General features: G+C 37.0%; 1 protein-coding gene across 1 annotated transcript; it reads left to right on the top strand.

Moving 5' to 3' along the window:
• The first annotated feature begins 25,688 nt into the window (after positions 1 to 25,688).
• Positions 25,689 to 26,445, top strand: LOC128856627 (acylphosphatase-2-like). Its single transcript, XM_054091936.1, has one exon. It carries the CDS (start codon positions 25,785 to 25,787, stop codon positions 26,106 to 26,108), a length of 324 nt encoding a protein of 107 aa, XP_053947911.1. The 5' UTR covers positions 25,689 to 25,784; the 3' UTR covers positions 26,109 to 26,445.
• Positions 26,446 to 72,089: the final 45,644 nt, after the last annotated feature.

Genomic DNA, 72,089 nt, shown 5'->3' with positions numbered 1-72,089 from the left:
ACGGCATTAAGAGATCGGAAGTTTAGAAATGTAGTAAAAGTGTCTCCCGATGAATGTCTTTTAGCGGCATTAAGAGGTCGGAAGTTTAGAAAGGCAGTAAGTGTCTTCCGATGAATGTCTTTTAGCGTCTGTCTGTATGCTGACCGATTCAGTAGTTGTTAGTTCGTTGTTAGTTTGTTCTGGATCTCGTCAGAATAGTTGAAGAGATGCCTCCTGACATGCCTAGGAGGCGGCTCAGGTTCCAGCAAGTGTCTGCAGAGGTGAAACCTTCGGTAACACCCAAGCAGAAACTGCTGGCAGGGCATTTTGTTATGCTCCTTGATGGGAAACATCAATTGTGTAGGTGTTGTAGGGGGGACTTCAAGAGGCATTCCGTAACGATAGCCGTTATTGCAGTATTTTGGAATGTCCGATGCGAATCACTAGTTCCCGGCGACCACACAGCCGCAGCCTAGTTCAGAACCGACGTTAAATATTGCCAGCAACATTTCATTATCTTTGTCCAAGTGCTGCCTGCAAGCGATTTGATGGCCTTGTTGCCGTTTCGCACTTTAGTAGTAATTGGCGTTGCGTGCGCAGAAAAGGAGAGCAAACTACCGAAGGTGGCTCCGAAAACTTTGAGGTTGTTTACTGTCGGTATTGGTGTGTCATGAACTTTGGCCTTAAGCGCGTGGTCGCCTTGGATTTAGTGGGGAAAGTTGGAGGTTCCTCGCAATGAAAAAACGAGAAAGGTGAGGTAATTGTTTATTTTGGAGTATAGGCGATCGATGACATTGCCCGACGTAGTATAAGCCGCTACAACAACAACGTAACATTCTTAGGTTTTGGCCTAAAGTCCAAAATGAAGTAGGAGTAGTTACGTGGGTATATTCAAAAGCATAGCCAAACTTTCAAGCGCTCGCAGTTAGCATCAAAAAAACAGAGAAAAGCAAAGCTGTTAGTTTGAAATTAAACCTAATCTTTTTTTGAGTGAAAGGCTCAGTGCTACGAAGATTTCGCTCACTTACAATGCAAACTTTTTTTTGTGCTATTGCAAATGTGCCTTTGGCTAAGATTTTTTAGACCATAAATTTGTTTAACGTAATTTTCCAACTGGGCAGTTTGGGTTCAAAAGTGCACAAATTGCACAAAACAAAGCGAGATAATTGCATTTAAGTAAAAATGAAGCACAATGAAAACAAAACCAACAAAGTCGAGCGTAAATTTAGAAAAACATCAAAATACGCAACGTCTGCAGCAACAGCGACTGGATAAGGTTTTCCTTTCTTTAAATTGAAAAATTAAGGAGACATTTATTTTCCGCTATTCATGCTATCTCCCGTTTCTATATATTGTATGAAGTTTTTGTGGCTGTGCGTTAGAAATGGTCCTTCTTGCAGGCGTTTTTAGTTCGTTTTTTTTCTTAACTTTTTCTCACTCGCAGCCGTTGCGTGCAGTGAATCGTCGACTTTTTCGGACTTTGTACTTCATTTCTTAATCCTCGACTGATTTGTTGGCGCGCGCACTCAGACTACTTACTTACTACTTAGTACTTAGTTGCACGCCTCTTTGCCTGGTTAACTGTCTAGCCGTGGATGTGTTTGTATGCCAAAAGCAAATGTGTACTTGTACTCGTCTATTTTCTGTCTGCTTGTCAGTCTAATAAGACGACACGACACCTAATTATCGCTGGCAACGGGTGTGAATTCGCCAAAAGGAGTATTCTTCTTAAACTTTTTTCTTATTGGCTGCCAGATATTTCTCTTTTCCCTACCAACAACTTTTGCTGCAGTTAAGTCTCATTTATACGAGGTTTTCTTCAGCTTACAAAAATAAAAATTAAATGGTTAATCAGCTGTACGGGAGAGGAAGGCCCACAGAATGGGCGAACCCAAAGCGACTTTGGGTGGAGTAGCTCTTACAGGATATAAAGTTCGGCGACTAAACAGTACGCAAAGAGTAAGCTCTATGGAAGTCCACTAATCGCTGCTGCCGGTTACTTACGCCCGAGTCTCAAGGTTATAACAAACACAATGCATTTCGGTGGTTGATTTCGTTAACTTGAGTTGGCATTTAAGTTGTAAGCTCATTGGCGAATTCTCGTTGTTAAGTTCAAGAAATCGAATACTTCGGTAAGAGGATCAATTGCAACGAATAATCGTGTATGTATGTTTGCACATACTTATATTGTATGTTGAAGGAATGATATTTTGGGTGTATGCAAACATATGTACGCGCAAGTATGATTGTATTTAATTAAACGTTTTAAATCAGCAGAAGGTAAAGTATATTCCTTTCTAAAGCTTATATTACATGATGGGGATATACACTGACGGAAATTTCGTAATCGTTTACTGTTTGTAAAATAGCTAACTTACTCATTACGGTTAACTTCTAACTGATTTCAGAATCATTATTTCATTTATATTAATTAACTCACCACAAGCGAACTCAAAAATAACCAAATTATAGTCAGTTGAAAACAAGATAACATAATTCAGGCCGTCGCTCTGGGGAAAATGGCAGAAAAACTGCATATTTTTAATGATTTTTTCAACGTCCATACTACAAGGTGGCGCAAAAGTAACCTTACGATGTTTTTTTGGTTGTAATTTAAAAAAAAATGAAAAACTTTGGTTCTTCTTGTGGATTATTTTTATTTGGTCTTTTAATTTTTTTTACATCAAGTCGAGAATATGAATTCATATAAATGGCCGCCGCCACAGTTGATTGCCGTTTGAGCCCTTTTTATGGCATTTTCCATCACTTTGGCCAAAACTTCCAGCGATAGGTCCTCACATTCTTGACGGATATTGTCTTTAAGAGCTGCAAGAGTCTGAGGCTTGTTGACATAAGCCCGCGACTTCAAAAAGCCCCACAAAAAGAACTCTGCTGGGCACTGCAAATCGCCAAAACGGGAGATTAGGCGACCGGGAAATGCATCCTTCAGCATATCGGTCGTGGCACGTGCAGTGTGTTGGAACCACATGTTTTCAACTCCCAATTCATCAAGTTGCGGCAAAAAGAGAACTCGTTGATCATTACTCTGTAGCGCTCACCATTCACAGTAACCGTTTGGCCCGCGACGTCTTCGAAGAAAAAGGTCCGACGACTCCTCCAGCGAAAACAGCACACCATACAGTGACTTTGAGCGGGTGTAATGGCTCTTCGTCGGTTACACGCGGATTTTCAGTGCCCCAGAAGCGTAAATTTTGCTTATTTACATACCCGCTAAGATGAAAATGGGACTTATCACTCATGATTATTTTTGATGAAAAATCATCTTCCTCTTGGTGGTGATTAAGGATGGCTTGAGCGTATGTTAGACGCGATTGGCGGTCAGCAGCTAACAGCTGATGCACGGTCTGGACTTTGTACGGAAACATCTTCAAATCTTGTACCAAAATTCGCTGTAAAGGCTCTCGACTGATACCCATTTGCGTGGCACGTCGTCTGGTCGATGTCGACGGCGCTTCCATGACATCCTCAGCTACAGCAGCAATATTCTCTGCGGAACGGCTACTTCGGGGTCTGCCACGTCTGGCAGCATCTCGTGTTATGCCAGTCTCTTCGAGGCAAGCGGCTAAACGTCGCAGTGTTTCACCAGTAGGCGTTGGACGGCGAGGAAATCTGCGCGAAATTCACGTTGTGCCAAAGTCACCGACCGATTATTGGTCAAATAAATAGTCAGCAATATTCCGCGTTCTGGAGCAGTGTAGCGAAACATTGTTTATTAACGTGTATTTCGCATGTGTTTACTACAGAAATGTCAAAACAGAACTGACATTAGGGGTCAATCGCAAAATTTATAGCATTTTCTGATAGGAGGATTACTTTAGCACCACCTGTTATTATTGTTCTTTAATGCATTTAATTTGGTTGGTTTCGTAATTGGTATTTGTAAAAATGCCTCAATTTCACATAATTACATGTCGGAAGATCGGAAGAAGCTTTTCAAAGCTCTATCAAATATTGTCTGATATTGACGTTCAGAAAACCAGTTCGTTTCATCACTGTAGAAATTAATTTTTTAAAATCTTTAAAGGAATGGCTGACTACATATTTCTGTAAAGCTACTTCAGGAAGGTTTTAGAACAGCCTTACATTTTTTACATTTTCTAAGTTCACCAACACTTTTGACAGTTGCCCACGTTTACATTGAATAGAGATTCATAGCTTAAGCTTATCTGGCCGATAGAAAATGGATTTACGTGGAACTTTGTGGGTAAGTGAGCAGACTAAGTTTCTACGAGATTGTACAAAAATATTTATACAATTTTAATTTTCCCTGTTTCTCCATATATTTAAAAGTTTAATAATTTTTTGTTACTTATTTATTAGGGTTTTTTAATTTAATCGACAAAATAAGTACATTCTTCTCCTTGTTATTCGTCTTTTGACTGCTCGGCATTTCCCAAAGCAATGCTTACATCTGCAAATATAATCACGTGCCGTATCAAATAATTTCAAAGCAGAAGTATTTCAATTCTTTCGCATGACATGACCAAGCAATTGGGACTTGCTCAGACTCTAGAAACTTGAAATAGGCAAATTTTACGGGAAAAATTAAAAGAAATGAATAAAAACGTTACTATTTAGTTTGTTCTAAGTTGTATGTTTATTCTGCGACGCACTAACGCTGTTGAAGACAGGATTGTTTTTTCGGACTAGTCCTCTCCTCAAAGAGATGCCCATTTCCATTTTTTTCATGGAGTGTCAAGGTGGCATAGGCGACTAGGACCAGGTGACGCTCTAAGTCAACTGATTTGAGTTCTGTTGTTTTGTTAGTCTGTCACATCTTCCATTAATATTCTTACCAAAATTGTGTTTTCATTCCTTGACATTTGTAAAGGTTACGCCGGTAAAGTGTCCCGTTAAAGCGTAAAAAAATTACTTTGGTATTACACACTTTTTCTTCTTAATTGGCGCGATAACCGCTTACGCGATTTTGGCCGAGTTTGACAAAGCGCACCAGTCGTTCCTTTCTCGTGCTAACCGGCGCCAGTTGGACACACCAAGTGCAGCCAAGTCCTTCTCCACCTGATCTTTCCAAGGCCTTCCTCTTCCTCTGCTACCACCAGCTGGTACTGCATCGAATACTTTCAGAGCCGGAGCGTTTGTATCCATTCGGATGACATGACCTAGCCAAAGTAGCCGCTGAATCTTTACTCACTGCGCTATGTCTATGTGTCGTAAAGCTCATACAGCTCATCGTTCCATCGTCTGCGATATTCGCCGTTGCCATCGTGCAAAGATCCTAAAATCTTGCGTAGAATCTTTCTCTCAAATACTACAAGCGTCGCTTCATCAGATGTTGTCATCGACCACCCTTCTGCGCCATACGTTAGGACGGGCATGATGAAAGCCTTATAGAGTGCTAGTTTTGTTCGCCGAGAGAGGACTTTACTACTCAATTACCTACTTAGTCCAAAGTAGCACTTGTTGGCAATAGAGATCCCTATTTACGACAGTAAACAGGGGAGTGGGTGCTAACTGGTAAATACACTGTCTGTCACGCCTTAACAACAACGACTAAGCTCATCGCATCACATTCAATTCATGTGGCGCCCTTGCATTGAGTTGCAAAAAATCGATTTTTTGTGTTTTCGATATTTCGAAAGTATTGTAGGAATATACTGTAAAGTTTTCATGTAGAAATTCCCAATATTATGGCTTCTACAGCCCATTAGCTAGGTAGAGAGCGGTCCGTGCGCTGCTGTACCTCAAACTTTAAGCTCATTTATCTCGAAACGACTTTTTTCGGCCTGGTGTTGCCAAAAAAAAAAAAAAGATCTATTAACCGAATCGTGTGAAATTTCAATATGTTGTTCACAACATCAATAGCTATCCACCTGTACTAGAATCATATAATTATTTTAATTATTTCGTTTTTTTTTATTAAAAAAACTGAAAACATCCGATTTTTAGAATGTCAAATTCAAAACCGCGTCATTTTGTCCAATGTTTTTTATTCTAGTAGAGGGAAATAGCTACAGCCATACTAAACAATTTTTTTGGTTTTTGTGTTTCAGATAAATAGAAGAGCCAAAATGGACAACACCACCCAGGTCCAATTTTTCGGGAGGGCCAACTTCAACGCCATTTTTGAAATTAATAAAATTAAAAAAAAAAAAATTCATTTATGTATGTAAAGAAGTTAAATAAAAGCCTAAAAAATTTACATATCATTTTCCGAGCTCTAGACCACCGGGACGCCTTAATCCTGTATGTTGATGGATTTGATGGATAGCCAGGTTAATCAACGCATTTTGCTGATCTCTTTGTAGCATTTTAACTTTCGAAAAGTAGCCACATCAACTTGACACTCGCTTCTATCACTCAGAGGTCGCTACCACGTGTCAAAGTTTGAGAAAATAACTTATCGTAGCGAAACATTTCAACTAGTAACATAAACGTGATATATAGTCCAATTCAACATCTTCTGAGGTAGCGGTAAGTTCTGCATTGTTAGCATAAATTATTTATATTTCTTTTAATAACAGTTCAATTTATTTTACAGTATCTGTATTAAGGGGGGATTCTACTGTAAAAATCAAATTTTCATGGATTTTGTTTTCATACTTGTATTAATTTAATTAGTAAAAAAAAGTCTAGGGTTACAAAAACACAGGTCTTGAGTGTACAAAAAAATTTTTTAAATTTATTTTCATTTCAAAATGGCAGCTGTACAGCCGCTCCCCCGAAACGCCTTTTGAAATCTGCCCACACTGTCGCGCATTTAAAAAAAATCTGAAATGAAAAAAACCAAATTTTTTTTATTATATATCATTATTTTTAGTTGTTAAGCCTATTACTTGCAAAAAAAAAATTTTTTTGGAAAATTTTTGAAGTTTTTTAAAAAATCGACATTTTTTTGTTGTCATTTTGTTATTAAAAAAGGGGTTATAAATAATAAATTTTTTCCCACCATAGCTTTAAAAACTAGTAAATATTGTTAAAAATATACTATCAAAGTTTGAGCTTGATATGTTATATTAATTTTTCACGGAGCTGTGATGTGGGCAATTTTGAAAACGTGGTTTCGAGAAAAACACGCTTAAACAATTTTTCATACTTACAGCATATGACCGTAAACCGCTCGAGCGCTCAGTTTATACCTGCTTTGCTAAAACTTTTATAACTTGAAAACTATTCAAGATTTCTTTTTAAGATTTTCATGGAACATTCTGGAGTTGTTTCTGAGTATGTTTCAACAAAAAGTAAAAAATCGATTTTTTTTAAGTTTTACAGTAGAGGCCCCCCTTAAGTAACAAAAATTATTAAAATAATCCTTTTCAAGTTTTTCATTCGCTAATAGTGACCTCTAATTATTATTTAAAAAATGCGAAAAAATACCTTAAATGTTTGTATGTCTTAGAATATAATAAAAAATGTGACACACGACAAAAGTTCAAAAAAAAAAAAAACACCAATATGAACCTTGAAAACTTTTACCTACATTAAAATGCAATTACAAATAAATTACAAATTAAAATTGAATTACGATTAAAATATTGAAAAAGTCTGTTATGCGCAATTTATTATAAGCAGCATACAATAAGCAGCCAAAACCTATAGAAAAACTACGCTTCAGCATACACACTAATAAGTGGAAATTTAATAGCAGGTTAAAAAACTGTTAAATTATTTTATTATCCATCAAAAATGTTGAAATAATTTAATTGCAATGAGTTGGAAGTAAGTTTCGAATTTCATTTAATAAAAAAAATTTCCTTAATTTTTTGCAAGGGCAAAGCCGATCAAACTCGAGTGAAACTATGTATCTTTTATAATTAAATGAGAGCTTATACCAAATTAAAATTGACGAATATGTATTAAAATGTTTCGTTTGACATAAGTGTTTTCTTTCCATTGCCCATTTAAGTGTTAATTATATGAAATTAAAAAACCGACAAAATGAGATTGAAAATAAAGTTTACGCTCATTTTGCAATATTTCATTCAATTTAAGTTTTATTGGGATGTATGGGATTTAGCAATACAAGGCAACGGGCTTGACTGGGTTTAACATGGCAAACTCCAGGGATCTACCCTTGTCACTTGCTTTATCAAAGTCGACACACAGCCCCCTGGATTTGATCCTGTCTTTTCCTTGGCCATCCTGGATAGCTGCTGAGCACCCGCCGGGCAGTGAACGAATGTGTGAGACGAATGTCCCCCCAGGACATTAAATTTGAGTTGTGCGCTGGGTTTGGGACCCGCTACGGAAAACAAAAACAACTAGTGAAGACCGCAATAGCCTCGGATATTGAACCCCTCAACGTTTACGACCATCGCAAACGAAAACCGGACTTCGATTTACGGATATGCACCTGGAATGTCCGAACCCTAAATAGGGAAGATGCCTATATCCAGTTCGCGGAGGCCCTCGAAAAAATTAAGGCTGATATCACCGCCATCCAGGAGATAAGATGGACAGGACAAGGCTGCTCTAAGCAAGCAGGCTGCGATATCTACTACAGCTGCCATGCGGCGTATCAAGGCACCGTTCTTCAACATAAGCCTGATTTGCGCGCACACCCCAACGGAGGAAAAGGACGATGCCATCAAAGACAATTTCTATGCGAGACTCGAGCAAGTATATGACCGCTGCCCAGCCCCGACGTGAAGGTCGTACTCGGGGACTTCAACGCAAAGGTTGGGCGAGAATTTGTCTTCGATCCCACTGTCGGTCAGTTCAGCCTCCACGAGACCTCATCGAACAATGGTCTAAGGCTGATCGACTTCGCTGCGGCGCGAAACATGGTAGTTAGTAGCACCAGATTCCAACACCTCAACATCCATAAAGCCACCTGGCTGTCCCCTGATCAAAGAACGCGCAACCAAATTGATCATGTTGTGATCGACGGAAGGCATGCTTCATGTGTGCAGGATGTGCGAACGTTCCGTGGAGTGAACATCGACTCTGACCACTATCTTGTCGCAGCCAAGATACGCATGCGGTTAGGCAATGCGAAGAACGAGCGTCAGCTGTAACGCGGGCCGTGCGAGATAACTACAGGGAAAAGAGAACAGCAGCTTCAGAAGTGGTAAGTCCACCATCGACCAGATTTTCACATTACGCCAAATCCTGGAATAGACCCATGAAAAGCAAGTCGACACCCATCATCTCTTTTTCGACTATAAAGCTGCGTTCGATAGCCCGACAAGGGATTCGCCACCATGTCTGAGTTCGGTATACCAGCGAAGCTCATACGGCTTTGCAGAATGACGTTGAGCAACACAACCAGCTCCGTCAAGGTAGGAAAAACCTCTCCGAGCCATTCAGTACCGTTTGAAGTTTCAGACAAGGCGATCCACTGCCATGCAACCTCTTCAACTTCGTGATGGAAGGGGTGCTCCGAAAAGCAGGTGTGCATCGTAATGGCACTATTTCCTACAAATGTGTCCAGCTTCTTGCGTACGCCGATGACATTGACATTATCGGCCGCTGTAAGCGAGATGTCACGGCTGCGTTTTCTGCTGAAGACCATTGCTCCGGTGGAAAGACCAGGTGGAGGAAACCCTATGCTCGCTTGGTGTACAGAATTGGAGAAGGCGCGCGCGGAGCAGAGGCGCCTGGAGAGAGCTAGTGAGGCCGGCCGTAACTCGGTAACGTGTTGTTATGGCCACCTAAGTAAGTAAGTAAGTTAAGTTTTATTCTTATTATTTCTCATTGCGTATTACTGTCTGGCAAGTATTTTACAAAGAGTAATAAACAGATAGACGGACAGATGGGCACACATATCTACGACGATGCCCCTCAATGTTTTGTACATTTTAGTATGAGGATTCTGTTGCATACAACTGTTATGTGAACAAAATTGGAATAGCCTTGGACAACAGTTCCCGCGGCTATAATAAGGGAGTTTCTTTTCGTACTATCTGGGCATGATTTCTATGCGGAACGTGTGACCTTAAATCTACGGTTTCATAGGCCTGCTGCAGATATATGATAGTCTAAGAAAATATTAAGGAAATGTCGCGAAAAGCTGTTTAGAACTGCTTACTTAAACGGAAAAGAAATGAATAACTTATTTAAAAATAAAAAAGTAAAATAAAGCTAGCGGTTTGTTCACACATTTTCGAACAACCTGGACAAATGAGAACCGAGTACTCGCACATCTGTTCGCTGCTGATTACTCGGAAATTTTTGAGCTTGAGCTTAAATATAAAGAGCTTTTTCGTGTAGTTCGAGCAATTCTAAAGGAGGTTAATCCTCGCTAAATTCACAGTATGTTCAATAAATAACATAACTTTTCAGATGTAGAATAAAACACGCATCGTACTGTGTTTGAAAGATATTTTTTATTCAAAATAGTCTCTATTTACCTCGACACAACGTTCAGAACGATCAACCAATTTCTGCATGGACTTTTTTATGTCATCTAAGGCAATGTTCTTTAACACCTGTGCCACGGCTGCAATATCGTCATAAAACGCACCTTTCATGGCAGTTTTCAATTTAGGGAACAGAAAATAGTCGTATGGTGATAGATCAGGAGAATACGGAGGGTGGTCGATGACACAAATATGTTTTTGCATCAAAAATTCACGAACATTTTTGGTTTTGTGGAGTGGTGCATTATCATGCAATAAAAGCAGCTGTTTCCCCTCTGGATATTCAGGTCTTACACGAACAATTCTTGACCACAAAAGATGTAAAACTTACAAATAGTATTCTCCATTAATAGTTTGACCTTCTGCAACGAATTCCTTGTGCACTCGTACAATACCCTTGGAATCGTAGAACGTGATCAAAATTGTTTTGATTCTTGACTTCTGAAAACGCAATTTCTTTGCTTTTGGCTCCCCTTCGTCTTCCATTCTGCAGATTGACGCTTAGTTTCTGGGTCATATTTGAAGCACCATGTTTCGTCACCAGTTATGATCGAATCAAGAAAATCTGGATCGTTTTCAGCTGTTGAAATGATGTCTTTACAATGCTCTACACGAACCTTTCTTTTACCCAAATCGTCAGTTAAAATTTTCCAAATAGTACCAATAGATGAATTTTATTCTTCAGCCAACATTCTTACAGTGAAATTTCCGTAAACAGCAATGATTTCGCAGACTTTGTCCACCAATTTAGCACGATTACTTCTTCTGGACGACCAGGTCTTTCATCATCACTCAAATCTTCACGACCATTTTTAAATCGCTTAAACCAATTATGTACATTTGAACGAGCTACGCAATCATCACCATAAACTTTTTGCATCAATTCGTACGTCTCACTAAATGTTTTTCCAAGTTTAACACAGAATTTAATATTTGCTCTTTGCTCCATTGTATTTTTACGACACAAGCACGAAACGACCTGTCAAACAATTTACATGAAGTTGGCTGCAGTTGAAAGCTGACGCTTGTACCTTTTCAATACGATCAAAGTTTAGTAGATAGCTCTACGTGTTCCATGAATTAAATAAAAAGTTCTGTTATTTATTGAACATACTGTGTATGACTTTAAAAAGTACTGTTATAATAGAAATTTTCGTCGTTTAATGTCGTTTGGCGCAGAGTCATGAATTGTTAGAGGTTTTAAGTATAACTTTTGGCTACAGAAAATATTCAACAGCTGAATAAAAAGTTAGAGACGTACCATCGTCAACATTTATTGAGAGGGGAGATTATCTGTTTCTTAGTGGTTAAAAGCGAGTGCTATATATCAAAGGTTTTGGAATGAGAATTTAACTTTTAGCATAATTATGGAAACGCTTTACTTAGTTCGTACTTTATTGTAAATGGTTTTTAAACAAGGATTTAAGTGTATCGATACTCGGGACGGAACATTATAGTTAACTTCAACCAGAAGAAATGGACTGAAAATATAGCCTATAATGCGAAGAAGGAGAGGCGTTTTCACCAAATAATAATGCAGAATTTGAATAAGTACAAACTCTTAAGTGAGTGTCAGTTTCAATTTAGATCTGATCAACAATAGTGATTAGGCCGGGTCGATTTGTGGGGAGGCAGAAAAATCGCGCATTGCTCTGTGAAAGTCATATTCTAGGGATCAAAATAAGAAACTTTGCCGAAAAAAGCATACCTCTCAAACGAATTCTGATGCCCCCCAATTTGGGTCGAACTTTTAGTGTCTTTTGTGGGGAGGCAAAAAAATCGACCATTGCTCTGTGAAAATCATATTCATGGGTAGTGTCACAAAGCGATGCAGCCGCTCTTGGGGTGTTCGAGAGAAAAGTTCTTCGTAAGATCTTCGGTCCTGTGCGCGTTGGCGAAGACTACCGTTCAAGAATGAACCACGAGCTGTATGAGCTCTACGCCGACACTGACGTAGTTCAACGCATCGCCATCCAACGCCTGCGTTGGCTAGGGCATGTCGTGCGTATGGATGAAGAAGCTCCAGCAAACAAGGTGTTCGAGGGCGAAGTCCAAGGGAGCCGACGCAGAGAAAGACCATTGCTCCGGTGGAAAGACCAGGTGGAGGAAACCCTATGCTCGCTTGTTGTACAGAATTGGAGAAGGCGCGCGCGGAGCAGAGGCGCCTGGAGAGAGCTAGTGAGGTCGGCCGTAACTCGGTAACGGGTTGTTATGGCCACCTAAGTAAGTAAGTAAGTAAGTAAGTAATCTGCGTTCTTATTAAATAGTGATTCTCCGTTATTATATGTACAAGTACCCGCAAAATGAATCACCCTTTGAGAAGATGTATAATTGTTCCAAACGGCGTCGTACGTCAGTCGAATTTGATACTTTTGAACTAGGCAGCTGCAATATGCAAACAGACAAGCAATGGAGCGTGATTTCCATCACTCAAAATCGTTTTTTTTTATTTTTTGATTAATCTTGAATACACAATTGCAAAATTAAAATTTTAATCTTCCTTCTCTTAAATATCAGCTTGCCTGACTTTCTGGCAAATGTGGAGTAGTCAATATATGAAGTGATTCGGATATATTCAAATCTTTGCGGTTTCCGTTGAGATACGAATTCGGGAGGATCATTAGGAAATCACAGGATAAGAGTGAAAACTATACCAAGATTAATGAGTATCCGTTGAAATTAAGTTCTTTATACAATTTCAACAAAATAATGTTCAACAATATCGAATACCTTTAGCATAAGATCATGGTTTTTACCAACTTGAACAAACTTCCTTTGCTAGTTTCTGGAGTAGCGCATAGCTTGCAATTTTCAAAGCTACCTCTTTGAGTACCCAAGTAAAAGTTCCCAAACATTAGTACTGAGTTTAATAGGGATATAGTAATTTTTACTTGAATTATCGGGTGTACGGACGAACAGTGCGACGGATATGGCCACTTACACTGACTTTTTTATCTTTCTTAACATTTCAGTGTAACTATACACATATATATTTGCATATTGATTACTTGAGATTGTCGCAAATAACCGTTATGCGAACAAAGTTATAGTACCCTAGTGCACTAGTGGCCTGGGTATAAGAAGCAAATCACCTTTGCTTTCTACTATCAGTTGCAATTTTCATTACAACTAGCAAATCGTACACAATGAATTTTCAATTTTCCACATTTTCTCATTTTCCCAACCTTCGTTTAGCTCTCATTTTCAATTTTACATTTGCTTCATCTTTTTGGTTTTATATTTTTTATGTAATATTTTTTACAGCACACAAATGCGCATTATTTATACGCAGCGAGCCACAGTAGGTTAAAATCAGAATTATGTACTGTAATTTTTTACTGAATGGACGTATTTGTTCACAAAATTAGGTAAGAAAAGTTTCATTTAGGCTAAGAGCATCATCATACCTCAAATTTGAAATAAATTATAACTTTTTTTCAATTTGTTGACAGTTGAGTTGCATGACACTAAGAGCAAATTTTTTTCAGACAGAGTGAAAAGCATTATACTCTTAGAGAAGGTCATTACTAGCAAATGGGGGATAGAACCTAGCGGTAAATAGGCTAATTCTCTAATATAATATTTTAGTTTGGTGGTACGCCCTTGAGAAAGGTCAAACAGGTTACGGTGACGGTAAAATCCTAACTGGTATTTCGGATTTTAAAGGACTAGTGGACTATGCACATTAGGCCGGGTCGATTTGTGGGTAGGCAAAAAAATCGCCCATTGCTCTGTGAAAATCATATTCTAGGGATCAAAATAAGAAACTTTGCCGAAGGAACCACATCTCTAAAACGAATTCTGATGTCCCCCAATTTGGGCCGAACTTTTAGTGTCTTTTGTGGGAAGGCAAAAAAATCGCCCATTGCTCTGTGAAAATCATATTCTAGGGATCAAAATAAGAAACTTTGCCGAAGGAACCATACCTCTAAAACGAATTCTGATGTCCCCCAATTTGGGTCGAACTTTTTAGTTTCTTTTCTTATGTAAAGGCCAAAAATGGTGATATTTTGAAATGATTGTATGCGGAACCCCCCAGGGGAGTTCCAGGGGGTGTGCCACTGGCATGGGTGGATCGGCCGTCCAAAGTTAGTGGGGGTCGGTCATACATTTGGACTCGATTGGAGCACTCTAAATGGGTCAAAGGGGGATTTTTCGTTCGACCCAAATTGGGGGACATCAGAATTCGTTTTAGAGGTATGGTTCCTTCGGCAAAGTTTCTTATTTTGATCCCTAGAATACGATTTTCACAGAGCAATGAGCGATTTTTAAATCGACCCGCCCTAATAGTGATACAGCAGTGCCAAAGGTAACGGACAACATTCGCCCCGTACTCGATTGCACATATTCAATTATTTTGGACTGAGACTGCTTTAAAGCTTTTGGTACTGTCACCTATGATATTTTCCTTTTAGAATTGCATCACTACCTTAGATAGACTAAATTAAATTAATGCAGATCTACCTTACGAACAGACTGCAACAAGTGCAATGAGGGATTATGTTTTCTCATCGCATGAGATTTCCGTCTGGCGTAACTGAAGGAACTACATATATTGGGCCATATACTCTTTACTGCCTTCCCTTAAAGAGCACTGCTGCCAAAATGTCTCTATACACTTTTTTGCTGGTGATCTTTATTCACATCTCGGCGAAAATAAATTGTCTTTATATAAACGCAGCGGAAATGTTGGTTCTTTTGACTTTAGTAATTTATTGGCAATTATTGTGAAAGATAAGGAAATGAAATTTCGATTAGTAGAAACTAGCCTTGGATTTAAAATGAATGCGGATCACAAATATTAAAATATATAGACATCAAAAATATATTACCCTTTAAGAAATCTGTGGCAGTATGCCTACCAATCAATGCAAAACTAGAAGTAGTGAGAGGTCTCCTTTTGCCTAAGGTAACGTCATTACGAATCTAAAAAGAAGATAAGTTAAGCTTTAAATAATACTTCTAGATTCATATATTGTAGAAGAAAGTTAAACAACATTTCGCAATTTACTTTTAGTAGCTATAAAGCTTAGCAAGAAAGAAAATAAAGTCTAATGAGACAAGAGTATGGAAAAAGAGCAGCAGTGTTCGTCGCACCGACGAAGATTACTTGCTTAGAGTCAGCGGCCTGCAGACTGTTCTTTCTTCGTGATATCGTACTCTGGTGTCCCCTGCCAACTTCTATTACTTGCCCTAACCACATTTACGTCATATCCCTGCAAAACTTATAAGCACACCACTATTTTGTTATAAAAATATAGTTCATTTCATTTCATTTATTGCCCAAAATCATTTTAACATAGGAGTTTACAAAGTTATGATAAAGTTAGATTGTTTAGCATTATCCTAACATATATTTGTATTTATCTAGGAGTTAAAAATTTATTTTTCTTTTGATATATACAATAGGTTATGATTATTATTTTTTATGTCTTTGGCATAATTTTAAAACTTATTTATATTCTCCCAAAAAAGGCTTGAAATGGAGATAACGTAAGTATATTAAACTTCTATAATTTATTTGGCTATAAATTGATCAATGCTTAAACTAAATTTTCATCGTTGAAGTTGTAAGTATTGTATCGCCTATGATAATATATTGCTTTACTATTTTTATGTAACATATTATTATTTTCTAGTATTTTTAAATATGTTGGTGATAAATGTTTTTCTGTTAGAGGTAATGATATTTCCCTTGCCTTTGACAGACATTTGTTTATCAGTTCATTTTCTATGAATGTCAGTTTACCAACAAGTCTTACTGACGGTTTCATTAAGAAAAAGTCTATGCGTGATATTTTACATTTTTCATATAAACTTTTATTAGAAACTCTTTTCCGAAAAGTACCACTTCTGTAAGGTTGGCGGTGAAGACCACTACAAATTCTTAAAACATATCGTTCAAATCGTCTTAGTCTCTCCATTTGGTTCGACAAAATATTGAACCATATCGGATGAGCATAAGATATGATTGGTATAATTATTTGTTTGTAAATATTTATTTTAATGCAGTTCGATAGTCCACCCTACCTTCTTACTAAATTACAATAGCTAAAGAACATTTTTTTTGATTTTGTCAATGAAATCTACATGTCTTACAAAGGTGAATTTGCTATCCAAAATTATGCCCAAGTATTTAATTTGTTCTTTGTATTTTATATTGAGTCCATTTATTTTAATTTGAGGCTCATATTTACGAGCATTTGGATATAAGTTTTTACGCATTCCTTTAACAATAGTTGTTTCGCTTTTATTGAAGTTTAGTTTTAGCTTCCATTTGTGAAAGTATGTACTTATAGTAATTCATTTGGGTATAAGTTAACGGCTTCATTGGCTTTGGTTATGGGTTGGTGAGATCCCAATATAATTATATCATCTGCGTATATGAGTACTTTGATATCGCACTTATTAATTTCGGAACTTAATGGTGGGTCAGGGAAATCAGCTAAGAAGGTGTTATAGAGAATTGGCCTCAACAAAGAACCTTGTGGCACACCTGAGCTAACGTCTCTTGTCAAAGAATTAAATATACCTTCATTAACATAAAATGATCGCTCTTTTAAATAACTATTCAACATTATGCAAAGATTTTTTTCGAAGTTGAACTGCCTGTACATTTTAAATATGATTCCTTCCACCCAAGCAGTATCGAATGCTTTTTCCAAATCTAGACTGACTAATATCGTCGCCTGTCGTCGATTTAAATTTCTACAAATAAAATCAGAGAGTAAAGTTAGTGCGTGGCATGTTGAATGATATGGCCGGAACCCAAATTGATAGTATTTTAAGACATGTCGCTCTTCAATATGTTGTTTTATTTTTTCAAGCAAAAAATCTTCAAATAATTTACTACAATAATATTTGAAAGAAGAGATATTGGACGGTAATTAACAAGAGAACTAATGTCAGTGTTTGGTTTTGGAATGCATTTTATTTTTGCTGTTTTCCATTCCAGTGGGAAATAGCCTATATTAAGTGAGTGATTAAAAATAATTGCTAAGAATCTCCAGAGAGTGTTTGTTGTTTTCTTTAGCAAAAAGTTTGAGATACCGTCTTCCCCACAGCTCTTTTTTTTATTTTTTAATCGTAAGAGTATGTCAATTTTCTCCGCGTTTATAAAAGTGTACCGAGATTCAACTGTAGTTTGTTCACCATCAGCTGTTATGCTGTTCGTAAAATGTACAATTGGCTCAGCTGTGTTAGCTAATTCTAATACACTACTTTCGACATGAGCTGTAAAATTTGTATCTCCGAGTTCAAACTTATGGGCTAATGCATTTATTTTAAGTAAGTTTTCTGTAAGAACAATGTTCTCACTACTATTGTTACGAGCCGGATTTGAATAAGGGAAGCCAATATCAATATCGTCTTTATTAATTACAAGGTGTGGTATCTTTAACACTTTTTTTAATCCACATAATCCCTTAATTTTATTGCATGTTTTGTTATTCATGCGTATATTGGAAAAGTAATTTGTCCAGTATTAAAAATATAGTTTATATTAATGAAAACTACCATACTATATAACGCAAAGATTCAAACTTTATGCGAAAATTTTCCAAATTTCATCAAAACTTTCAACTTATAACTGAAATATCTAGATTTTTTCTAAAAAAAAATAAAAAAAAATAATTGGCGCGTACACTTCTGTTAGGAGGCCGAGCTCCTCCTCCTATTTGTGGTGTGCGTGTTGATGTTGTTCCACAAATGGAGGGACCTACAGTTTCAAGCCGACTCCGAACGGCAGATATTTTTATGAGGAGCTTTTTCATGGCAGAAATACACTCGGAGGTTTGCCATTGCCATTTTCTAGGTATGCAGTTTAATAGTCCATTCAATTTTAGTATACAGAGTGGAGGTTTTAAGAGCCTACAAAATACCGTTGATTTTGCACAATTATTTTTCGCCAACGCCTTTTCTTCCATAAGAAGTACATGCTTGAGTTTTTTATGTGGAGAATCAGATAGATGTTTTAAAACGGCAGTTACATATGTACCTATTTCGATAGTGAGCAATGCACCTCTCTCCCTTTGTTACATTTCTGTGAATTCTTTTTTTTCTGTTCTTATCCGTTACCGCTACAATTTTATGATTCTTACATTACTTAGTTTATGAACTACCCTTAGTTTAAGTCTAAAATAAGTTGCAAATTTGTGGTTTAAGGCCGGCGAGCCAATTAGATGTCCTAAATTCAGTAGTTTTCGCGAAGCGTTGTAGGATGAGAAAAAAAAACAATTAGCCAAATGAAGTTTTGGGGATAGTTTAATATATATTTGAACTAAAAAAAAAAAATTTGTACAATCTCCAACAATATATTGTAAGCCGAGTTATCAATAGATTCCCAGAGCGCCTGTATCCAACTTCTGTACAAGATACAACTTGCAATTTTCATCTGAAAACAAAAAAAAAAAAATATTATTAATTTTGATGTAATTATCTTCGATGTGAACTAAGAAAATTGGGAGAAACACGTAAAATTCGAATTTTTGAGGAAGGTAGAAAAAAAAGTGGTTTTTCAAGGAAAAAAAAACTCTTCAACTGGGTAAAAAAGTCGCTTAAAAAAAGTTTTTGGATGTTTTTTTTAGTTCATATCGAAGATAATTACATCAAAATTAATAATCTTTTTTTTTTTTGTTTTCAGATGAAAATTGCAAGTTGTATCTTGTACAGAAGTTGGATACAGGCGCTCTGGGAATCTATTGATAACTCGGCTTACAATATATTGTTGGAGATTGTACAAATTTTTTTTTTTAGTTCAAATATATATTAAACTATCCCCAAAACTTCATTTGGCTAATTGTTTTTTTTTCTCATCCTACAACGCTTCGCGAAAACTACTGAATTTAGGACATCTAATTGGCCCGCCGGCCTTAAGTGATAAGTTTGTGCAACGAAAAGACAATTTACCTTAACGCACATTTGTCAGACATAAATAAATAGATAAAATTTTGGCATAGCCCAATATTTCTCTACAGCTTGAAATGTATGAAAAAAAATTTAATACATTTTTTCAACGATATTTAATATCTTTTTGAAAGTATTTCTTTCGGTGAAAGTGAAATAAAAGAGTGTTAAAAAATAAATTAAATCCACACTTTCATATAAAATTTATGGCAATAACTCACCCTCAAATATTAGTTTGGATGGCCATACTCTTGAAATCTCAGCTTCGGTGAAAGTAAATTGGCAGCCAGCAATGGGTTCGCCAGCAGTCCGAATGTATATTGCGCTTAAAAATGACATTGAAATCTACAAAAATTTTAAACCATAAAAAGTAATTATCGAAACGCGTTTACCAAGGCATTTTCACCAAGCAAAATATTTGCTGTGGCATGCAGACATAGAAAGTAACTGAGTGGTTCACTAGCGCTGCCAGCTTTGGCCACTTCACACTCAATAGTGCCTTCATAAACACCCTGTGGACTCAGCTGATGAGGCGTTAACAGCGCAACTCGTCTGTGGCGTGATTGAAAGACAGCGCTGCAACAACTGCAAAACCAATACGCGACTGCGAACTCGTCAACCATTTATACTTCAGTTGCTGGGCGCTGCAGATTAAGAAATATGCGCTAAATTGTACAAAATTAAATTAACGAATACCGAATTCAGAAAAACAGGATCCCAGTAAGATTAATTGCACTTTAATTGCGAACAAAGTAAAAAGGAAAAAAAAAGAGAAATGGTGAGTTGAATTTAATTAAAAACTCGGTTTGTTTTCAAGTTCATTATCAAAGCGGTGCAATGCGCTAAGCAGCCGGACACACGAAAACAAGCTTCAATAAATTCGAGACACCGCTTGACGGGCATCGCCTCGCAGCATTATGCGGGACTGCGTAATGGATGCCACTTTCGGCTAACAAGCGCTTATCTTGATTATCACTTTTTCTCAAGCCAAATTTATGAAGTTACATATTTCGACATCTGAAATGAAGCGCCGCCGTCACATGTTGCCAGGCCGCATAATCCAATTATGCGTGTGAAAGCTGAAAGCATGCACACACACCCAGAGCAAGGCAGTCAAACATACATACATACACATTTATTTAGATACCCTTTACAGACGTTCATTTTCAAAGAAATCGATTTACGTTACCAAAGCTGCGCTGGAAATTTATTGAAATCACTTCTAAAGCATCATCGACATAACGATAATTCAAAGCGACACATCTTTATGCATGTAACCAAAAAAATTCAAAACAGCCATTAACGATGAACACACATAACTGCATATAAATACATCCATTTATATATATATCCCAATGAATATGTGAATGTGTGCACTGTGAAACCTAAAACTACTTAAGTGAATCGCTCTCAGATGTTTTCATACTCCTGTGTAATTATGTTGCTTGAATTTGTTTTTGTATGTAACTATATGTTGATCTAAGTGCTGTTAAGCACCCCGCGGAGGGTGTCGTCCGAAAATGGTCTCATGGCAATTATAACCGAAATATTGCTTATCGCCATTTGAAACGAAAACAAGATGAAAATAAATAAAAATTATTATCAAAGTTCATGCAGCAGCAATCATTTTTCCCATTGACTAGTAGAAGAAGCAACAACAAGAAAACTTGAGTGAAGTGGCGGATGCTCTAGACGACTGGGTTGTTGTTGGTGCATGGTAAATCAGCTGTTAATCCGAAAATCAGAGGAAAGGCGAATAATAAAAATAAATCTGCCTCGATCAGTTAGTTTGATAAAAACTTTTTGAATATGAAATATCAAAGTAAAAGTTAGTTTTTTTTTTCTGTGAAACCATCATCGACACACAAACAATGGAGAATATTCTCGCTTTTGCGACTTTGATCTAGCTTAATAAAGTACCCCTGTTGTTTCTTTCTCATGCTAACCGTCGCCTGTTGGACACACCAAATGAGGCAGTTTCGGCAGACGATAGGTATGGCTGCTGGTTAGCAAAATCTACTATCTATTTATATTGACGCTTTTTTCATTGGAAGAATATAAAAATAGTACATTTGCCATAATAGTGACTGAAAACATCCAATAGATTTTATTAGGAATGTCAAACTGTAAAAATATATATATATACTGTGGCAAAAAGTAAGGTGAATTTATTTGTCAAACTTCGCGGGATTAAAATTTCGCCCTAGTTATTTTTTTCATGAGTTGGCAACACTGTTAATAACATCTGGGCCAACTTTAATGTTAATGCCATTATCAGTAACTAGCACACCCGGCCCCTTTCGCTGGGCACACTAAAATAGAATAGATATGGTTTAGATCAGAAAATATATGATTTTCATATTATTTATTTCTTTATTCAAACGCTTTGGCATAAACAATATTTTTTGTTTTTCTATTTGCTTTTGAGTAAATATAAAATATAAATTGAAAATCAGGAAATAAGAAAATTGTTTTTAAATTTCAAATCAACGCATATGAATAAACAATCGTCTTTTTTCCTGATCATCCATGAATTTTTCGTTTCAATTTATATGTTTTATTAAGCAGTGGAGCTTTTTTAACCATTATCCATTTATATTTTTCAAAAAAAAAAAACGAAAAAAAAAAATTTTTCCACGAACACATAATTTCGTTCGGATTTCACATTAAATTCTCAAATTTCGTAAGAAATTATTCACTGTTCCAAAATCCACTCCACAAAAATTCACAAACAATTTTTACATGTTGCACTTACGTTTTTTCCTTATGGCATCCAAATCAGAAAGAAATATTGACACATTGTAACTCACACTGTCAATTTGACAGTTCAGTTCCGCCCCAAGCGTTTAAAAAGTAAGCGACATTATGGCTGGTTCAAAAGAACGCTGTACCCGTTGCCAGTGCTCCGAATTACAACCAAACTTTACGAAACCCATTTTCAATACCTACTTAACAATGTGCGTAAGTTTGGTTTAATTCGGTGCAAAGACACGGCGGGTCCACGTTTTGGCATATATTTCGAGACCCTAGTCATCAAAAGGTATGAAAATTACCCCGTATTAAAGAACTTATCAACAGCTTTCATTTGATATCCATATTGTACATACACAACCAAAGGTTACCCGGGTCCACGTTTTGACCTATATCTCGAGACCCCAGTCACGGAGCGGCATGAAAAATACTCTGTACTAAAGCATTAACCAACAGCTTCCATTTGATATCCATATTGTACAAACACATTCTAGGGTCGACGTTTTGGTTTCTATCTCGAGACCCTAGTCACGGAGCGGATGAAAATACTCTGAAATAAAGCATTCACCAACAGCTTCCATTTGATACCCGTATTGTACATACACATCCGAAGGTTACCCGGGTCCACGTTTTGACCTATATCTCGAGACCCTATCGACCAATAGGTATCCACACTATACGGAAACCATTTTCAATACCTACTTAACAATGTGCGTAAGTTTGGTTTAATTCGGTGCAAAGACACGGCGGGTCCACGTTTTGGCATATATTTCCAGACCCTAGTCATCAATAGCTACGAAAATTACCCCGTATTAAAGCACTTATCAACAGCTTTCATTTGATACCTATATTGTACATACACAACCAAAGGTTACCCGGGTCCACGTTTTGACCTATATCTCGAGACCCCAGTCACGGAGCGGCATGAAAAATACTCTGTACTAAAGCATTCACCAACAGCTTCCATTTGATATCCATATTGTACAAACACATTCTAGTCCACGTTTTGGTCTCTATCTCGAGACCCTAGTGACGGAGCGGCATGAAAAATACTCTGGACTAAAGCATTCACCAACAGCTTCCATCTGATACCCATATTGTACATACACATCTGAAGGTTACCCGGGGCCACATTTTGACCTATATCTCGAGCCCTATTTCCGAAATAAAATATAATCCATGTTACTCGTGGATGATGTAGCTTTCGAATGGTGAAAGAATTTTTAAAATCGGTCCAGTAGTTTTTGAGCCTATTCATTACAACCAAACAAACAAAGTTTTCCTCTTTATAATATTAGTGTAGATATATTTACGCTTGTGTTTACCAAACGACCAAGAGTGCATTTTTCGATTTTTACAATGTCTGATTTGATTGAGCAGAGAAGTGCCATCAAATTTTGTTTGCGGAATGAAATTTCGGCTGCGGAAACGTTTAGCATGTTGCAGAAGGCATTTGGTGATTCCACCATGTCCCAGAAAAATGTTTATAAGTGGTACAAAGACTTCAAAGAGGGTCGAGAACGTGTTTATGACTTGGAGTGCTCCGGACGACCATCGACGTCAACAGATGACCAACACGTCAATAAAGTGAAGGAATTAGTGCTCAAAAATCGTCGGTTGACTGTTAAAGACCTTACTGATATGATCGGAATATCAGAAGGATCTGTGAAAATCATTTTGAAAAACCATTTGGGCCTACGAAAAGTCAAATCTCGTTTGGTAAAAACTCTCAATTTCTTGGAAAACTCTCAATTTCTTGGAAAAAAGTCGTCGCGTTGATGTGTGTGAAACAATACTTTCAGACTATCAGGACAAGCTCAAATTCATCATTACGGGAGATGAGACTTGGATTTATGCTTAGGACCCTGAAGCAACCGATCAATCAAGCGAATATCGTGCTAAAGGCGAGGCCAGACCGAAAAGAGCACGTCAAAGTCGTTCAAAAATAAAGGTCATGATGACAGTTTTTTTCGATTTTTGTGTAGTGGTGCACTATGAATTCCTTCCACCTGGCCAAACTGTTAATAAGGAATATTATTTGAGCGTTATGCTTCGTTTACGTGAAGCAATTCGTCTAAAAGACCAGAATTATGGGCCAACAACTCTTGGTTTTTGCATCACGATAATGCACCGTCTCACACTGCACTCGTTTTTCGTGACCATTTCGCCAAAAATTCCACGCATATCGTTCCGCAACCACCGTATTCGCCTGATTTGGCTCCGTGTGACTTCTGGCTATTCCCAAAACCCAAGAGACCACTCCGGGGAACGCGTTCCGAGTCGATTGAGGAGATAAAAGCTGAATCGAAGAAGATGCTGATGGCTATACCGGAAATGGACTATTTGGCATGTTTCGTGGATTGGAAAAATCGTTGGCATAAGTGTATTTCATCGAGAGGGGATTATTTTGAAGGGGATGAAATTGATTTACAAGAATAAATAAAGATTTTTCATTATACAACCAAATTCACCTTACTTTTTACCCACAGTAGTACAATGTTGAAAATTTTTGTTTAGATTTTTATAACGTGAAATATCGTAGGTTCTTTTTAATATTTTTGCCATTTTTCTTTAATTTTTAAGACAAAATATACTTGAAAAAAATATCCAATTTTATTCCAATTTTTCCAATTGATTGGAAATTTTTTAAAATTATTTTTATATATAATTTAAATACTTTTTTTATATATTGTATATAATTGAAATATATTGTTGAAAATTTTTTGTTACTTTTTCAATAATAACTGAAACTATTTCCAGTAATACATGGAAGCTTCATATTAGGGTCCCTTAACTTTTCAAGTTATACCCGTATTAAGATACGTACAGCGAGCCATCTGTGTGAAAAAATATAAGAACACACAAAGCAAACCAATATTCGAAGTTTTTGTCACCATGACCATTTCGTTCGATTGCAATGCATCTCAGCTCACCAATACCAGCAGTGCCATGGTACGTCAAAAACGCGAACATTTATAGAAATCTTCAAATACCGATGGTTGGTGAAGAAATTGAAAATAGCAGCGAAAAATATCTCAAAAAAGCGCTGATTCGCCCGAACACTCTCGCTAGTGCTCCCGCACACACACTCGGCATGCCACGTTTACAACGAGAGACGTTAGTTGGAGATGTATACGTGTTGGGATTTGTTATAAGTCAATAATTCTAATAAAAGAGAATTAATTTATAAGCGAAATTTAAACCCACTGCGCTAATCTACCATGATAAAAATTAAGTAAAAGTAGTAATTCGGAGTAACTAAGTTCAGTAGATGTATTTGGAAGTCATTCAATTAGTTGAACTTAGCTTTAAGGGATAGCTAAAACTTGCCGTTGTGAAATCTTACCAGCAAGCACAGAAACTAGATTAAAATCCAAAAACTCTCTCTTAGGCTCAAATTTAGTTATACTTGTAAGTTTTTCAATAAATATGCCCACATTAAAAAAAAATCTCATATAGCTGACTTGTAGCACTGACAAGTGAAAGAGCAAATAGCCACAAAATTTTTAACAGAAAAAGTCATTTATGACTAAGACCAAATCGAACTTTAGTGCCCGAACCTGACCGACGGCAAAGAGGAAGCTCAGTCAATCTATTGAAAAAATATGTCCATGTTTCAGAATGAGGCACTCTGTTACAGCACAGCAAAGAACCTCTTTTGATTCCACAAAAAACATGAGCGTCAATATTTGGTTTAGAAATTTGTCAAAAAAAAAAACGAAATAAAAATCATAAAATAATGAATTTAAATATTCAAATTAAATGTAACACTTTCAATTCGGTTGGCATTGATATTCGAAATTTACAGTCATGTCCAGTGAAGTACCCAAGCCACGTGTTAAAAAAGTCGTCCTCTATGCTTGTGAATTCGAGATCAGCGCTAGGGTACCCCATGAGCTCTTCAGCCTATTTCTCGAGAACGAGATCAACTATCTTGGCATCCGAGGCTGGGCTCAAGAGGTCGCACATGGATGTATCAAGGGTCGCCTTGAAGGGGAAATACGCAAAATGGAGAAGCTCAAAACAATCCTCATAAACTCGCCGCAGTTCGGTTCAAAAATAAACGGCATCGTTTTTGGCGAATTGAAAAAAATTAATAAATATAATGGCGCAAAATTTGAGATTATATGTTAAATTTCCATAGTTGCTGAAGGAAAATGATAAGAAATAGTGAGAAAAAAGAGCAAAACAGCGAAATGCACCGAATAATAAACATATGTTTGTATGTGTGCATGTATGGGCGTAATTGTTTCCTCACTAAATGCGCCACACTTTGCTCTTAGTTGTGGTCCAAAAACCATTTCCATGCCTAAAACTTGGAGCAAGGCCGAGGACTGGAATCAAATAGTGAAGTGTGGTGTTTTAATGAAGAGAAAAATGGAGAGCAAGCGGAGAGTGGCTATCAATAAAAAAGGACTTATAGTATATACACATAAATGTTTGTAACAATAAAAAATCAAGCAAACCGAAATCTTTGTACGTGTTTTAGTTAGCAATATTTACATACGTACAACTCCTTCGATGGATTCATTTTCTTTAACATTTCCTCTCAAATATATACTTTTACAATACGAGCTAATACGACTACTATAAAGTCTAAAGAAGTCAATTCATGGCAACTAAGCCTCTGCGAGTTCTGGGATGAGATTCTTCTTCCGCAAAATCGACCGAATCTTTGCAGTAAAAGCAGCAGAGGCAAATATTTTTCAAATTATTCCATGAAAACTATGCAGCGTGGACCACGTAAAGGATGCGCTTAGTTGGGTGCTAATTATTTCTTTAAGTATTCTAGACAACTCAAAGTATTCAATCCGTTTAGATAAAAATGGATGGTCACCAAATTGTACGAAAATCGGTTTCGGACTTCAGCGGTCGGCCCGATTAAGATCATTAACCCTAAGTCCAAGAAACTTTTAATTCGGCAACCAAAAATTATCACAAGGATCTTAGTACAAGCGTAAAAATGTAAATTACAATATAAAAGTAATTTCCAAAACGAAAATGGAACTTGAAACGACGACATTTTCTGTAGTTCGCAATGCGAAGAATTCTTTTTGAATACGCAGTTGAAGTAGGAAAATCATTACAACTATTTTTAGACTATAAAGAAAATAAAATTTCTGACTTTTCTGGAGATGCAATCAATAAATTTAGTTTTGTCAGATTGAAATTTTTCGTGAAAGGAGATTTTTATGAAATATTTGCAATTTAATACCAAAATGAATTTCCATACCAAAAATGGCAAGTCAGTGTGATCAATAAATAATATAAAATATGAATTCTTCTCTCAAGCTCTTAGAAAATCCTTTGAAAAATATCGATATGCAGAGAAGACAAAATAAAATAAAATCCAGGTTTTGCGCCATTGATTATTAAAACGCTTTATAGGTATGTTAATTAATAGTGAGTAATTTTATTTCAAACAAAATAGTAAATTTGGTTATTTACAGTCTGTCTAATAGAAGAGTGACCGCCATAACATGGAAACTACTTGACCAATTTGACTCTAACAAACTGCATTGTATGGGCGTATAATATTTGTTATACGCAATATATTAAATAAAATCTATAGTCACCACCATTAGCTATAATGGCTTCACATCTTCGAGTCATACTTTGCGTTAATTTCTGCGCAAGTTGTGGAGGTAATCGACTCCAAATCAGTCGAATTCGCCTTGATGCCTGTTTCACCATCCATATTTCTTGTCCCTTGAGTTTTTGCTTAACTATTACCCAAACATTTTCACTAGGTTAGGCATCAGGCCACTGCGAAGGCCAATCCCACATTTCAATCCTAGTTTCCGCTTTGCACTCTTTCGACTTCAATAGTTGGAATCGTTGTCTTCTTATAAAATCGAAGATTGGCTAGATTTTTCAAACACCCTCACAACTGACGGTAATAAATAAATAATTTAGTAAATTTTTTTCATCAAAACCGACTGTTCGTTGAAGTTGTCGATTATCATCAGAACACCAGGATCGACGTATAGAACTATTCGCCCAAAAAGAAGGTTTACCCGTGGGTATTACGTTTGCCCAATTTCATTCTGAAGTTAACTTAGTCCATACAAGCCTTTTTTTAATGTGAAATAAAGAGATTCGCGGTTTTTTTTTAAATGTGGTCCCAAACTTTAGGTCTTCTGCACATAAATGTCCTCGAACAGTGTCTTTGGACACATTAACACCCCATTTCCTTAAATCCGCTTTAGCTGCACGTAACTTTAAGTTCGGCTTTGTCACAAACAAATCGATGGTATTCTGATCTTGCTTTGGAGAAGCATTTTGCTTGGGTCTAGTCCGGGGAAGCCGTCGACATTTTTAACTTCGGTATAACCTTGCACCTTTATTTATGAATGTCTTCAGCTTCTTCTAATATTTTACTTCAAATGCACGTGACCGTTTTGTACTTTTATGGTGTGCACATAATCAAATCGTTTTGTAAAAACAATATGGTGCACTGCCGTCTGTTGTTTCTGCGATCAGTTTCTGGAAACTTCAGCATATCTTTTCCCGCATGTGTCGCTGTAGCGCGAAGACGGATGAGACCTCTCAGCCTGATGGAGCCGGAAGAAGGGCACATACGCTCAGCCCAACTCAGCTCCAGCTGGGTTTGGATAAGTTACAGTGAGGAGTAGAGGGCACAATAGATCATGAAGTCGAAGTGCAAACCTCAGTGAAACCTGGAAGAATCTAAATGTTTACTTGTTTTATTTTAAAGCAATATCTAGACGCGTCTTTTGAAAGACCAATACTTTTCGGGTTGTGGACTCACATGTAAAATTTATTTCGAAAAAAAATAGTAAGGGTGTCAATAAAGGAATTTTTTTCGGCATAACTTTCTCCCCTTCGGTTTGGGTTTTTATAATTTCCATGCCTTGGCGCACATCCTCTGCCTATTACCAATAACAAAAATTTAGTTCAGTTTCAGAATAAATAAGAACTTGCCTAACTGTACTGAAAGGCAAGCCTCCGAATGGTGGTGGCACTGCATAAGAGATATTTGGGGAGAGATTTTGCGTAGAAATATGCCAAACTACGGATTTAATTACTAAATAAATCTCACACCTCTTGGTCTTGGAGAAATGGATACCCAACTTTTGAACATATATATGAACTTTCTACTGAGTCAGAATGCCAACTGTGTTTGTAGAGGGCTCAGGCATCTCAGAATATGTTATTGGAATGTCTGATCTTGGCAGAATCCAAATGAATATTTCTTAAGAAAAGTACAGCTGTGATATGACTGCTGCTTTCAACTCATCCTTAACTTTGTATGTGTATCTCTTTTCTGTGGTATCCAATTTCATATTTTAGCCACATTTGCTTTTAATGTGCTATAAATGTTTCCCAATTTTCTTTGCCAATTAGTTATTTAACCATAATTAACATTTTTGTCTTATACTAAATTTCTAGAAATGTTGTAAGTATTTTGTATGCATGGGAAGCGCCCTGTTTTCATACCATTATTGAATTATTGAATTCCAGCAAGACTACAGCCTACTGTCACTTTTTGAAAATGTGTAACTTCAATTCAAGCATCAAACAAATTTTTATTCCATTTAATAATCATTCGGCAAATAACAATCCAAATTACAGTTATGTCCACAGAACAATTATTTTCGCTCGATTTCGACCTCAAAGGTGAATTTCCAAAAGAGGTAGTTAGCAAATTTCTGGAAACACAAGTAAATATGCTCGGACTGCGCGGTTGGGCGAAAGAAGTTGAAAAGAACCGAATTAAGGGCCATATTGAGGGTCTTCTACCGAAATTAGAAAAATTTAAAAAAGTCATTGAACAGGCTGAAGCCTTTGTAGCGCAATTCACAGAAATAATTTTTACCGAGGTGAAGAAGATAGAGAAATACACGGCAGAGGCATTCGAAATAAAGCAATGAAGCCGAACTGAATAAATAAAATATTGACCATTCAAATACATATTTAGAAGTCAAATATTGAGAAAATAATATAAAACACCCATCAAAAATGTAATATACTTAGATCAACTCGATATGGCTTGCTTGAACTATCGATTAGACCTTTACTTTTGGATCTTTAACTTGCCTTGCAGTGGTTGGCGCCTTATTTGAATGGGTATGTAAATAATTGTGATTCTCTAATGCATGCATACTTAAGTACGTAGCTGTTACAGGAGTGCGGTACACATTGCATTTATTTCTTTTTAATGAGCCTCTGTGAGTCAGATTGCTGATATCGAAGGCATTTTGTGAGGTTTCAGGACTAGATACTATCGCTCAGTCCACCTCAGCCGGCTATATTTTCTTGCATTACGCAGTGGAACAAAATTCAACTTTTTGTTTTTGAAGAAATTCAAAATGCATTCACGACTTAGGATCCGAAAAATTATTACAGAGCCATAAAAGTTTAGTGAATGAGACAAAAATATTAAGCATTGTAAAGAAAAATTTCGATTATGCAGTTTTATAGCCCACTAATTTCTGGCATAAAAAAGCGCAAGTTTGAAAGACCTGAAAAATTGCGTTGGTTTTCAATTTTTGTTTTGTTTTTTTGCTGACAGTCTTGTGCATTTTCGCCAGGAAAAAAAATGTTGAGATTTCGTTATATATAATTAGGGAGTTCACAAAGTGTACTATTGATGCTATTTCTCAATTCTGCTATTGAAATAGCCCAGTTGTATAGTCGAACGTGTGAACATCCTTTGCTATTTGATGTGCTATTCACCCAATCAATCAGCGAAAAAATTACAAATGCAGCGATTTGTCAAAAATATACACACGACGTCATTATTGTGGACGAGAGTAAGTAATCCAACACTTCCTTTCTGCTCTTTTTACGTGTTGATTGTAGGTGATGAAGACGAGCAGGAAGGTATCGATGAAAGTTTCAGACTGAATATGCTGCTATTGCTAAACAATCGCCGATGTGTCCATTTAGGAATTCCTCAGTCAAACCAATGGAGGCTGAATGTATTGGAGCATTTAGATGAAAACAGATTTTGCCAAATACTGCGGGTAAACCAAATGGAGTTTGTTCACCTTTTAATCCTAGTAAAAGATGATGATGTGTTTCGGAGTGATAACAACACAATACAGCTTCCGATTGAACTTCAGCTTAAAATCGTACTTTATAGGTTGGAATCTTCGGGTGAAGGACTTTCGATCCGTAAAGTGGCATCCTTATTTGGTGTTGGAGATGGGGGTATCATTCAAATCGTAACCAGGCGAGTTTTTTCAGCCATACTCAATTTAAAGGGTAGATTTTTATTCTGGCCAAATGAAAGAGAGCGTTTAAAGCTGGTTGCAGCCACAGAAAAAGAAATGCCTGGATGTGTTGGATACATTGATGGCTCCGAAATTAAATTGGCCGAAGCACCGGTTAGGCATCATGAGATCTTCTTTTCCCGTAAGCGCCAGTACTCTATCAAAATTCAAGTAATTTGTGATTATCGCTTACGCATAAGGCAAGCTACACTAGGTTACCCGGGTAGAGTCCTCGATGCAAAAATGTTTTCGGACTCTTTGGTCTCAAAACACCCACACAGATTTTTGTCGGCATCGCAATGGATTGCCGGTGATAGTGCATATCCACTGAAATCATATCTACTGACCCCATTCCGCCTAAATAGTACAGAATACACTAGAGAGGAGAGAAAAAACTTTAACAAATACTTCTCAAAATATCGCGTGCGAATTGAAAATTGTTTCGGGACTGTGAAAGAAAAATTTCCTAGCCTGAAAGAACTTAAGTTCAGATTGCACACAATACAAAACAAAAGAGATTACAATGATTGGGTAATGGTATGCTGTATTTTACACAATATTTTCATAAGCTTCAACAGTGAGGATCAAGAATGCAGCTTAGAGCCAACTATCAACTTATTACCGTTAACGACCCTTAGGGATAGTTTATTAAACTTTATTCAAAATCAACCCAGTAATTAATGCTACTATCAAACTCCTAAAAACAGAATTTTCATAGCACTCCCATTTGACCTTACATATAAATTCGATTCATATGAGAGTACCTGAATTTCATATGAAAGTGCAAATAAAAGGCCAAGGCACTTGATATGATATTCAAATTTACATTAACAAATTAACAACAAAAAAAATTTCAAAAATATTATAGCATTGAAAAAAATTTTAATTTGAAATATATTATTAAAGGGGACCATCAAAATTCTTTGAACTTTTAAAATATTTTTTTTCAATTTAAAAAAGTTTCTGTGCACATATAATTTTGTATATGTATTGCGATTTGTACTTCAATATAAAAATTTTTGAACAGCCCTGCTTGTAGTTTTGAATCAGTTGTGTGTTTTTTATTTTTAAAAAGAGTTAAACTCAAAAATATTTTCATACGTACATATATGAGGACATGATTTCATGAAGTTTTTCATTTATACTTGAGTTTCAATTCCTCCATAGCCAAACGCTCTTGCATTTCAAGTTCAAGAATTTTCAATTTTTCTTGGCTTTGGGGTTGCTTTTTTTTAAAACTTTCTTTATTTCCTGCCTGCCTTTCCTTTAGCTCAAACTCCTTTTGCTTAAGGGTGAATTCTCTTTCCCTTATGAGCAACTCCTTATCTCTTGCTATAGTTTCTGCCTCCATAATGTCCGAAGCTGCTGTCCGGCTGTATATACCTTTGCAGCTCATGTCTGCTGTTGGAGTCAACGTGCAAACCGTACTCTGAGAGCTCGTGGTTGGTGTCATGCTAGAAGTGAATACCGGAATATGACGGCTTTCCGTAATCTGTACCAGCCTTTGCGATTCGGCTTCAATTATTTGGCCCTCTTCAGTCAATTCAATTATTTGGCCGTCTTCAATTAAATTTGTCATCGATAACGGAAGATTCGCAAATCCGGCTTCCAAAAATGTCATCCAGCTCGTAAAAAAATGAGCACATTTTTAGCAAAGTTCCTTGGAAAAAAATTTAGGCTATTGAAATTAATCGACAAAGAAATATTTTAGGAACCTACATACCTTTAATGGTATCGCCGTTCATGCTCCCTGCTCCCGTCGATCCCTCCTATGTTTTGGCTTTGTTGTAGCTCGATCTCATGTTCCACACTTTTGCACGCACCAGCTTCCACTTCAGCTTGTAATATTCTTCTCCTCGCAAAAACCCTTATAATAAACTTGAGCGGACGACTTCTGCAAAATAAACGTATGCACGTACATAATTTTATTTTACTTCTATGCAAACAAAAACAAACCTTAAGTCGCCGATTTTCCAATAAAATTTCGATAAGATACTTCTCTTCTGCCGCCGTCCATCTCCGAGTTGGGTTGCTGCGAATGCGCTTGCCTCTGTCCTGGAATAAAAAAAGTTTTTAAAAAGCGAAATGAGTTGGCATTTAAAAAAATATTACTTACTTTATTATTGTGCTCTAATTCCATTCTAATTCCGACTTTGCTTTTGCACAAATTGTGATGGTAAACAAAATCAGCTGATCGTATAGCATAGACAAATAGCACACTAAACATACCTTTCAAAGCTGAATTGAAATAGCAGTATTTGTACATGTTAAACCAAACCAACAACTTTACAACTGTGCTAATGCAATAGCATGATTAAAGAAATACGACAAATAGTACATATTGTGAACTCCCTATATAATATAATATAATATTATATTTATAAAATGCTCAACACCGTCAAAAACAAAAAAACAAAAATTATCAAAAATCAACGGGAATTTTTAGTCACTTTAAATTGGCACAATATTACGCCAAAATGTAATATGCTATACCCACAGCATACCCAGAATCGTTTTAAAGGTTCTGAAGTTTGGATGAAAATTTGTTTTTGTTTTTTTAATTTTGTGTTTGAATTCTGAGTTAGATGGTTTTTGGTGTAGTACTAACTTTTTTTGTATAAAAAATAAAATAAAAATAAATAGTCAAAAATTGTTGTGCTGTTATTATTGTAAATGCAGGTGCTAAAAACGGTGTTTTTTAATAGCTTGCGAACTTAAAATGATAATACAAAGCATAAATATTGTTCGAATGATTCTTTTTTTATTATAGCCTGGTAGATAAGTTAGGTTACGTAATACTGGCTGGTCGAAGCCACGCAGAGACCATTTTGGTCCACAGCAATACCAGATCAGAGTAGTATTAAGTGAAAATATGCATCACTCAAGATGCGCTTACTGCTCGCGAATTTTAAGCGTCGCTCGAGCTCCAGTTCAGGGAACGGCTGTAGCCTTTTAAAGCCCAGGTAGCATAGATAGTCTAGTTTTCGAGAGAGCCGGACAGTAGCATAGAAGATGCTCCAGGTTTTCTCTTGTACCCGGCTCATTACATTTCCTGCAAACGTCGTTAAGGATTAAATTTAGCTTGTAAGCGTGTGCTGCAACTCTACAGTTGCCTCTATCGAAAGATATAACCGATTTAGTATACTTATCACAATATTCGTGTTAAAACATGATCCATGCAATTGGTCTGGTAGATAATTTCATGGCATTTATTTTTCGAATTGATATCCGGCATATGCCCGCCGCGGCTACGAGTTGCATGTTCCATTCGATCAGTACAATTTTTGACTCCTTTTTCCAATAAATCTGAAAAATAAAACTAAGTGAGTCCAATCAGCGAAAATGGGACGCAAACGATGATCATTTGGCTTCAATTCTTCCACGGGCTGTATTTTATAGACACGACGGCCAAGTCCTTGGAGTTTGGTGTCCAGTAGAAGGACAAAGGTCAACAAGTAGAGAACTACGACGAACCATTTTGCTCTATGTGAAGAGATTTATTACTTGTTTTATTACTTTTTATTCCAAAGATATGACTTTTCGGATCTTTCTGAATAGAAATGTCAACACAGTTTTCCATTCTCAGCTGTCCAACCAATGGCACAGGTTGCGCATGTAGCTAAAAAAACACCCGACACAACGTGTACTCCTCATAACACAGGGTCCTTTTAACCGATAACTAATAAAGCAGGAGCGCACAATGGTCCTTATCATAATTTGTTTGTGTGGAATAAATTTTAATGCCCTCGACATGTACACTACCGGTCAAAAGTTTGGGTTCACTTACATTATTTTGGAATTTGACACAATCAAGTCGGCTTATTAGTGGTTTTGTTTTTTAAACGTGCGTTCTGCTACTAGTTTGAGTTTAGGAGATTGTTATTGTTTACAAAGTGACTGTGGGAGGCGCGTAGATCAAGCATAAACGTGTTATGACTTGCTGCATTCTGGCAGTGCGTCTAATGCCTATTACGCGTAACATCTTATTGCTGCAAAACTCGCTTCAAGAGTTATATTTCTAATTGTTGATGTAATCTTTGTTATCAAAAAGGTAAGTAAAACAATTTTTTGTATTCCAAAAAATAATTGTTTTACAAAAACTTACATACAAGTCGACGTTATACAAAAAGTATCTTCTAATTATTAAAATTTAAATAAAACTATATATTTCCTGTTTTATTATTTAAAATGGGTCGGAAAGCAGAGTTTAGTGTAGAAACACGAGCAGTCATTGTAGCACTACTTGGAGAAGGCTATTCAACGCGAAAAATTGCTTCGAAATGTAATGTCTCTCAAAATGCTGTCATGAGAACGTTACGAAGAAAGAGCGATACTGGGTGCAATCAGAGTCGTCATCGTTCTGGGAGGCCTAAAACTACGTCAAAAGGAGAGGATAAGTTCATATGTGTTGTAAGCAAAAAAAATCGTTTTCTAACAGCCCCTGAAATTCGCGAATAACTCAATTCCTCGCGCGAGGCTCCAGTATCTGTTTCGACGGTATAGCGACGACTAATGAAACTACGGCCTAAAAGGGTGCGTCACCGCCAAAAAACTTTTACTTCGAAAGCAAAATAAAGTAAAGAGACTTAATTGGGCTAAAAAACATAAAGAGTGGACAACTGAACAATGGTCTAAAGTCTTGTTCACGGACGAGTCCAAATTTGAAATTTTCAACAAACGACGCCGCCAATATGTTCGTCGTTTTGTCGGTGAACGCATGATGAACCAATGGGTTATTCCCACATCTAATCATGGTGGAGGGTTAGTGTTAGTCTGGGGATGTTTTGCTGGAGACAAAGTTGGAGACATTGTGCAAATTGAGGGTATCATGGACAAAAAAGTCTACCGCAACATACTTCAACGGCACGCTTTTCCGTGTGGGAAAAGACTTGTGGGCAGCGGATTCGTTTTCCAGCAGGATAACGATCCTAAGTACACTTCATAATTTTGCCAGGATTACATTGCAGCCAAAGAAAATCAAAAACAACTCAAATATATGGAATGGCCTCCTCAGTCGCCGGGTTGTAACCCGATCGAGTTGCTGTGGGGCGAGTTGGACAGAGAAGTACGAAAATTGCAACCTACTAATACAAAACAACTTTGGACATTTCTGCAAAATTGCTGGAATCAAATAACAGCAGAATCTTTGCGTAAATTAATTGATAGGATGCCCAGAATATGCGATGCTGTAATACGAGCAAAAGGCGGATATTTCGAGGAATCGAAAATATGAACAAATACTTGCGGGTTTCTCTAAAAGTTAACATATTTTGTATTAAACACAATTAATATACTTTCTGTAAAATAACAATATTAAAAAATGTTTGACGAAGAAAATCATGATTATTTGCAAATTTTTTACAATTTTTCAATTGAACTCAAACTTTTGACCGGTAGTGTATGTAAGTGAAACAAAAACTATTTCCTTTCATTTGACACCAATATGTGTATGTTATACATGATTCAATTATTAAAGGTTTGCTCACTAGTGAAATTCGATTTTTGACACTCCCTTACAAAAGGTTGTATTTAAGAAGGTGAATAAAGTGGAACAAATTGAATCCTTTTTGGTAAAAATGCTATCAAGAAAGTATTTTCTTACTTAAATGGAAAGAAACTGCGAACGGTTTAAAAAATGAATTTTAATTAATATTTCAATGTAAAAAATGGTACAAATAGAAGTTATTAGCGGAAATTGCCAAGTCTAATATTAAAACAACAAATTATTTCACTTAATCCAAGATTTTATTTTGTGAATTATTTACTAATTTTAAAACCGATCGCGAAATTGCGAAGCTTCGCCAATATGAAACAATTTTGTTAAAAATAAATAAATAATTGGCACGCACAATTCTGTTAGGAGTTTGGCCGAAATCCTCCTCCTATTTGTAGCGCGCGTCTTGGTGTTGTTCCATAAATGGAAGGAGCTACAGTTTTATGTAGAGCTTTTTCAGGCTGGCACTGTGCTTTACTAAGCTTCCTCTGGACACTTCATCCATTCATGGTAAGGTGGGCTCATTGGAAACAAGTTCAGTCAATCCCAACTTTTTTTATAATGAGGTATGCATATAATGAGGTATGAGATATCGGACCAATTATTCGCCCTGTCGTAACTCTTTGGGAAATGCTAGCTCTTCGCGAAACATGAATTCCTTCTAAATCAACACATCACAAGAAATAAAGCTATGTAAATTCTCCACTCATCGATCTTGGAGTACGTCAAATACTCTATCATGTCTTGACTTAAGCGGTATGCATTTCATGTCATACTACCATAGTCCTGAACATAACGATGAAAACTCTTTAGCGAGTTGTTGCTCGTAAGCAGACCATTTTGAAAATGAAATGTTTTTTCTACATATTTTACTTTTCCTCCACTTTTACTCAAAATTTCTAGAACTAGCAACCCAGTGTCTTGCTAAGGGAGCCGATTTGTCAAGAGAGAACGAGAAAGCTGCTTACTGAGCAAACCTTTTATCATTCCTGTTTTAGCAAATCAAAAACAAAAAAAAAGAGTTATTTCGAGGGATGCAAATCTTTGCCATCTGAAAAAATGATAAACATTCCGATAGGGTAAATAAATTTGTGTCACCCTGTACAACTGTGTCACAGGGACATGGGTGCAATAGTTCGAATGTCAAGTCAAACTATTTGAACAAATAAACAAAGCTGTTTTTAATGAAATATTAACCAATCAATCACTGCAACAAAGTTTACTGTCTGCTTACAAAAAAAAGTACAAACTCCCATTTTATACAAATTGACCTCAATGAGTTGTTGATTTTTTCCAAAAATTGACTAATGACATGACATGACTTAATCTTCAAGAGCTTACGCATACAACTGCATTGTCGTGGACATGACGAAAGCGATACAAAAATCGTCTGATATCGAAAAGACAGCAAGGGCAAGAGGCCTACCGAAGATTTTCGAACCCTAATGAAGGCACTAATGAGTATTATTAGGGAAATTGGAGCGTGAATTGCGGTTGAACTATCAGCTATCAAGACATCTCCATATAAGCACTTATCCAACACATATGCAAGTATAAATTCACCTACGTACGTTGCCACTTTTATGACATCCTTCACACACGCTAAAGGCAAGACTATGGGCATCTCGTTTGTCTGTTTCCTCTTGGCCAAATTCTAAAGTACGCCCTTTTTTACGACTTAAATAATGTGCGAGTGTGGCTAATGATGTGTGGTGTGGCTGCCTGTGGGTCATTTGGTAATTCATCTTCCGACTCTTCGGCGAGTGATGGCCTTTTTGTTGACTATCTTGTTGATGTCCGCTAACTGGTAATTTCCCTTTGAGATAGTGGTTGTTAGCCGGTTTTTTCGGAAGCCGCACATACTTTTCGTCTTTGTGTTTTGTCTTCTTTCACTCGCTGTCTTCCGTGCTTTTTACTTGTCCACTTACTGCTTATCAGTTAGGGTGTGTATTTATTTATTTTTATTGTACTTTCCTCACTACTCTTGGGCATATTATGAAATTTATTTGAAGCATTTTGACGGTGGCTAAGATAACATAATTTTTTATTAGGTCCTGTCTTGTTGTCTAATACTTTATTTTGTTTATTATTTTATTCTATTTCTTAGTTCAGGCGCACTTTTTTATTTATATTCGCCTTGTGGTTTTGTCGTAAGATAAACGCTGACGCTGTCTTTATGGTTTCTTTATCTTTCTTTGCAGTCGTTTATAGTCTTGTTGTTTTCACAAACTTTTCCCATGAGAGACTTACTCAACTATGCCTGACAGAGTAAATGAAAGCAGTGAACGAAATGAAAACAAACAAATTTTTAATATTCACTCTTTTTTTTAGCATAAATCATAATTAACATGTTTGAAAAGGTGAGGTCTTTTGCGAAATGTAAATTGGAAAAATCCATATCTTAAATTTCTATACATCCACTTTAGCTGAGTAATAAAAAAATTAATATTATATGGCCGTTAAACTTTAGTTCATTTATTTCAAAAATCGTATTATTATTTTGTTATTATTTTACAATACTATTTCACAACTTTAGTAATTGTACCAACACGAGTTCCGATTTTTAGTATATTTGAAAAGTAAGCCGACGATGCTTTGGGTGATCACTTATGAAAGGCTCTACCACTCCTGTCAAGTAATTCGTCAATTTTTTTGAAAATTGGTTCATTGTAGTCTTGAGTATATAATAAGAAACATTTAACAAAAATTAAGAATTTTGTTTGTTTTATATTTGGGTGCACAGTTTTTTAAAGTGAAATATCTTCAGTTTTTTTTAACATTATACGATTTTTTCGGATAAAATGCTTTAGCTATTTGCTGTCTTTTGTTGGAATTTCAAGCAATTATTGTATTTCATTAGCATTTTGATGTGTGTCGAATACAGGTCTTTTGCATTATTGCAAAGTTTATTTGTTGATCTTTCACTTTTAGATTCTTCGGGATGGCATACTACTGTGGGCAAAAAGTTAGGTGAATTTGGTTGTCAAATGAAAAATCTTTATTTATTCTTGTAAATCAATTTCATCCCCTTCGAAATAATCCCCTCTCGATGAAATACACTTATGCCAACGATTTTTCCAATCCCCGAAACATGCCAAATAGTCCATATCCGGTATAGCCATCAGCACCTTCTTCGATTCAGCTTTTATCTCCTCAATCGACTCGAAACGCGTTCCCCGGAGTGGTCTCTTGAGTTTTGGGAATAGCCAGAAGTCACACGGCGCCAAATCAGGCGAATACGGTGGTTGCGGAACGATATGCGTGGAATTTTTGTCGAGATGGTCACGAAAAACGAGTGCAGTGTGAGACGGTGCATTATCGTGATGCAAAAACCAAGAGTTGTTGGCCCACAATTCTGGTCTTTTTAGACGAATTGCTCCCCGTAAACGACGCATAACGCTCAAATAATATTCCTTATTAACAGTTTGGCCAGGTGGAAGGAACTCATAGTGCACCACACCACGAAAATCGAAAAAAACTGTCATCATGACCTTTATTTTTGAACGACTTTGACGTGCTCTTTTCGGTCTGGCCTCGCCTTTAGCACGATATTCGCTTGATTGGTCGGTTGTTTCAGGGTCGTAAGCATAAATCCAAGTCTCATCTCCCGTAGTGATGCATTTGAGCTTGTCCTGATAGTCTGAAAGCATTGTTTCACAGACATCAACGCGACGACTTTTTTCCAAGAAATTGAGAGTTTTCGGTACCAAACGAGATTTGACTTTTCGTAGGCCCAAAAGGTGTTTCAAAATGGTGTTCAAAGTTCCTTCTGATATTCCGATCATATCAGTAAGGTCTTTAACAGTCAACCGAAGATTTTTGAGCACTAACTCCTTCACTTTATTGACGAGTTGGTCATCTGTTGACGTCGATGGTCGTCCGGAGCACTCCAAGTCATAAACACGTTCTCGACCCTCTTTGAAGTCTTTGTACCACTTATAAACATTTTTCTGGGGACATGGTCGAATCACCAAATGCCTTCTGCAACATGCCAAACGTTTCCGCAGCCGAAATTTCATTCCGCAAACAAAATTTGATGGCACTTCTCTGCTCAATCAAATCAGACATTGTAAAAATCGAAAAATGCACTCTTGGTCGTTTGGTAAACACAAGCGTAAATATACTCGTATTACTGATAATGACATTCACATGAAAGTTAGCCCAGATGTTATTAACAGTGCTGCCAACTCATGAAAAAAATAACTAGAGCGAAATTTTAATCCCGCGAAGTTTGACAAATAAATTCACCTTACTTTTTGCCCACAGAGTATAATTTAATTTTCGGTTGAAAATTTCATCAAATTTTGATTGGTTTGAACTGCCTGACTGCGTCGCGACATTGTTTTTTATATGGAGATAATACGCATCTCCTTCTACTTGATTGGTGCGATCGATAACCGCTTAACGGATTTTAGCCAAGTTTCTTTCTCATGCTATCCGGCGCCAGTTGGACACACTATGAGAAGCCGTTTCTCCACCTGATATATCCAATGCGAACGAGGCCTTCCTCCTCCTCTGCTACCAAAAACAAATACCGCATCGAATACTTTCGGAACTGGAGCGTTTTTATCCATTCGGACGACCTGATCAAGCCTGAGCTGCCGCGCAATCTTGATTCACTGCACTATGCATATAGCTGCATATAGCTCATTACTCCATCGCCTGAGATGCTTGTTGTCGCGAACACGTATATGTGCAAAAGATCTTCCGCAGAATCTTTCTCTGCAAACACTGCAAGGAATGCCTCATAAGATGTTCTCATCGTCCAAGCTACTGTTCCATACAATAGGAGAGGTATAATGAGAGACCCATAAAGTGTTTGTTCGTCGAGATTCTCCCTTGCTATTTAATTCCCTACTTAGTCCAAATAAGCACTTATTGACAAGAGAGATTCTCCGTTGAATTTTAAGGCTCACGAAGTCTTTTACAACCTCGAAATCATAACTGTCAACAATGACGTGGAAGCCTATATGCGAGTTTGTCCTCGTTTACTACCAGACCCATTCGATTTGTTTTTTTTATCTAGCCAAGAAGAGCCAGGCGGCCGCCGTAGCCGAATGGGTTGGTGCATGACTACCATTCGGAATTCACAGAGAGAACTTAGGTTCGAATCTCGGTGAAACACCAAAAATTAAGAAAAACATTTTTCTAATAGCGGTCGCCCCACGGCAGGCAATGGCCAACCTCCGAGTGTATTTCTGCCATGCAAAAACTCCTCATAAAAATATCTGCCGTTCGGAGTCGGCTTGAAACTGTAGGTCCCTCCATTTGTGGAACAACATCAAGACGAACACCACAAATAGGAGGAGGAGCTCGGCCAAACACCCAAAAAGGATGTACGCGCCAATTATATATATATATGAGTATAAGAAAAGCCATAACTAAGAGTGCCGTTCTTAAGGTCGATGATGTTAATATCATCGGCATACGGCAGCAATTATGCGTTGTTATAATAAATGGGGAATGAGCCATTAAGCTCTGCAACTTGCACTGTCTTTTCTAGCTTCAGGTTAACAGTGACAGAGAGTCATAGTTTGATATCAAATGGCTCGGAGAGGTATTTCCCACTGCTGCTATTGCTCAACGTCATTTTACATTGCCGAAATGGTCGCATTCGACGAAAAGATGGTGTGTGTCGATTATCCTTTCATTAGTATTTTCCAAAGCTTGATAAATTATGAATTTTCCTGATCTAAAGCCACTCTGAAAAGGTCCAGTCAGTTGGTTGATGGTGGGTCTTCGTTCTTCGCTGAGCCTTGTTTGCGACTTAGCAGACTACTTTCGTGGCTGTTGGCACAGATCGCAAGATCAACCATTACAAAGCTCACTTAAACTCCAATCGACATGCATGCATTCTTCCGATCATATTTTGAATAGAAGCTAATACAAACACTTTACCATCTTCTTGCTGCCAAGTTTGAATAACTCAGTCCGCTCCCGCTGGTTAGTTTTTCTTTAGCCACGTTATCGCTATTCATGGTCGGGTAGCGGAATGACAGTCTGGTCGTCCACGATAGGGGAATCGGGATCTTCACATTATCTGTGACGATCAGCATTCTTACTATTCAGCAATTTCGAGAAGTAATTCCTATAGAACTTAAGTGTAATCAGAGTATTGGGTTCCAGTGTTATGAGAATGAGTACTATTCGTTCTCTAAAACTGGAGGATATTTACAGATTTGATAAAGAATCTGGAAAATTCTCACAGGACTAACTATCTCTATCTCTGTCTCTATTCTTTTCAATCTCTTTCTCTGATACTTTTCACCCTCCCTGCTTGACTATCTACCCCCTTTCCAGAGCTTTAAATACAATGGGCTCTTTAGCCTGAGTGTTTTAGGAGCCACCAAATCTCCTGGTGCTCCTTGGCTCGACTTTTTCAAATTCAAATTCAATTCAAGTGTAATCTGGACGTCAGCTGCCAGATTGCCGTGAAATAATGCGCATCACCACTAAGCAAAAATATATGAAAAATTAACGAGATTTTTCCCTCGGCATTAAACTTGCACTTTATTGTACCAAAATTCAATAAGCTATAAAACTGCTCAGCAAAAATCTTTTAGAAATTCTAATTAAAAACTCTGGGGTCAGGATGAAAAGTTTGCGGAATTTTTCTAATTTTGCACAAAATTTTAAAATTTGATTTACATTATTTTTGTTAGATGAAGAATTCTTAAAGCAGGACCTGATTCATACTGAATAAAACTTAGGCTTAGAAAAATTTACCACAAAAATATTAGAAGGAAAACCTGATTATTTGGTTTATTCTGCTGCCTTTCGGGTGCTACGAATGCTGAATTTCATAATTGATTTGTCATAGGTTTTTTCCAATGATAGCAAGAATCATAATGGCACACATATACAAGTACTTTTTTGGCTTCATTACATGTTTGTTTCCTTCTCTTTACTCTATTGTTGGTTTTCTTGTGTTTGGGGCTTTTCTAATGGCTGAGAGTATTTTTATTTTAATTTGCATAAGAATATGAAAGGAAGTTTGAGGAGTTTTAAGTAGGTAGGTAGGTAGGTAAGATGGCAAGAGTACCCCAGGTACACTACAAGTAGCACTTACGTGCCGTTTTGATACCATAAAGTGGACCACTACCTGTGAAAGGATTAAGGGAGGAGATAAAACCGTCTACAGCCATCCAGTGTTGTTGATGTAGCGGAGGAGAGAAAAGGGATCTAGGCTAGAGAATTTCATCAAGTCATCCCCAAAGGGGTCGCTGAGGAATCTCAAGCGCCTAGCCGCTAAAGCCGGACTTTTGCAGAGAAAGTCTCTTAATCAATAAGTCACCTTAATCGTTCTGTTTATATCGTATTGAGGCCATAGTCTGTCTTGCGCTTTTCTTTCAAGGGGATACCGATGTCTGAGAAGAGGGCAGCTGGATCCGGTTCTGCCGCCCCCTTCCTGGCAAGCTCATCGGCAATTTCATTTCCCTCTATATTCCTGTGCCCAGGAACCCAGATGAGGGAAATGCTTCCAGCACGTTCGAGGCGTTTAAGTTCCTCCTTACAGGAGTCCACGAGAAGAGAGCTGCAATACGGCAACGACAGTGCCTTGATTGCAGCTTGGCTATCGGAAAAAATATTAATGTCTCCCTCCCAACAGCGATCCTGAAGTATTTTGCATGCCTGCAGGATCGCGAAGACCTCTGCTTGAAAGACGCTGCTTGTCTCCGGCAGTTTATAGGAGACCGAAATGCTGGCTGATTTAGAGTAGACCCCTGCTCCCACTCCAGACTCCATTTTGGATCCGTCAGTGAATACAGAGGCATCTATATCCGCACCAACTCTCCCCTCTTTCCAATCTTGCCAGCTCAGAAAGATAGCCCTAGCACAACCCTCAGGGCACAGTTTGCGGACGGAGAGGTCGGTGCAAATATCAGAGAAGGAAGGGGAGATCTGCTTCAAGATGCTGCTATGTCCTACAGGAAGTTGTCTCCAAAAACCAAAGTTTTAAGTTACTTCGGGAAAAATAAAACACATAAGAAAAGTATTTGCAAGATACCGCGACCTATTTTAAAATATCTTTGTAACATTGTTTTCTTTCTCTCCCACTTCTTGAATTATATCCAGGTAATAGCAGAAACATCACAGAAACACACATTCGAAACCCGAACTGTTGATTGCTCTTGCGAGCCAAGTTCACAAGGGTTGCTTCAAGCATTGGCAGTAGTTACTAGATACATTCCTAAATCTAGATGTGAAAAAGCAAGCATTTGAGATGTCATTGTGTACAGGAAACATTTGTGGACATCACCACCACAAAGTGCCAACAATTTATAATCATAATTTTTATAGCGATTCCTCCGAACCACGTGAACCTCCCGTACACAGGAAATTATGTTTTAGTTTTTAATTTTTATTTCCTTCCATTTTTCTTCTGATTTCTTGGCTTTGTGACGCTCGTTCAAATGGTAATAGTGTTGCTCAACTTTTTGTTTTTCTTCAACATTTTTATTTTCATTTCATTTTCTCATTCGTATTGTGTTTTCTTTTCTGTAACCAAATGCTATTGTTATAAAATTATTGTTGCTTTTTGAGTTTATCATTTGTTGTTATTATTAGTGGCACTATTTTGCTACTGGTATTGCGTGAATGCGTGAACTCGTAGCCGATTTAAGCTTCCGCCAAGAAAATTGCTTCTTACTTGAGTTTTGAGTAATTTCATCTCAGACAAGCAATCACCTTCATGCTTTGTTGCTCGCTTCAAAGTTGGTGGTAGAGATTTCAATTTCACAACTCATTAAAATAGTTGCCAACAATTATACTATGATTATGCATTTTATTATATTATTTATTTCTCTTTTTTCCTCTCAGCTACCTACTCTATTTTCTTGGGTTACTTGAGCTTGGGCTCGCAAGCATTTTTTGTTCGTCCGACAGTAGCAACCTGCTCTTAGACAGGTATACTAGTAGGTACGTATTTCACTTATGCCACTTATTGTTGCAAGTATCGCATTTGTTGTTATCTTTGTTTTTATAGTTATGCTTAACTTTTACTATGTTTACTGTCTAAAAATATGAAAACTATTACCCATATACTCAAATTCGTGTAAATGCATACTTCAAGTCGCTCCCTGCCCTTCACCACTTTCTTTCTTAGTGAACTAGTTTTGTCGTATTGTGAGAATTAGTTCAGTGTGGGAGCCACGGGGTTTGTAGGTTGCCCTAAGTGAGCATCATAATTTTTATAATTACATGGAAATAACGCAAATTACAAAATATTTATCATGACGACAAGTTTATAAATTTCACCTTAATCATTTGGTTCTTTTATGCAAAGCATAGTTTTTATTTGAATTTTTTACTTTTTGAACTCAATTCAGAAAATAATACACCAGAGTTAATCGCGTGGAGTGGAAAAAGAACAACACTGTGGATATACACCAGTGTTCACAATAATAGCACCGCGACGTATTAAAAAGGCTTAACTAATTATTTATTTTTTATTTAAATTTTTTATAAAAATTAGTTTATACTATAACAAAAACCATATGACTAAGTTTCAAACTTTGTACAAAATTTTGAAAAATTCAAACAATTCGCATTAAAGTTTCAAACATGAGAATTCGATAATAATTTCGAGTACGTAGTTTTATGGTCCATTCAATTTTTTATGATAAAGTGTAAAATTTAAAGTGGCTCAAAATTCGCGCTGAGTTGTGATAATGTCTTTCTTATTGTGCATTTTTTTCCATTTAACTAGGGAACGATCGAACACCGACAGTTAAAGCCGAACCAAAGCGAACTGAACTTCCCCAATTTCAGCGGAAGCCGTACCAAAACCGAACCAAATATTTTAAAAAGTCCAAGTCCGAATTTTTATTAATAAAAAGAAAAAAGGCCACAGGTTTAAGCCACATTAATTCAGCTCATAACATACACTTGTGCTCACATAATTAAGGCGCTTTATCGTTTTACAATTTCTGCTATATTTCAAACGAAATTCTTTGTTGTTAATTTTTTATAAAAAAATATTGTACAATAAAAACGCTACAAATCACAATTCCAAGCTTTGTATGAAGCTCACAAAAATTTAACAAATTTCAATCCAAAATCCAAATCCAAATTTTCCACTTTTTTTGGTTTTTACTATTTTTTTTAAGCCTTATGCATTTTCTTTCATATGACTAGAGAGCGACCGAATACAGATTTTTAAGGCCGAAACTGGACCGCACATTTGAAACGGCCCAAGTAATAAACATGCAACGATTTATCAAATGTTCTGGTTTTTTTTAGTAAAAGACAAAAATGGTGCATGAGTCTCAATGGTATTAATTTCAGGTAAGCATACACTTGTACTCCCATAACGAAATCACTTTTTCGTTTTACAATTTCTGCTATATTTTTCAAACGAAATTCTTTGATGTTAATTTTTTATACAATAAAAAAAAAAATTACAACAAAAACTTTACAAATTAATATACAATTTCAAATTTTGCATTAAATCCCAGAAATTGAATTCAATCGAAATTTCCAACTTTTTGATCAAAACTTAGAAATTTTCTGGGAATACTGTTTTGTAGTTCATTAAATTATATAATTAAAAGCCCATTTAGTCAAATGTAAGTTTGAAGACACTCAAAAATCCTTGAATTTTAACATTTTTTTTTTGGATGCCGGGGTTAGGCATTTCTTTCGCTTGAAAGTATGAATAATTATTTTTTCATTGCTAATTTCCTTTCTCACATTGCTTCAGTTTTCATGATGCCACAAATCGAATTGGAAGTGCGTAGAAAAATTGTGCACCCTTATTGCACTGCAATGTAGATTGTATCGGGGTTACCCTAGGAACATGTCCATCAGTGGTACCGCAAAGCATAGAAGGACTAGAAAATTTGGTTCACAAGATTACCTACAACATGAATGCTGCCTTAGCGGAAGCCTGTCCCATAAGAAGACTGAGGGGTAAACCCAAGCCTAAGTGGTGGACGGTTGAACTAAGCAAACTTCAAAAAACAAGCAGAAGTGCTTTTAATGAGGCAAAGAAAACACGTCTCGCAGAAGATTGGAAAGATTATAAAGATGCTCTGAAAATCTACAACAAGGAAATCAGAAATGCTCAAATGCAATCTTGGAAATCCTTTTGTGAAGAGGTTGAGGGGGCAACTGAGACCTCCAGACTTCGTAAGATTTTAGTGCGAAGTCCTCAAAATTGGGAACTGCTACAGAAAAGTGATGACACGTTCACTACAACCAGTAAAGAGTCTTCAGAACTTTTACTCGACACTCATTTTCCAGGCTGCTCAGACATTACTGGGCATGACATGGAAGATACAGGACACTGTCGTGAAGTCAGAATAGATGCTATATCTGAGGATCGGCTCTTATGGGCGATTGAAAATTTCAAACCCTTTAAATCACCGGGTCCAGATGGTATTTACCCAGTGGAACTGCAAAAGACCGCCGGATATCTAGCACACTGGCTGCTAGCAATCTTCAAAGGTTGCTTTCTTCACAGTAATATACCTCTTAAGTGGAGACAAGTCATTCCAAAAGCTGGTAGAAACTCACATACCCATCCAAAAGACTTAAGACCAATATCTCTTTCTTCCTTCCCATTTGAAAACTTTGAAGAGGTTGATAGAGTTCCATTTAAGCCTAACTATAGATAGAAATCTTATCTCTGCGTCACAGCATGCCTACACGAAAGGGAAATCGGTAGAGACAGCTCTACATAACCTTATTTACACGGCAGAGAGTTCACTGCACAAACAGGAATTTACTTTAGCCGCTTTCCTTGATATTGAAGGGGCCTTTAACAATGTTGAAGGGGGGGACAATTACTGCAGCACTCACTGATCTTGGGGCAGAACCGGGCTTGGTAGGCTTCATTGGCAAAATGCTAAATAGCAGAATCATTGAAGCGGAACTAGGAGAATCGGTGCTCAGGAGTTTGGTAAGTAGAGGTACACCGCAAGGTGGAGTCCTCTCACCATTTCTATGGAACGCAGTTGTAAATAAACTCCTGTTAATACTGGAATCGGTGGGCTGTAAGGTGATAGCTTACGCCGATGAAGTTGTCATTGCTGTCTTGTATCTACATTAAGAGACCTAATACAAAATGCTCTAGATATACTTTCTAGCTGGGCAGAAAAGTGTGGTCTAGGAGTCAACCCAGACAAAACACAACTCATATTGTTCACTAGGAAACACAAAATCCCTCAACTAAGCCCAATTGTGCTCAAGGGGGAAGCTCTTGTGATTTCGGAAGAAACTAAGTACTTGGGACTAATCAGAGATAGGAAACTGACTTGGAAGTCAAACATCTTAGAAAAATACAGGAAAGCGAACCTAGCTTTTTATGCCTGTAAGAGAGCTTTAGGGCTGGCTTTACACTGCTGTCGTCAGACCCATTCTTCTATATGGAAATGTTGTCTGGTGGTGTGCTATGCAGAAAAAAACCTATTCTAATTTATTGAATAAGGTGCAGACATCAGCGGAATTAGCAATATGTGGCGTCATGAAAACCACGCCATCCATGGCTTTGGATGTCATACTACATGTGCCACCCCTAGATCTCTTCTGCAAATACTCAGCGGCCTGCTCCGCTTTAAGGCTCAAAGCGAGCTCACAATGGAGAACTGTCACACATGGACATTCAACCATTTTAGACTCCTACACGGATATCACCCTCCCATTCTCTGCTTCGAAAGGAATTTCCTAATGAAAATCCCTTCTAGACTGGAATGGTTTGAAGAAGATCCAACACCCAACACACCGGTTAAGATCTACACGGACGGGTCTAAAATGGACACCGGTGTAGGATCAGGGTTATTTTGCGAAGAGCTTTCTATTAGTAAATCCTTTAAATTACCTGCGGAAATTGTATATCCGTTTGCCTCGATGATTTGCTGAGTTCATTTTGATGGATGATGAAAATGGATGCCTGAATATTACCAGGTTCACAGTATTACCTAAAAGAGAAAGGTAGCACCGTAGTTGAGTCGGAATCATACATAAAGAGCAAAACTTCGGCGAGAAGATCGTAATATAGCAAGCTACATATTCGTACTTGCTGACTTAAAACCATCCCATTTTACACGGTGAACCTACATCCGCCGAAGTTTACAGAAAGGAGTGACTTAATCGCCGCCTTATATCACCATATAAAAAACAAAATTTTTCATCAATTTTGCTACTCCGCATTTCGCCAATTCCACTTTGGTCGTATTCAAAAAGAATAAGGTCCGTTATGTAGCAAAAGATAAGATTTGTGTCCCAGACAAAGGGTTATTGGGCTATAGTGAAACGAAATTTTAAGAAGAATGGGCTGCTGGTAATCTTCAATAGTTAAAAAAAAACTGACTCAAAGAAAGCGTTGCGGTCACAAAACCGGGTATGCAGAATTTGATGATAGGGGCAAAACTTAAAATTCGGCAGCAATTATGATACTATGTTTTTCAGACAAAAAAAAAAACGGAGCAAAAATAATAAAACTCAGTAGTTTATTAGCTAAAAAAGGGGCGTACAATTCCTTGTGAGTAAAGTCCTCATTTCACTTAAGTAGTCTCAACTATTAAGATTTTTCATTGTACATATATGTATTGACCAAGTTGCTTCATTTAAAATTTATTACTTTGAACGTATGTTTCTTCCTGCAGTTACTTCCTGCATTTTCCTGTGTACAATACATTCACATACACTTTTATGTTTGAATGTAGTATAAAAAAAACTGACGATTGTTGCTCTTTCTAGAGCAATTTTCATATTTTTCAAACACACCGCAGGCTTTAACTTCCTAGCCGAAACATGAGTATTTACTATTATGTGTAAATATGTAGGTATATATGTACATACCTATGCGCCACACAAATGGATAAAGAAGTTCTAATTGTCGGCACAGCTCCTTTGATTTGACGCAGTAAAAGCAAATACAAATATTAATAATAATAAAGTAGAAAGGTACAAGGTAAATAAATTTTAATTGCAGCAAGGTCGCGCCGAGTAGCACCGGGACCATAAAACACATACACCTATATATGGACATGGGAAACGTATATGTATGTTTGTTGGCCAGTTTTCGTAGGCTTGAGGCAGTAGTCCAACTGATAGACAAGTTCTAAAGTAAAAGTAAACTCATACATTCATACAAAGCAAACCGCATCCCAGCAAACACGAGAAAAATTATTTTAATATACAACATTTAATAAACTCTTGGTTCTCACGTTGAGTTTCAGGTGCATCTCACTTGATATCACATAAACTAATTTGATATTAATTTAAGAAAATGAAACCTTATTCCTCATGTTGTGCTGAAGTTAAGTAATGTTGGAGTCATCAATAACAACTTGCCGGAAGTGCTTACACACATTGACAAAAGTGATCACCACCTGGATTATTTATTACGTTAAGAACCTTAATGTGTAGAGTAGAATAGCAAAATTGAATTTTAAGATTTTTCAAATTTTATAAATCATTGAAAAGATCTTAGAATAAAATAATAAAAAAGGAATTCCATAAGAAATATTTTGCTTGAAATTTGATTTTATTTATAAACAAAACTTTTATTTAAAAATTGTAAATATACATTTAATTATAAAGAGGCTTATATTTTGGATCGAGACGTACCCTTCTTGTCTATTTACTTTAATAATAATTCGGTATTCTGCAAAATAAATATATTATACTTTTCGCTTAACTTTGACCTCATAGCAATTAAATGTCAGAAATGGAATTAATTTTATTTTATACAAGCTATAGCTAGGCGCGTTGCTGCCTGCCCTGCTTCATTACTAAATACTCGTTCCTCGTTTGTTTTAAATATTCGATTTCGCTTATTTGTACGCGCTGCCTGGTATATCTATTTATTGGCGAACGTTTGAAAGCATATTTTTTAACACAATTCACTTCAAGAAACGTATAATAACAAATTTCACTCACAAAAACTTATAATCACTTTAATATACTTCACTGGAAAATTTGCAACAGAAAACACAATGCTATTATAAAAATGAATACGCTCCCACAGTACTTCCAGGTAGCGGCGATAGATACATATGTCTCTTTTTCTCTTATTACGCTAACGTAATGTTACATTTAATGACATTTGGAAACCCGGGATATTAGTGTGCAGATCGAAACTAAATATTGTTGGATTATATTGGGTAGTCGAAAAAGTCTCTTCGTATTTCTAATCAAACTTCAACTCATTTTTTTTATATTTATAATGAACTTTATTTAGCTAAATATGTAACGGGTGATCAATTTAGAGGAGCTTTTTTCATTTGCGTTTTTTTACAGATCGCGCGCGAGTTGTGGCAAACTGTCATCGTGGATTTGTTGAACAGCGTTTGGCATTTCATCATGGAAAGACTCACACCGTAACAACGTCTACAAATTGTTCAACTGTATTATGAAAATCAGCGTTCTGTGACAAATGTTTTTCGTGCGCTTAGACCGCATTATGGTCAACATAATCGGCCTGCCTTAAACACTATTCGACATACCATCAACAAATTTGAATCCGAATATTCATTGGTGGATAATTCTCGACCGAATTAACCACGTCCAGCAAGAAGCATTGAGAATATAGCGGCAGTCGCAGAGAGTGTACGTGAAAACCGCGATGAATCGATTCGGCACCGTTCTCAGCAACTTGGACTGTCGTATGGAACAACTTGGTAAATTTTACGGAAGGATCTTCATTTAAAAGCATACAAAATACAGCTCGTACAAGAACTAAAGCCAAAAGACCTTCCTGCACGTCACCGTTTTGCTGATTGGGCTCTTGAAAAGATTGAAGAAGATCCGCTGTTTTCGAGTAAAATTTTGTTCAGCGATGAGGCGCATTTCTGGCTCAATGGTTACGTCAATAAGCAAAATTGCGGTTACAGGTTCAAGAGCTACCTTTACACCCAGAGAAAACAACGGTCTGGTGTGGTTTATGGGCTGGTGGAATCATCGGTCCATATTTTTTCAAAAATGATGATGGCCGCAACGTAACTGTGAATGGTGCTCGCTACCGTACCATGATATCGGACTTTTTGCTACCTGAAATTGAATCTAATGATCTCTACGACATTTGGTTTCAACAGGACGGAGCCACTTGCCATACAGCTCGTGAAACAATGACTTTATTGAGAAGTCATTTCGGAGAGCAGCTGATTTCACGTTTAGGACCTGTGAGTTGGCCACCAAGATCTTGTGATATCACACCTTTGGACTTTTTTCTTTGGGGATTCGTGAAGTCCAAGGTCTAGGCTGATAAACCAGCTACGATTGAAGCTCTGGAAGCCAACATTACGCGTGTTATTCACGACATACCAGTCGAAATGCTCGAACGAGTGATTGAAAATTGGACCTTCAGAATGGACCACCTTAAGCGTAGTTGCGGCCAACATTTGAATGAAGTCATATTCAAAAAGTAAATGTCAAAGAATGTCCTTTCAAATGATAAATAAAGGTTTTGAACATAATTTACATTTTTGTTTCTTTTTAACTATTGAAAAAAGCACCTCATGATTGATCACCCGTTACTATTTCGATCGACCACCTTTTGCCATTTTCTTCTAGAGACATTATTCCATCAGTGTAACACTTTTGTGGTTTCTCGGCGAAAAAATGCGACAAGTAATTTTCACAGGCTTCTCTTGAAGCCAACTTTACTCCATTAAGAGAGTTCTGCATTGACCGAAACAAATGGTAGTCCGATGGTGCACGGTTAGGGCTATATGGTGGATGCATCAAAACTTCCCAGCCAAGCTCTCCCAGTTTTTGCCGAGTCATCAAAGATGTGTGTGGCCTAGCGTTGCCCTGATGGAAGACGACGCCCTTTCTGCTGATCAGTTCTGGCCGTATTTTTTTCGATTGCTTGCTTCAATCTCATCAGTTGTTGACCGTCAAGTGTAGAATCAATCGTTCGAGCAGGCTGGTGCAGCTCATAGTGGATGATTCCTTTCCAATCGCACCAAACACACAGCACAACCTTTCGAGGCGTCAATCCTGGCTTTGCGACCATTTGTTGAGCTTCACCACCCTTGCACCATGATCTTTTTCGCACATTATTGTTGTATTTGATCCTGTTTTCGTCTCCTGTTACCTTTCACTTCAGAAAGTTTCAGCAAAGAATCGCAGATGTTAATTCGGTCCATTAAATTTTTCACAGACAATTCATGTGGTACCCAAACATCGAGCTTCTTTTTGTAACCAGCCTTTTTTAAATGGTTCAAACCCGTTTAATGATGAATGTTTAGTGCCTTGGCGATGTCATGGCAGCTTATGTGACGGTCCTGGTCAATCTTTTCCATAATTTCATCTACTTTTTCAACGATAGGTCGACCGGAGCGAGGTGCATCTTTCACATCGAAATTTCCAGAATGGAAGCGAGCGAAACATTGTTGTGCTACACGAGCTGATACAGCATCGTCTACGTAAACTTCACAAATTTCATTGGTGGCTTGCGTGGCATTCTTCCGTTTTTTATACAAAAGTTTCAAAATATAGCGAATTTCTTCATTATTTTCACTCATTTTTGCACAGCTATAACTTTTTTTCAACTTCTCCGAATTTATTTTTTTTTGGTTAAATGAAGCTTAAAACGTCACCTTTCTAACACCATATGATATGACACAATGTGATTGGTAGCACTGGAGATAGATGACTCCAACGACATCTATTGACAAAATACGAAAAGACTTTTTCGACTACCCAATATTTTTTCAGTACTTACTTTTTTGTGGTGCACTCTTTACCAATTCCATATAGCCGATTCCGGCAATATCAAGTCAATGAATGGTTTTGAAATCATGCAATATTTAAAAATTGGTTTTTATGGGAGGTTCCCCGCCTTCTTTATCAATCACCCCGCCTTCCACTTTTCATTATTATTAAGACATCGATATTAGTATGCATTTGTGCCAAATCCCATTACTCCACCATAAATGATCTCGAAATTATATTACAATGAGGAATTGGTTTATATGGGGACTAGCACGCCTCCTTTACCAATGCCGCCCACTTGTACCAAATTTCAATATTTAGACATTAATGGCTCCGAAAATATGTAATATTAAAAAATTGGTTTGTATGGGAGGTGCCCCGCGCCTTCATTTTAAATTAATTTTACTACGCCTGTACCCTTCCAGCAATTACGAGCAATAAGTTCACGAAGTTTTACTGCAATCCGATGATTGGCTTGGCAGCTTTTAAAATACGTATAACAAACAAATATTAATTTTTATGTACTCATATAAGATAACTTTTCTTCATTTCAAAAAGTCTGTATAATAAATCTTTATGTAAATAATTCATTTGAAGTATTGAACAGAATAGTAAATAAAATTAAAAATACTTCCTTTGATACCAACTGGAAAAATCACTTTGAGGTCAAGTGGGGAATTACTAGTTTCTTTGCTTACTTTCTAGGAAAATCTACCCGTAAAAAAGTGTCTTTAAAATTGAGAATACTCCAGTCTGCTTGTTGAGGTAATCTGGCAGATTTGAGCAAAATATTTCTTATAAAATGCATCAAAAGTTGATAACAAACAAAAAGGTTTGTTGGGATGCTTATGTGTATATGTAATTAAAATAATTACATTGTATATATTTTTATTTGTGTCGCTTCTGTAGCGAGTTGCACAAATTATGATTTTTCCTGTTTCGGCGTGTGGGAATTTTCTAATCTGGGCTGGAGTATGCGCAGACGGTTTGTGGCACCTCGCGTACCTACTATTAGAAAATAAGTACCTACTAGTTTATATCTAATTTACGTGTTGCAGTTTCTGCACTCATTCCCTTGTAATTATATGAATATAACACACACATGCACACAGCTGATGATGTTTAATGTCTGCTAGAAATTTATTAAATTTTCACAGTTTCTCACAGGATAATTTCTAATGATTGACAGGCCGCTGCCACCTTGCAGAGTGTGCAGAAGCGCTGATTTTCTTGTAGTCTAGGACGCAGAAGGTCTTCGGTTTGTTTTAATACATAGACAAAACTACATAGCTGAGTAAGTGTTTCGAGTGATTTTTAGTCGTATTCCAGAATCTAAGCTGGGACGGGTGACTTTGTGGTAGGGCACAGCACAGAATGGATTGGCAGGAACGCATAAGAAGGAAAAAAGTATAGTGAAATAAAAAGAAAAAAAATCCAGGAAAATATGTATTTATTTGTATAAGTATGTAAGTGTGCGAGTTCCTTAATGTGGCAGCAACGCCTGCGCATCTAACGTAAACAAGCGCTCAAGTCTAGCAAGCGGCACGGCAATAAAGGGGAGCTATCTGGATGCTGCACGCAAGTGCAACACGGTGATATTTCATAAGAAGAGGAAAAGGCCATAAATGTTGCAAGAAACAATAACAGAAACCGTGTGGCAGCTACCGGAAATGCATGGCATACTAAATGCCGGCGTCGTCGTCATTAACTTGCAACATACAAATAATGTAGTAGAAATAACAGCGACACAAAAATAAAAGTCATGGAGGAAAATTTAGAGTGGCAGACAGAGCAGTAATTATTTGAAAAATAAATAAATTCAACTCAAACCTACTTGCATACATACAAACACTCATTCGTTGTTATGTAATTGTGTGTAGAAATCACTTGTGAAGTCGTATCTATATAATTAACCCGCAATTTCGATAACGCAACCAAACGTAAATCATTAACAACAAATACATAGGTATTACTCGAAGAGCTAAACAAGACAATAAAATTGATCGTATAGAGGTGAGAGAAACAGGATTGAAAATAGTTCTACCTAGAGAAGAAAATGGAACCAGGATGGCTCAGAGCTATCTATGTTGCATGCAACAGTTACATATATGTATGTTGTATATACAAATGTGTGTACGTACAGAGTGGCAACCCTTGCGCAAACGCCGGACTACTACACATCCACTAATTTTTGACATGATTGACATTTTCTCGGGAAGATTTTTTAGTCTCCCAAACAAACGTAATAAATTGAAGCGGCAGCAGCATTCCCGCAACTCCTAGCAGTGCAATTGCATGTGGCATGCAACGCCGTCCATCAATGTGGCAAGTGCAATCATTTAAATGCCAATGGCAACAGATGAAGACAAAACAAGGAGGGCGGGCAGGAGGAGGGCGTAATACGCAGTGCATCCACCGGTGGCATTGGCATCTGAAGTGGATAATTTACAGCAGTTAAAATACAAAAACAACACTGCAAGTAAGTACTTCAATAATCACATGCGAGCACATACCTACACACTCATACACATGCATGCTAGTGCATAGAAAGAAACATAATCGCTTAACAAATTGTCGCCTCTCGCTTATGAGACGACCGACACTGGCATACCACACGCACTTTTTTCGAATACTTTCTTCTCCCCGCCGATTCACAACTCTTTGTTAAATGACAACAATAAGAATTTTCCCAGCCTCAGCAGAAGTCATTCAATTAATTTGAGAATTTTCTGTTGAAACTGAAATTCGAGCACAAGGAAAAAAATTTAGTGAACTGTTTCAGTTAGTAGTTTTATTTAAAAGCGAAATGAATGAGTTCTTGTAAATCAACACAATTTAATACGTGTATTTTGTTTTACGAAAAAGTTTTTTTTTTCTCTTGTTAATGTCAATTCGCGACATTCCTTTGCCATTACGCAGCCTCATCACGGCTGTCTGCTCAATGGCAATGCTTTTCTGGCACTATTCCTTTTTTCTTCGCTATTTCTAGCATTCTTTGCTTGTAAACAGAGCTACGTTCACTAAATACTACCGCTAAAAGACACCAATACATACATTAGGGTGTCCCAAAAAAATTAAAGTGTTTTTTTTAACGCATACCCTCTTTTTTTGTTTGAATGGTCTCAAAACATCTAAAAATAAAGTTTCGTCTATTTAGAATAACGGCAACCCGTGCCGAGTTGCGCGGAAACCTAACGGTACTTGTGTAGTACGGGGCGCATGAAGGGTCGGATTGATTGCGTGTAATTACTTGTTTGTTTTATTAGTAATCGCGTTTTTTTCGTGTAGTCAACATGTCACTGGAGTTACGAAGTTCCAAAAAGGAGATATTATTAATAGGGGACGTAAAACATCAAATTACCGGTTCTAAACTTCCCTCTAACGGGCAAGTACTGGCAGTTTTGTTCTATAATATTCGTGAAGTGAACTTAAGTGTCAATGAAAGTGCAAATCTCACAATTCGTGAGTGTATTATTTATTGGGAAAAGGCACGTATACCGACCAGATCAATATCTAACTGTGTTAAGAAACTAGTTAACTTATACCAAGTTTGGAGAGAATTGCGAAAAAATGCGAAAAAAACGCAAGAAGTGTTTGAACAGCGTCGACAGGAGTTTGTTTCAAACTTAAACAATTTGTTTGACATCGCACATGCCAATGCTCTTCAATCGATTAAAATAAATGAAGATAAGATCTTCATGCAGCGCCTAAGAGAACCAGGTCGGCCCGGTCACTTAGCCGGAGTGGACAAAAAACTAACAAAAAAAGAGGAAAGGACGCGCTTTAGAATCATCGAGGAGGAAAAGCGACGTGCTAAAAATTTTGCATCCTTAGCACCATCAACATCATCTTGCGAACCACCACTAGAAAAGTCATCTTCTGATTCTGAAATAATTGAATTAGAAGAAAATAGGCCCAGCGCAAGAGAAGCCTCCTCTCAGCCCGATAAATCTTCTATACGGAAAAATATCATAACTCCCAAGTTAGTTGCCGCATTAGACAGGTGTCAGTTAAGTGTGAGGCATTCTGTCTTTATAATTGAAGCTACTATTGAGGCTCTGGGGCACAATACGGATGAATTCCCTATAAGCAAGTCCTCCATTCATAGAGTTCGTACGGAAATGCGAAAAGAACGGGCTGAAGCTATAAAAATTGATTTTTAACACAAGGCCCCGGACACGGTAGCTGTCCACTGGGACGGAAAACTGTTGCCAGCTCTAGATTCACGTAAAAGTAAAGAAGAACGCCTACCGGTAGTTATTACGTACGATAATAAAGAACAAATGATTGCTGTTCCTAAATTGGATAGTTCGACAGGAAGGGAACAGGCAGACGCAGTTTGGGATGCTATTGCGACCTGGAACCTTGAAGACAAAGCGCAGATTCTCTGTTGTGATACTACTGCTTCTAGCACAGGCCGCGTAAATGGAGCATGTATACTTCTCGAACAAAAACTGGGTAGAGAAGTGCTTATTTTTGCTTGCCGTCATCACGTTTACGAATTAGTACTTAAAGACGTGTTTGAAGCGAAAATCAGTCAAGTAACTACAAGCCCAGACATCCCATTATTCAAGAAATTTCGAGAAAACTGGAAATATATCGATCCCGAGAAAAAACAAAGCTGTACAGAAAAGCTATCTTGTTTTAATGTTTCGGAAATTGACAAGCTGCTAGAATTCTACAAAACTGAATTAACCAAAGAAATCGTTAGAGATGACTATCGCGAATTAATTGAGCTTTCAATTATATTTCTTGGCGGAGATTCAGAGAAGAAATATAAGATTCGGCCTCCAGGTGCTATGCACCAGGCTCGATGGATGGCGAGAGCCATTTATTCATTAAAAATATCGTTACTTAGCTCTCAATTCAGAATTTCAAACAAGGATAAGGCAGCTCTGTTGGACGTATGTCTGTTCATCGTGACATCCTACGTAAAACCCTGGCTCCAATGTATTTCAGCAGTTAAGGCGCCGTATCAGGATTTGTGTTTTTTGAAGGCCATGAAAAAGTACGAAACAATAGACAAAAGCATTTCAAAAGCAGCTTTGCAGAAGTTTCGCCAGCATTTGTGGTATTTGACAGATGAAGTATCTATTCTGGCTTTATTTGATGATGATGTCGATCTAGAAACTAAAGTAAAAATGATTGCTAACCTCACTAGAGAACACCCAACAGCCCACAATAAACGTTACATTGCATCCAAAGAAGAACTCTGTGGCCCACTTCTTGGTACGTTAATTAAGCTTGGATTTTGTTCTATGACTAAGTTTGCTAATAGGTATATTTGATAACTGATCTACCTGTTTTAATTTCAGGGAGAAACATTTATGACTTTGTCTCTGTCAAAAGCAAGTTCCTGTTTAATCGACTCCAGATTGCCGACAGTTTTCTGAACAAGTGCCCCTCTTCGTGGTCAAATGATGATTCGTTTCTACAGGCTAAAAAGAAGCTGCTAGGACTGAAAGCAGTTAATGATACGGCAGAAAGAGCGATTAAGTTAATGCAAGACTTCCATGGTTTGATCACTGTTCAAGAGGAGCAAAAACAATTTTTATTACGTTGCGTACAAGAACACAGACAGGTATATCCCGACTGTAAAAAGCAAGCTTTGAAAAGAAAATTCGACGATTGATGTCCCTTTTATAATAAAAAGAAAATAAATACGAAATATGTGTTTTATTTTTATTTATTTAATTAATCTAAAAATTCAATTAAATTTTTCTCTATTGTGAGCCTATAGCTTTCATACTAACTTTTAAACTTAAAGTTTGACATCAAGTCGGCACGGGTTAATGACATCCGATCTCAATAATATTTTATATTTAAGTTTTTAGAGTCAAATGGAAAAAAAATAAAGGGTATGCGTATTGAAATTCCGAAAAAAAAAATTCCCCCTTGTAGCCTGGGACACCCTAACATACATACATAGATAGGTGCATGCACATTCGTGCCCTTGTTACAGCCCATATGTGCCACACATGTTTGACCGTGAAGCTAAAGCAGCTGTGCACTTCACCGTTGCAGCAACTAAATCAATGAAATGCAAAAATAAATCCACACAAATATTTACAAAAATTGAAAAACAGCAAAAACTAAATACCGTTTTCCGAAACGCGCTGAAAGGCAGTTCAAAAATAGCCTATATTTCAGCGCAGCGTCTAGGCGCACAAGTGCAAATGTGAGCAAAAACTGTGAAATCGCACATAAACACACAAATATTACGCAAGTGTATGGATATGCGGCGTTTATTTTTACGATTGGACAGGATGTTGGCTGCATTTCGGCGTCGCATACCAGACGGCTGAGAGTACACAGTTGCATACGGGTCAGATGTTTTGGAATTTCGTTGGATTTATAAATTTTAAATGATTCTCAGTTTGAGGAATAAAAGTCTTTTAAAGTGAAATTAATCAATTTGTTGAACTTTAATTGCGCAAGGAGGGTGAAAATTTAAAATTTAAAATGGCTACAACCAAACATATGAACACGGGAGTTGCGAGCAGTTCTATAATAAGTGATTTTATGCAAATGTACTACAGCCGCGACTTTGTTCCACACCTTTTACGATCAAATTTGCTTCGGAGTTTTAAGTCTCGATGGTCAATTTTCTCATGTTCAAAGCAAATGAAGCTATTCTACATTGGGTTTATTAATCATTACCTTGGCATTATATATTTTTGGTCCCATGTAAAAACATTTCAGTATATGTATATTATATGTATAGGTATATATATTAGGCCGGGTCGATTTGTGGGGAGGCAAAAAAATCGCCCATTGCTCTTTGAAAATCATATTCTAGGGATCAAAATAAGAAACTTTGCCGAAGGAACCATACCTCTCAAACGAATTCTGATGCCCCCCAATTTGGGTCGAACTTTTAGTGTCTTTTGTGGGGAGGCAAACAAATCGCCCATCAGATCATCAGAATTCGTTTTAAAGGTATGGATCCTTCGCCAAAGTTTCTTATTTTGATCCCTAGAATACGATTTTCACAGAACAATGAGCGATTTTTAAATCGACCCGCCCTAATATACATATATATATTAAATATATAATTGGCACGTACACCCTTTTTGGGTGTTTGGCCGAGCTCCTCCTCCTATTTGTGGTGTGCGTCTTGATGTTGTTCCACAAATGGAGGGACCTACAGTTTTAAGCCGATTCCGGACGGCAGATATTTTTATGAGGAGCTTTTTCATGGCAGGAATACACTCGGAGGTTTGCCATTGCCTGTCGAGGGGCGACCGCTATTAGAAAAATGTTTTTATTAATTTTGCTTTCACCGAGATTCGAACCGACGTTGTCTCTGTGAATTCCGTATGGTAATCACGCACCAACCCATTAGGCTACGGCGGCCGCCAAAGAAAAACAGTTTTTGTTTCGACAAAAACATTTCAGTTAGGAGGACAAAATTGTGTTTTCTAACTGGGGCGGAACTGAACTGTCAAATTGACAGTGTGAGTTACAATGTCTCAATATTTCTTTCTGATTTGGACGCCATAAGGAGAAGACGTAAGTGCAAAGTGTTAACATTTTTTGTGAATTTTTTTGGAGTGGATTTTGGAACAGTGAATAATTTCTTACGAAATTTGAGAATTTAATGTGAAATCCGAATGTTCAAATGAAATTATGTTTTGTGGATTTATTTTTTCGGTTCATATGCGATAAGCTACGATACACCATGAGTGAAAAAAATGGTAAAAAAAATGAAAAAACAAAACAAATTGTTAAAGGATGCAAAAGAAGAGCACAAAAAATGCGTAACTTTGATGAAAAAATTAATGGTCTTATCATTCAAATTGTCAACAATTTTCAGAAGAAAAGAGATGATTTAAGAAAATCACAACAAAATAAAATAATCCTGACAAAATTGAAAAAAAACATGTTTTAAAAACCTCAGAATACCATAATTACATTCATATTTATTACAGTACAAATGCCAACACAAGCACGTAATCATATTGGTCGTCCGACAAATAATAATAGGCGCATGAGAAATGCCCGGAATAACGCGACATAAGAAGAACGTCAAGAACAAAATGAAGTAGTCAAACGATTGATGAATAATGTTATCCAAGCAACTATTTTAATTGGCAAATTCAAGAATGAACACGTTCTAATACCAAGAATTCCAATGATTCCACCTGTATTGCCATTTGAATTCAAGCGTTTGCAACTGCCCATTCGTTTAGCATTTGCAATAACTATCAATAAATCACAAGGGCAAACTTTAGAAATATGCGGGATGAATTTAGAAGAACCAGTATTCACCCATGGTCAACTATACGTTGGCTGTTCACGTGTTGGGAAGCCAACAACATTATATATTTACTCAAAAACAAATAGAAAAACAAAAAATATTGTTTATGCCAAAGCGCTTGAATAAAGAATAAAGAAATAAATAATATGAAAACCATATATTTTCTGTTCTAAACCATATCTCTTATATTTTAGTGTGTCCAGCAAAGCGGGCCGGGTTTGCTAGTATATATATATATATATATATACATTCTTGTGATTAACACAAACAGATTTTTCTATTAATTGATCGTCATCAATGAACAAAGTTTGATCAGATCCTGAATGATGTGAATACTTTTCCCAGTGGAGCATACTATAGAACTTCGTGTAGGAAATTGTGGAACAACTGAGGGTATTTTGAATATTTTCAATATAATTGTATTTATAACTTTTTGTCTTAATTTTGTAAAAATGCGCGATCTCAAGCGAAAACAAACTGTCTGAAGGGAAAAGTCCAGAGAATTTCTAATTCTTGAAAATTATTTTTTTGATTCGCTAACGGCGAGCTTCTCGGACGCCTAGAGTAGAGAATAGCTCGACTTTCGAAAGCGGTTTCAAAGTGGGTTTCTCCATATAAATATACGCAATACGATAGTCGATTGAAAAGTCCGTGCAAATTCAGAGAGATGACACTGCTGGTGCCTATTGGGGTTATTTTTCGTTAGTTGCATCTCTTGGAAGAACAAACACAGAGTTTCAGCCAATTCGGTCTATTTCTTTTTTGTTTGGCATTTCTTTGAATCGAGGAAGCCGGGTGATTTTCCTTTTCCAACATGACAACGCACCAGCTCACGCCTCAGCAGTTGTGGTCGCAAAATTAATAGAAGTATGATTCCAACTCGCTTCGCATTCCTCCTATTCTCCAGACTTGGTTCCCTCGGACCTCTCGGATTATTATTTGTTTCGCAATTTGAAGAAATGGCTGGCTGAGAAAAGATTTTATTTAAACGAGGCGGTGATCGCAAAAACGACAAGCTATTTTTCATATTTGGATAATCCCTATTATTAGGAAGGAATCAACAAACTAGAGCAGCGTTAGAAGAAGTGTATAAGCCTAAAGGGAGACTATGTTGAAAAATACAAATTTGTACTCCAAACAATTGAGTATACTCAGTTGTCACTCACATATGTATGAGTCAAATGGCGATACTTACTGGTTTTGTCAAGCCTATTAAGTTACCGCAAATGCCTCCAGTGTCAGCATGGCTTGTGAAAGGGCACAACACGAGAGCTAAAGAAAATTAAATCTTGAAAGCTAGCGAAAAGTCACCCCAAGTATTGCAATAGGCGTGACGGTTGGCAGTTACAACTCTGATGGACTTCGTATAATAGAATCAGCCTAGGCTTCATTCATGAAAGTACGGGTGGGCCATGTAGCGTTTGCTTTTTGAACCACCTATGTTTTTGAGAATGGTAACACAAATGACATGTCAAATGTGTTCATAATTTACTTAAAGGTTTGACATTTACGAAATGGGGTGCTATACGCTTGAACGAAATTGGGAAATATTGAAAACCTATTTCCAAAGTGGTGACTCTTCTTCTTCTTCCGCGGTTACAGTAAATGGTCATGACATGCTCAACGAGTTGTTTCCAAAAATTGAAGAGGATGACATGGACGACATTTGGTTTCAACAGGATGGTGCAACTTGTCACACTGCCAAAGTTACACTCGAACTTTTGACTACCGTTTTTGAAAACCGAATAATCAGCCGAAATTCCGATATCAATTGGCCGCCTCGGAGCTGTGATATAAGCCCGTTCGACTATTTTTTGTGGGAAGCCGTTAAGGACAAATGCTATGCGAACCATCCAGAGACGATTGATGCTTTAAAACACGAAATCGAAGTTGCCATTCATGAAATTGGAGCCCAAACAATCGAAAATGTGCTTAAAAATTGGGTTGATTGAATGGCCTACTGTAAAGCCAGTCGTTGCAGTCATTTGAACGATATTATTTTTCATTCATAAATGACAATGTTCAATCTTCAAAATAAAAAAAAAGTTTGAAAAAATATTGGGAAGTATTTTTTTTTATAGCCGATTCAAAAAGCAAATTTTACACGACCCGATACTTATTGCCAACAATGACAGTTTGAATCTCGTGCGTAGAATTGCTACCTTGGGCTCGGTGGGCTTTGGTAAACGAACATTAAATATCCCAAAGATTGATGAGCTCGGACATTTACATAATTGTTCCAAAATTTAAGAAAATACAATACATGAATGAGCTCATTCCGGTAATACCTACATAATATGTGGCATGAAATAATTAAATTAGTAGCAATGCGTGCACGTCCATATTTGTTTTTGTATGCAAATCAAGTACATATTTACATATGTGCAATTTTATTATCACAAATAAATATGTGGATGCATATGTATATTTAAACACATCGTGTCGTTGTAATTATTGACATTAACAGCTGTTGCAACCTGTTTGGTGCAACCAACAAAAAATGCTCTGCTGACATTTGCCATCAAAAGTACTTGCGAATATTGAAAAAGGCATAGATTTTTTGCAAAATTTAATTAAAAATTGATGCTTCACATTTTATATAAAAACTATTTGTGAAAGTGGCGCTATAAGCAACGCGTGGGTGATGACGTTGTGGCGAGGGGCAGTTGTTGAACGTGTGTGTCCCGTAACAATATTTGCACACGTGGTGATTACATTTCAATTAAAAATGCCTTTGTTTGGTTTAAGGCTTGCAATGCAGCACAACCTGCGCAATTACACAGCAACAAAGCCTATAGAAATTGACGGACAATTCGATTTAAACGGCATATAAAAAATCGAAATGATTTATATGGAAAATATACAGTTTTCCACTTTACGCTCATAAGTCCCGGAAATTCATAAAATTTTAAATCCACCAACAAATTGATTTCACCTATACTACAAGTATTTGTTTAAGTATTCGTATCGATTTTATTGTTATTGCTATCGACATGTTTTGAATTTTTATTATTATTATTATTGGCATCCTGCAGCTGCCACGCATAACGGTCTCATATGCACCCACATGATTTTCATGTTTTGCTGTACTACTGTGGGCAAAAAGTAAGGTGAATTTGGTTGTAAAATGAAAAATCTTTATTTTTTCTTGTAAATCAATTTCATCCCCTTCAAAATAATCCCCTCTCGATGAAATACACTTATGCCAACGATTTTTCCAATCCACGAAACATGCCAAATAGTCCATATCCGGTATAGCCATCAGCACCTTCTTCGATTCAGCTTTTATCTCTTCAATCGACTCGAAACTCGTTCCCCGGAGTGGTCTCTTGAGTTTTGGGAATAGCCAGAAGTCACATGGAGCCAAATCAGGCGAATTCAGTGGTTGCGGAACGATATGCGTGGAATTTTTGGCGAAATGCTCACGAAGAATAATAAAATAATTCTGGTCTTTTTAGACGAATTGCTCCCCGTAAACGACGCATAACGCTCAAATAATATTCCTTATTAACAGTTTGGCCAGGTGGAAGGAATTCATAGTGCACCACACCACGAAAATCGAAAAAAACTGTCATCATGACCTTTACTCGTATTTTTGAACGACTTTGACGTGCTCTTTTCGGTCTGGCCTCGCCTTTAGCACGATATTCGCTTGATTGGTCGGTTGTTTCAGGGTCGTAAGCATAAATCCAAGTCTCATCTCCCGTAATGATGCATTTGAGCTTGTCCTGATAGTCTGAAAGCATTGTTTCACACACATCAACGCGACGGCTTTTTCCAAGAAATTGAGAGTTTTCCGTACCAAACGAGATTTGACTTTTCGTAGGCCCAAATGGTCTTTCAAAATGATGTTCAAAGTTCCTTCTGATATTCCGATCATATCAGTAAGGTCTTTAACAGTCAACCGACGATTTTTGAGCACTAACTCCTTCACTTTATTGACGTTTTGGTCATCTGTTGACGTCGATGGTCGTCCGGAGCGCTCCAAGTCATCAACACGTTCTCGACCCTCTTTGAAGTCTTTGTACCACTTATAAACATTTTTCTGCGACATGGCCGAATCACTAAATGCCTTTTGCAACATGCTAAACGTTTCCGCAGCCGAAATTTCATTCCTCAAACAAAATTTGATGGCACTTCTTTGCTCAATCAAATCAGACATTGTAAAAATCGAAAAATGCACTCTTGGTCGTTTGGTAAACACAAGCGTAAATATTGTGTACTAGCAAACCCGGCCCCCTTCGCTGGGCACACTAAAATAGAATAAATATGGTTTAGAACAGAAAATATATGATTTTCATATTATTTATTTCTTTATTCTTTATTCAAACGCTTTGACATAAACTATATTTTTTGTTTTTCTATTTGCTTTTGAGTAAATATAAAATATAAATTGAAAATCAGGAAAAAAGAAGATTGTTTTTAAATTTCAAATCAACGCATATGAATAAACAATCGTCTTTTTTCCTGATCATCCATGAATTTTTCGTTTCAATTTACATGTTTTATTAAGCATTGGAGCTTTTTTAACCATTATGCATTTATATTTTTCACAAAAAAAACGAAACAAATTTTTTTTTCCACGAACACATAATTTCATTTGGATTTCACATTAAATTCTCAAATTTCGAAAGAAATTATTCACTGTTCCAAAATCCACTCCAAAAAAATTCACAAACAATTTTTACATGTTGCACTTACGTTTTTTCCTTATGGCATCCAAATCAGAAAGAAATATTGACACATTGTAACTCACACTGTCAATTTGACAGTTCAGTTCCGCCCCAAGCGTTAAAAAAGTAAGCGACATTATGGCTGGTTCAAAAGAACGCTGTACTCGTTGCCAGTGCTCCGAATTACAACCAAACTTTACGAAACCCATTTTCAATACTTACTTAACAATGTGCGTAAGTTTGGTTTAATTCGGTGCAAAGACACGGCGGGTCCACGTTTTGGCATATATTTCGAGACCCTAGTCAACAATAGGTATGAAAATTACCCCGTATTAAAGCACTTATCAACAGCTTTCATTTGATATCCATATTGTACAAACACATTCTAGGGTCCACGTTTTGGTCTCTATCTCGAGACCCTAGTCACAGAGCGGCATGAAAAATACTCTGGACTAAAGCATTCACCAACAGCTTCCATTTGATACCCATATTGTACATACACAGCCGAAGGTTACCCGGGTCCACGTTTTGACCTATATCTCGAGCCCTATTTCCAAAATAAAATATAATCCATGTTACTCGTGGATGATGTAGCTTTCGAATGGTGAAAGAATTTTTAAAATCGGTCCAGTAGTTTGTGAGCCCATTCATTACAACCAAACAAACAAACAAACAAACAAAGTTTTCCTCTTTATAATATTAGTATAGATTACTGATAATGACATTCACATGAAAGTTTTCCCAGATGTTATTAACAGTGCTGCCAACTCATGAAAAAAATAACTAGAGCGAAATTTTAATCCCGCGAAGTTTGACAAATAAATTCACCTTACTTTTTGCCCACAGTAGTAATTCTGGAAAATTAGAATATTCTGTATATTTTAATTTTTAAAGGGAAAGGGTTATTATATATCATACATGTTACACAATACGCCGGCAGCAAAAGCCTTAAAGCGTGGTGAAAAAATGATTAATATTTACAGTAGTTTTGTTTTTGAATTTTTTCTGCATTAAGCTACAGATTTCGACTTAATAATTACTGTGGCAGATTTCATAAGCTTTACTTTTTATTTCTCATTGTTTTTGTTTGTTTGTCAGAACTACATATTTTCACGCATTTTAATGAAACCAAACATGGAATGGGAAGCAAAACAAGTCACGAATATTCTAGTTCGTGAACTGGCATTTAATGGAATAGTCTTACTAATTCGAGCGGCAGTAGAAACTGTTACAGTTTTAAATGGAACTATTAAAGTATGATACAAATGTTTCAAAATTTAGTTATACGCGTAATTATTTTTACAACTCTTCACGCGCTTAGTTCATGCAGATTTCCAAAAAGGAGTTGGACAGCGTCAAACTCCGGGAATAAGGTAGATGGTGCAGAACCTGGCTAGAGATCTCTGGAGGTCAATGTGAAATGAGACAGCTTATTGTCTTGGCAGAATAACCATTTCCAATTTCCAGAGTATCCTTTCACAATTCAGCTTGTTAGGTTTTCATTAGTTCACGGAGTTTAGTAAGAACATGAAGTAATATTAAAATAGTTTTACCTGAAGGAACCAAATAAGGCGCACAAATCAAATAATAAAAAAAAAAAACCTGCTCAATCGAGCCTTTTTGGTTATCGGTAAAGTTGCACGCCTTCAGTGCATCTTCTAGGAGTGCAAGTAAACTTGAGATTTCCTACAGTATTTTAATTACAATTTTAGATTTGATAAAAACCAATATCGTCATTGTAAAAGCTTTTCATGAATCTTCATACAGACCAATTTAAAAAAAAATGCTAGTGAAGAAGGTTGTCATATCGTTTCAAATATAAAAAAAGGCCTTGCAAATTTCCTAGCTTAGCCCTCGCTCACTTAATGAATCAAGTGAGTTATGGCTGGTGAATATTGCTAAAAGCAGAAACTACGCTTTCACTCGCATACATTGCGATAACGAGTTCCCGCTTGCTTTCAGCTAGCATTTTTGTAGTTTGTAGTCGCAGTCCGTAACACGTTTATTTGTGGCAAGAACGTGTATTGTAAACCTCGCGCCACAAAAGAGCACACATTTAGATGGAGTTCCTGCTTAATTAAAATATTTGAAATAATAAATAGGATATTAAATAGGATGGCCCATTCCAAATATTTTAAAATTATTAATTTATAATTTATCAAAAGTGCCAACTGCAAGCGTACAATGCTTTCTTTTCATTTACTTGCTTTCTAATTTGCTTAAGCATTGAATAGCGAGCAGGCCACGACCCTTGACGACATGTTCAAAATTAAAAACAAAAAAAAAAAAAAAAAAAATTCCCAACCATTGAAACTGTGTCTCCCGTCCAAGCAAAAACAGAAGAAATCAAGCTAGCGTCTCACGCACGGGAAGACCCGGTTAGGTTAGATTAGTTTAAGATGCGCTGGTTCGCACTCGCCACTCCCCATAAGGGTGTAAAGGGGCTCACTTAGGTCTGGAAGACTGTTGCGATGTCACTAGTTTGAGCTTAAGATCCCCCTCTAAATTCTAATATGGTGAAACCTCTAATAAACGATGAATTATTATGCATAGCTGCGGATTCTAAGCCTGCAAGAGATCTAAAGAAGTAAGAGTTTAGACAGCTACGTCGCGTTCCCACAAGAAGGAAATAGTGCCAGAGAAAATGTTCAATGATCTCAATCAATCTCATTTATTGCAAGTCTAAAACAGTAATGAATTTTCCAGGCCACTTAAACCTAATAAGTGCTTAAATTGCAAGAGATAATTAAATAATTCAAAAAAATATAGTTCGAAAATTCATAAAATTTCTTCTTTGACAAGGAAAAGTAAACCGAAATAGAACTCTTTATCTCATTACACTTTTTTAAGTGCGCGGACAAAAGGAGCATTACGTGCATAATTCATGTTTAATAATTTAAGATCAAATGGGTAATGGTTTCGCAGAATTCTAGTAGGAATATATTAGTGAAACCTACGCAATAGGGATGAACAATCAATTTCTCCTTTAATTACACTGAAAACCAAAAACAGTGAGAGAACAGAAAAAAAATTTTTTCAGTCAAAGTCGACCAATATGACGACATTTTTCTTCTTGCCGAAAATGTACTCCTTGGGTCCTTCGGAGTGGCTGTTTATAAATCTAAATTCTGATTTTAAAAATCCAAAATGGTGGATGACACATTTCGGGGAAAAAAATTCAAAATTACTCTCAAGTGAAAACCTGTTCATCACATTTGATCCATCAATTCGAATTTGTTAATTCTGTTGGTCTAGTGCCACCACCTATGATGAATGCATCTTTGGATCACTTCTCTGCAATGGATCCCACAATGGTACCTTCTAAGGCGCCCAAAGATTCCGCAGGCTCTTCGCAGAGATCAATAACGGCATATAATTGTAGAGAAAATAATATAAAGGTGTTAAATTGTCAATTTCCATAGCCAATCATTTAATCGACATATAGAAAGAAACTTTTGGAGGCACGTTATATCTCGACTAACCCACTTAATTTCTTTCTAAAAAGGTAAACCCCATACGTTTCCCATGCGGTTCCATAATGCAATGCCCGGTGATGAAACCAATCACTGTATTATTGGAAGTTCTAGATTCATGGCTTGCGCGATGAAGACCGACTAGATCCAGGGCTTGCTTGAGGATAAAGGGATGCCCGCATACTGGGCAGAATTGGCTGATTTAAGAGCAGTTACTCTCCTTGCCAGCTCACCCGCGATTAAATTTCCTGAAATGTGTTTATGACCAGGGATCCAAAAGACAATCGTGGTGCACCGCTTAGCCAGCTCGGTTGGGTGACGAAGGACGAGTGCGAAAACGCACCATCTTTTATTGCTATTAACTCAGCTTGAGAAACACTGCGGTAGTTAAGTAGCCGTATGCTTTGGAACTTTTGAACTGCAATACCAGGACGTCCAATAATGTGTGTGACTGACACATAGATGGCGGCACTAGTACTAAATCAATATTTTTTTCGAAAGTTGGCAACCTTTTTAGGCTTACTGTCAAAATCATATGTTAATCCGACCATTTGTTTACAGTGCTTTAAGTGACGCTACTTTTGAGTTAAAAAAAAAATGAATTCAAAGCAATTCCGTGTGCTGATTTATCATTGTTTTTTAATGAAAAAAATACTGTTCAATGCCAGGAATGGCTTGAAAAACATTATTCGGACTCTGCTCCATCAAAAAGAAGCATTTGTTATTGGTATGCCGAATTCAAACGTGGTCGTACAGACACCGATGACATTCCATCTACTGGAAGGCCAAATGACGCTGTTATTCCGGAAAACGTTGAAAAAACACTGAAAATCATTATGTCCGACCGTAAAGTGAAAGTGAGGGAGATTGCTGACATTCTAAAGATATCAGCAGGCACTGTACACACCATAATACGCGAACATTTGGGTATGAAAAAGGTGTTCTCCAAATGGGTGCTCACACCGGAGCAAAAACAACAACGAATCGATGATTCAAAGAGCTGTTTGGACATGTTTACGCGCAATAAGTCGGAGTTTTTGCATCGGTACATCACAATGGATGAAACATGGATCCACCATTTCAGTCACCAATCGGCAGTCTGCTAAGGGGATGCCACTGTCAACCCCAGACTCAAGATTCTTCACATCTTTCTGCGAGTTTTGAGGAAAACTTATTTTCGAAACGGAATTGTGGAACACTGTAATCTTTCCTCTTAGGTGTTCTTGTTAGAGTTACTAGAATTTTTGAGTAGCCAAGAGTGTAGTCAAGAGCTTTGGTGTGGCTAGAGGGTAGCGTTTCTGTGACAAGGATG

The sequence above is a fragment of the Anastrepha ludens genome, chromosome 3, assembly GCF_028408465.1.
Source record: "Anastrepha ludens isolate Willacy chromosome 3, idAnaLude1.1, whole genome shotgun sequence".
Taxonomy (NCBI): domain Eukaryota; kingdom Metazoa; phylum Arthropoda; class Insecta; order Diptera; family Tephritidae; genus Anastrepha; species Anastrepha ludens.
This window is presented reverse-complemented; position numbering and strand designations above follow the sequence as displayed.

Coding starts and splice junctions, on each gene's coding strand:
- LOC128856627 (XM_054091936.1), top strand. CDS start 25,785: ATGTCCAGTGAAGTACCCAAGCCACGTGTTAAAAAAGTCGTCCTCTAT.